Here is a 57,106-nt window from a genome sequence, read left to right on the forward strand (position 1 = left end):
AATCCCCTTCTTTCAACCATTTATTTGTTTTGGAGATTCTGAGCATGATCTGATATACCTCTTAAGGAAAACTCTTCCTCCCTCCTGACTTGACGCTGTTTATTATAGCTTTGAGCTGCATGGGAGGTTTGAAGATAAGTATCTGCAGAGATGAAATGTTTTTTCACTGCTTAGACTGACCATGGTGAAGGTCAGTGACCCAGAGCAGTGTGGCATGGATGTAGCAACACTCCGAAGCAAACATCTTTAGCAATTGATGGCGTTGTAGAAATACACAAGATGTGTTTATTTAGCAAGCAAATGTGTCAAATAATGGACTGGTTACAGAGATACAGCGAGAAGTATTCGACTGGTCATGTGACGTCAACATGAGATGACTTGCTCCATGTGAATGAAACAGCTTTAATAAGGCCACTGATTTAAATTCATCACAAGTGATTCTACGTTATTTAAAACGTATTAAGTTGTTCATTTATTAAAATATTGAATACATTCTAGAAACACATTACAGAACGATGATCAAACATCAAAGTATTGTCTTTGCTTTAATGCAGTCACTTTAAACCTGAACAGTCCTAAATGCAGTTCTTGCTCTCTCTTACACAAACACAGACACACATTTTGAGACCCACACCAGTATCTTTAACAGCTATTTTTATTTCATCGTTTCAAGCCTTTTTGCAGCAGCTCAAATCTTTTGCCCCATTCACACAAAATGAAACACAGTAAGGAGGAAATGATGTCCAGAGACAGATCTAGATTCTAGATGTCTAGTTAAGACAAGAGATAGTTCCCCCGAAAAATGAAAAAATTCTGTCCTTATTTACTTTCTTTCTTCCGCAGAACGCAAAAGAAGATATTTTGATGCTGTTTATAAATCTCTACCAATGTATCTAATCATAAAGTGTACCTGAAACCTTTCACATTTGTCCTGTTAACATCGAATCAGAACCATTAAACTAACATTTTCGATCATCATATTTCATAGCAACAGTATCAAGGAAATTTATGACATTGTGACAAACTGTAATCTTTTAATTCGTGTCAAGGAATTTCCCCTTTTCTCGTGTCTGTCAGCAAAAACAATGTTTGTGTCTGTCAGCCCGAGTTTCAATCTAAAGTTATTTAATACGCCGTATCTTTCATATGTTACAATATATATCAACGCAATCTGATTGGAATTCATACTTATTTTACAAGGTGGGTCACTATGTCCTACAATCTCATTTGTCTGATGCATAAATTACAGTAGAAAGAGATGCGATGGAAAAAGACATAGTGCTGTGTTTCCAAAGGCACACACAGCACCATGGGGTTCGTGTTAGTAACATTTTGTCCAGCTTTCCTTAAATACAAAGACCAAAATATCAACAACTTACATTGTAAAGAATTCTTTGCTCGATCTGATCACGCCACAAATGGGCACTCAACAGTGAGCGGAATATCTTAAAACCCTCAAACCTATGTTATGATCTGCTCTACTGCTGTGGAAATGAGACCATTGTACCAATCGCACGGAGACATTTTAATTGAAACCGAATATGCATATCCATAAAAGATATGTTATTTGTCAAATCCAGTTCATGTGTGAGCTTCGAAGTGCTCTGAGTTGAGATGGATAGAAAGAGGAGAGGGGTAGAAGAGAACAGATGTAAAGGTGTGAGTTGGTTATCATCTTTTATTGTTGTATGCTGTCTGAGATGGAGATGCAAACACTGTGGGAGTTCATTGTATTGGGTGAAGCTCTGTGTTTCTCGGGATGTGGTGTCCTTTTGGTGTGGACACCATGGCACCTTACAGTTTTTTTATGATTTGACTTCTCACCTGTGACGTTAGGTTTAGGGGCGGGGTTAAGGCTAGAATACACTACAAGACTTTTGCCCAGATTTTCAGTCTGCAGATTTGTTCAGTTAGTGTGTTTCTAACTGAAACGTTCAAAGAGTGTGCAAGTGTATGATGTCTAGTTTTAAAAATCAGTTCAGGTTTGTAGTTTATTCCAGCCATAAAGGTAGCCATTTATCCTTGCTTTGCCACCTCTTGAAACTCAAAGTTTTTAGCTAAATTTGCCTTTGTGTTTGTGATTTGAGGAATTTTGGTGAGGTACTATGAGGTTAGCAAACTCTTATAATACTTACGACTTCTTTTGATATCAGGTATAAATATATAAATGTAGATACACACACGGTTTGTGTATTGAAATCGGTGCTGATCACACGAAAAATTTAGGAAATTTGTGTCCTTGACTGGGCTGTTAATAGTTCTCACATCTTTTTGTAAGAATCTAAAATGCAAATTTGAAAAAAGCTAAATAAGAAAAACTGGAAAATGTCATTCTCTGCAGTGAAGTGAAGGAGGTAGTGTTTCTAATTTCTATGAAACGGATGAGATGGAATCCGTGCAAACATGAAAAAAGAAGCTATATACTGTACAACAACAACTTGCTGTATGCGTTTCCTCACGGCAAAAATACATTCTAGCATATTAGGCTCCAACTGCTTGCATTGTATTTGTGCGTCATATACATAACAATAGATTCAGGGTTGTGATAATCTTTTCCAAGAACTTAAAAAATAGCAGCAAACAAAACATATACACGAGTAAACACAACAAATGTAAGATGTAGAAGAGGATTTCTGAGTCTATAATTTGACTTCTTTTTATTATCGGCTGGCTTTCGACACGTCTACACAGCAAGCAACACGTCTCATGACCAAATGCTCCTTTTAAAGTTGGATACACTTCGATTATCGTTCACAGTGCTCTATAGTGCATTCGAATTTTGTCACGCCGGAAGTCTTGTAGCTTATATATCCCTTAAAGGCATAGTTCACCCCAAAACGAAAATTCTGTCATCGTTTCCTCATTTCAAACCTGTATGACTTCCATTCTTGTTCAGATCAGAAAGAATGTTGGTATCAAAAAAACGTCGGTCCCCATTGTCTTGAATCGGTTTTGTGTCTATACAAAAGAAGTGAATGGGGACCAACGTTTTTTTGTCTTCTTTTGGGTTTCGCAGACGAAATAACGTAATACAGGTTTGAAATGACGAGAGGGTGGGTAAATGATGGAAGAATTTTCATCTTGGGGTGAACTATCCCTTAAAAATGAACAATGTTGAACAATGTTTGAAAAACACAGATATATTAACGTGGTAAGCGTTTTGCACATTCACAGCTAAAATGTGGGGAGTAAAATAAATAGAAAATAATTTAATATATTGTACAAAATATGTCTAATTTCTATATTTGAAAACATCAACAACACATGTGTGCATAAACGTATAAAGTCTTTCAATATTAAGTCCTACAGGTCGGATTCATCATTTTCAGTACAGACTGGACCAACCCAGGCCAACTCCAGTACTCCTCGCCTTAATGGAATGTAACCAGTATGGATCAATACATTAATCTTCCGTAAGCAGTACCAGTTCAGGCTCTTTCTCTTAGGTCAGCGCTTGCTTGTAGTTTGCCCCATTCTGATCTTCCCGCTTCCGTAATCTCAGAAAAGATTGTTCGGAGGAGGCTCCCCTAATGGCTTTTTTGGGTATTTCTCTGGGCCCTTGTGGTCCCTGCTTGGGAAGGTCAGCCAACTGTGACCGAGGTCTTCACATCCTCCTCAGCTTCTTTCAGCCATTTTTGATGAGCTCAGCCATCCTGCTCCTATAGGTTACGGCTAAGGGAAACAAACACAACACTATTGTTAAACAAAGACATTTCTAATTTGCAAAAATTGTACTTGCAGTTGAAATCTGTCATTGTAAATGATGGATTTTAAGGTACCCTCCAGCTACAATTACACTATATAGTACATACCATAGACGAAAGTATGTAAACGTCCCCATTTGATTAACGTCTTCAGCTATTTCATATACACTCATTAGTAACAGGTGTATAAACTCAAGCATACGTGCAATTTTCTTAAACAAATATTTTCAGTACAATGGAGGGTCTTTTCAGTACAGTATGATAATGCCCCACAACGCACGGTCCATGAAGAAATAAATGAATGAGGGAAAAGAATTGAGCGAAAGAATGTGATTGGTCTGCATTATACAAACCTGAACTTCTGGGATATACAGAATTGGTACGCAGAGCACAAGCCACTGCCTCTCCTTCTTCCCAGAAGTGCGGAGGTTAAACTGAACTTAATGCCCATGATTTTGAAATGAAAATGTTTGGTGAGCACATACGGCTGTGGTATTTGGGTGTCCACATACTTTTGGCCATGAAGTGTGTTTCAGCAGCTGATACAGAAGAAGTCAAAACTACACTTGTTGCACAAGTAATGCTTTTGCTTTTACAACTGATGAAGTCATAATTTAGCAAACCATGTTACCCAAACTAACTTGGTGTAGTACAGCTTTTTAAGGTACAATGATTGATCTCTCTGGAGCAATTTAGTTTTTTTGGTTGCCCAAGGGCAGAGTCGGGATGGTTTATGGCTATGTAGTTTATGCCTCGCTCCTTGAACCTTTAACCTGTGTTGTATTTATATGTTTTTTTTAGATTTTATTTTTAGATTTATTTCTTTAGTGTCTCTATAATGTTTTTCTGTTGCACAGAGAGAACAACAGAAAAATGCATTAAGGGGAAAATGAATGCTGCTCCAGATGGTGGGTTTGTTTGCATTTTAGGATCTCATTTAATTGTTTTGCTACTTGGATGGACGTTCAACCTTTTCATATCTGAATTTACAAAAATCCATGTTGTATAGGACGATCACGTTTATGGCCACTGTGTCTATGTGGGTTCTACAAGTTTGAGACAACTAGAGAAACTATGTCTATTTTCCAAATATTATCAGCTTAAAAAATGATAGTTGATTTAAAAATAAAAATCAGCCATCATTTTCATTCTAAATCAGTTTGTGACACTTTTCTTCTCTGGAACACAAAAGATGATATTTGAAAAATCTGTTGGTTTTGTGTCAATTGGATACCAAAATGTATGCTCCCCAACATTCTTTAAAATATCTTCTAATGTTTTCTGCGTAAGAAAGAAAGTCACACAACTGTGGAATGACATGAACAAAAAACGGCAGATTTTTTATTATTTTTGTGAACTATCCCTTTCATATCGGAATGATTTTAATATGCACTAGTTGAAATTGTGCAACCTTTTTTGTCAGCCTGAGGAATGCTTTCCTTTCAATATATGACAAATTTCACCTTCACATTTCTTTTTCGTCTCTCTGAGCGTCCCTCATGCCACAACCAACCACCCGTGAGCCCTGCCTCTCCTTCTCCACTATTTTCTTTCACTTTAAATGCCTGACATTCTGATCCTATCACAGCCACTGTACATGTCTCCACAGGAACACATAAACAATACAGAGCGTTTATGCGCTATCTGGCGGAAGAGGAAAAAACAAAATGTGAAATGTTCTGAGAGTGCCAGGCCCACCGCTCAACCCTCAGGGAGACAACATGATGACAAAAGATGATACATTTCCGAGGTAAAGACTCTCTCTGAGTCCGCAATAGCCTACTTCCATAATATATAGTAGTCGAAAATGAGTATGAGTCATGAACAGGATGTCCGAAACCTCAGTATGCCAAAAACAGTAGGATAGAAATACCCGGATGGTCTGCTACTTCCTCCGAGATTGGTGAGTGTGGATCGGATGGACGCTTATCTATCCCATGATTCCACGGGAGCTGAGAAGCGGTCAAATTTAAAAAGTAAATCAAATAAATATATCAGACATCCGTGCCAATAAATCAATTTATAGTGACTAAATTATGTTTTTATCAACGCTCACTAAAGTTTGTTGTTAATACGTCAAAGAGCATACGGGTCACATGCCCATAAAACATGTCAGACGCAGTATGTCCGAAATGTATTCATACTACTCCCACTCATACTATATAGAACGTACTTGTCTTAATGGCTGATAGGTAGAGATACTTATACGAATTCAGTACGTACCGTCTAAGTGTGTGATTTCGGAAGCTGCTTCTCTGTTTTAAAGAATTGATCCACCAATGAAGTCGGACAAAACGTGTTCTTTCTTTTGCCACTTTAGCTTTAAATTTGGTTTATTCTGTGTGTTTATTTAGACCAGTGAGCGACGGTTTGCAGGTTTAACATTCTTGGCTTCTGTTTCATTGCACAAGAAATATGCATTGTCCATATTGCTACAGTATATTAATGTCACACAATATTTACTCCTGTCCTTGACCACAGATGTGCAGCATTTGAACTTGACATCCACTTCACACTTTAGGTCATGTGCAGCGCCGTAGCCTTGCTTCTGTTTTTGGATTTGACTGATCCTCTCGAGTTGGTCCGTGAAAAGTGCAAAACAAAGGATGATTTTCACAGCATTTTATATGATGTGTATTTAGTTTAGAATGTCTTTTTCTCAGTATAGTTTGGCAATTCTGTAGCGCAGTATTGGCTACCACTTTATTTGGGAAAATGGCCCAGTGAAATGTCAGATTTTCAACATGAAACATTGTCGACTTCAGTGATTGATGAGCTGAAAATATTTTAATCACGTCTGGCCTTGCCGCCATGCCCAGAATGGCCACCTGGAACTTGTATAGCGTTTCTTCGTTTTCGAGATCTTGCTAACTCAGCGTGCGCCGTTCCCTCCTGTCATGTTTCCACTGCTGCTTTTCTTACAAACCCATTCGTTAAAACGGGGAGCTTTGAGGGTTTCCCGACACCGTAAGGGTCAAAGAGGTCTATTATGTTATAATTTTAAATTGGAGGTGGAGTTTTCCCAGCGTTGTTCCAATTAATCTTCAAACGTTTGTCACGACAGGACTGCAGAATTTTCCACTCCGATATTCTGTACAGTACATATTGGCAGCAACCACTTATCAAGAATTGTTTCACTTCATTCAGTATCTCATTCATCTTTTTCTCTCTCTCTCTCTCTCTCTCTCTCTCTCTCTCTCTCTCTGAGCTGTTGTGAATTCATTGGCGATTGCATCACAAAGGAATTCAGGGGGTATTTTTAACCTTTGTTTTTTGATCTGATGTGGCATCTATTTGTCTGCCGCCATCAGTGTAAATGCGAGGACAGTGAAAACATCCACCTCAGAATAGCGAGAGTCTAATCATTTCCGTTTAACAGTCGATTTAAAGGGATAGTTCCCCCAAAAATGAGAATTCAGTAATCATTTCCTCACCTTCGAGTTGTTCCAAATCTGTATAAATGTCTTTGTTCAGATGAACACAGAAAAATATATTTGGAAGATCTTTGACTCACATAGTATGACTCACTTTATCGTTTCTTTGTTCTGCTGAACACAAAGAAAGATATATACACCAACAGATCTCTTCTCCCATTGACTCCCATAGTATTTATTTAGCCTACTATGGCAGTAAATGGGGGATGAGATTTTTGCCTGGAGTATCTCTCTAAACAGGGACTAAATTCATTGTACAGACTAAGGCTGTGGGTTGTTATGTTTTTAAGCTTGAAAAAACGTGCGTGAGATTTTTGATCGCTTGCTTTAAATCTTGATTTTGTATTACATTCTTATGTAAAATAATCCCGGCTTTGGTTAATGGTGGATATCATCGGCCTCCATATTTGAGGCACTTTGAATGTTTCCGTGTTTCCAAAAAAATGTTCCTTTGATTTTAGGCTTTGGTCTGTCAACACAGTATTTTATTGCCTGGCTTGCTTTTTTTCTTACGCACAAAGACAATTTGTATTTTGGATGGGTGATATAGGGTGACACACGTTATAAAGCATATTGCGGTGACACGTGAATTGCTGCTCTCATATCTTGCTCTACTTTGATTTACGGCGGTTCGCTTTCATGGGCCATAATGTTCTCAGTAGATGAATCACATTCTTTTATTTGGTACAATAGAACTGTCACACGCACTGCCCGACAGGAAGTGAGGTCCTCATTGTTATAAAACGTGGAAATGCATGATTTATATGACGCTAAAGGAAAGTCTTAGCTTGTGCTGCGGGTGAAATATCAGTATCCGCTTTGACTTTAGGTCATTTATCAAGTCAGCCATTGGATATGCAGAAAGCATTTCATGTACGTGAAATTTATCCAAAGGTAGGATGCGTACGTACGTAAGAAGCAGCAATCTTCAATCGTAATTGGTTCACCGTTTTGTTTCTCATGAGAAAATGACTATGTTTGCTGTCAAGCCTGCGACCAGTGACATTGTCCAGTGTAGGTTACTGGGCCGAAAGGCTTTCTTGAAATATCAAGGATGTGACCGCTACACTGGGAACTAAGTCGTGACAGGATTGGGTGACAATTCTGTTGTGCATTTCATCTGTATCGGGTTCTCCCCAAAAAATAACCAAAGCGATCCCCACAATTTGGGGGTATTAGTTCAGCCTAATAATATGTTCCATCAGCAATTTCAAACTCGCTTGTTAGTTTTTTGTCATAGACACATCCATCTCTTTTGTGTCATTATATGTGTGTGTGAATGTTTGTGCTGTCATATTGAGTAATACGTTGTCCAGTTCTGATTGTGATGTATTTCTGTCTCCTTTCCAGCTCTGACTTCTTATTCCAATACCAGCTGTACCAAACAATTACAGTACACGTCCCAAACGTCTCTCACACAGTATGTTACAACATCATAACATGTCTGTGGCCTTCTCTATGCAGTTCAATCTTTGACTGTTTTCACTTCAGGTCAGAGTTCAGAACAACAATATAATTCAGTCGAGTTGGTTAAACCGGGGGGGGTTTCAAACTTTTTTCATGCCAAGGACCCCCAAATATGGTAAACCTTTTGCGAGGGACCCCCTTTCTATAATACATATTCATTTTTTGCATTAAGAAAACATTTAAACTGTAAGACTAGGGGTTCATAACCTTTTTGACTGAAAGTTCCCAATTGTATTCAACAATATTCACTCAGAAAAACTGACAATTTTCCTCAATCAAATATTTTAGAGCTTGTCGTGAACTTAAAAAGTGTGTATTCATTATAAAAAAACATTATAAAAATGGGAAATATATCATTTTTAGTTTTTTCTTGATGTATTTAAATGCTAATTTTGTCTTATTTTAGTCATCTGCTTAGTATTTATTCCAGCCTATGCAGCATTGGTAAAGCCAAGACCGAGTCCAAAGATCATCTCTAATTTTTCTGACACGCAGTTCTGAACCGATTGAGGCTTAACTGATTTGATTTACTTTACACATCTGAGACAGTCAACTAGGGCCAAACTTTAAAAACAGACACAAACCCCACATCAAAATTGTCACACGCTTGATGTTTAACTTTAAAAAGTACAAAAAAACCCAACCATGTCTGTACTTGTTTCTAAGATATATTGCAAAGCGTATAACCAAATGTTATGTGCTTTTAAAAGAAACCACCATGGATAGAAAGAGGGTGGGAGTGTGAGAAACTAAGGTGCGTGTAAATTGTGAGTTGTGAGTGTCAATATCCTCACCCCATAAACCGTCTATTAGCTGCCACTGAGTCAGTGGCCAGTATTGGCCCCGCAGTGAAAGCTCACACTGTCTCATAACCATTAAAATGTGGCAAGGCAATCCAGAAGACAGGAGCAGCTGCTCCTCTTTACTTTTGATCTGAAAGCAGCACAATTCTTGCCTCTCATGAGAAATATCTGGAAATGCCAAGATATTGACTTTAATACGCAGCTGTTTTGGCAGAATGAGAGAGCGGTGCACAGTTGAGCAAGAGAGCTATGTGATGTCACATCAACTTAATTTAGCACCGAGGCAATGATAGAATAAACAGATTTCGGTTAGTTTATTTTCAGTACCACGGGAGATGGAGTATCACACCTTCAGTGCACTACAAGAATCACTACAAAATTCTATAAACTGGTCATACCCATAATAGAAAATGAATTTTGTGGTGAAAGTGGGAGGATGATGATAGTCCTGAATATACAGCCATATTAATTTTGAGTCCAGTGTCTTTAGAGTTTCAATAAAGTCAAACATCAGGAGTGGCAAAGTCATCTAACAGCAATGTGTAAGACTGACAGCATGACAAGACACATAAAAACAGTGATAAAAATATATCACATGAAAAAGTATTTTTGAACTTTAAATACATTTACAAATATAACTGTTTAAAGTGAATGTCATACTTGTGTACTTTGCAGTATTTGGTGTCTGAAAGAATACAGAGCATATGTCTGTTGTTTTATCCAGTTTTCATTTTCTGCAAATGAATGTATAGAAACAAATGTGTTCATGTCAGTAGTTCACAGAATGAAAAAAAGAGAATTTTACCTAAACACACAAGTTTATATGGTAAATTCAGAAAAACAGAATATAAATGAAATGGTATCTTCATTGTTTCTCCGGCTGTATACAACAGTTATTATAGCATTAGTATGGGCATGTTTGGAATTTCTTGTTACAGACGGATAAATCCTGCATTGAGACAAAACATCAAAGCATTTCAACAAACAGAAGAGTCTTCTCTCTTGGACATTCATGTTTCTAACTGATTTAGTTTATTTTACAATTTGTAGCGTTGTTAGTCACATATGTTTTACACATTCTTCTCAGATTTGAAATACAATTCTGTGTGCCTTATTCTTTCAGTCTGCATATACACATGCTGGAGGTGCTAGTTTTCGAACTTCATGATGTTATTGGCCCTAAGTCAAAACGAGTGAGCTGCCTTCTGTCTTGAGCTGCTTTCTGAATGTTTCAATTGCAGGAACAGGATCTGTTCACATGATTGTAAAGAATCTGCACAGCAGATCTACAGTGACGTTATTTCTTTAATCAGATTAATACTAAGAAAGGATTTTAATAAAAAAACTGTTTCATCAAATGAAAGATTTAGATCTCTTAAAGAACATTTTGTCATGATTTATGTAGCAGTGGCGTTGCGAGGCCCTTTTTAGGTGGGCTTTAGCCACCCTAAATTTCTAGCTCAGAAATCTTAAATATTGTGAGTAATTATGTTATTTGTTCATGAATTCAAGATCGCTTTAGTCATATTTAAAACTCTGTGTAATTTAGCGCATTCTTCAGTTCACAGCGGCAAAGAGTGGAGTGAACGTCAGAAGTGTGTTCATTGACATGGCATCTGCATCTCTGCCATTCTTTGTTATAAATACAGCTTACATGATATGATGCGAGAGCGATACAAGAGCCTTCCCACCCACTGTAAAAAGTTTTGTCTGCGTTCACCCCTCATCACACTGTTAACTAGTTGTTTACCTCCAGCAAAATGTAAGCACTTCACACAAATGACGGGCGATCATGCCGATATTGACTAAATAATGACTTAGCAGTTGATTGTGACATTTATATAAATGGCTCATTTTAAGGTAAGGAAAACATAATGTTTCATTGTGTAAGGTCTTTATACACATCTGAAGACATAGTTATGTATATTATATTGCATTTCTGTCAATAGATCTTCCAAAAAACTACACACTGGCCAATAACATTTTGTTGGCCCATAAGTGTATATTAGAATATGTTTGACAAATTAACCATACATGTGTCCTATGGTGTGATAAAAATGTAGAAAAAAACGAACAATGAAGGTTAATCTCTCTTATGCTATTTTATATTATAAATATTAATATTAATAATGTATACAAATATATTATTAAAAGTCTGTTTTGTATTTTTGCCACCACACCATGGGACACGTGCATGGTTACATACAGCTGTATTCGACCACAATAGATTTTAATAGCTTACAGGTAGTCGGAGTCGATCTTCCTTATACGCAGACTACGCAGGTTTGTAGGGCCTCTGCCCCTCCCCCCCCCCCCCCCCTTGAGTAACAAAACCAAATCTCTTTAATGTAAACAAGACGCTATTTTTATAACTTGCTGATTAATACTTAATTTATTTAATTACTTTTATATTCTCGGTCTCGGACATCATGTAGTGCGAGGCAGGTGATGACATCATTTGATGATGCATGTTTACATATGGCCATGGCTATAAAACAGAGCTATCCATTTGAAATGGAAAAATGGCAACAACAAGAAACAAAAGAACAAGAAGGTATGTGTTTTTGTACTATTGCAAAATCGTATTAAGTTTTGCCAAATTTTGCAAGTACAGATTTACAAATTCAGTATTTATCCACTGTCTTAAAGTTGGTTTGACTTTGGACTTTCAATGGTCTAAATTTAGGCACCGTCTCCAAAGTTGCATAACCTACAAATTAATATACACGTTTCTAACTTCAATAGCATTTTAAGGGAATGACTTACAGCCACAAAACCAACTGTACAGTGTTCATGTGGGTGTCAGCTATAATGCACACCACTGCAATCCACTGTATGTTTGCCCATGGTGATATGTCATTTATGTGTCACATTTAGAGAATTATTGATGTGTTTTCGTATGCTTGGCTTTCTTGAGTAAACTTTATTTATGATGTAAACTTTATTTATTTATGACTCATTTGGTTAGTAAAAACACACCGCATTTGCGTGTTTATGTTTTCTTTTGACAGCTAGATGGTTACAGAGCCACGCTTTACTTTTGGTAAAGAATTATTTTTATTTCTTAAAGTTTACAGTGATGTTTATCTAAATGTCACTATGACAAGGGCCCCCACAAAGGTTTGCATAGGGCCCCCAAATGTCTCTGCTCGGCTCTTCAGGTTATGTATAACACTTAAGCAATTCAAGCAATTGCTGGGGTCTGTAAAAGCTCTAAACTTGGCCTATAACATGACATAATGTGTGATAAAAGATTAAAGAAATTTAACCATTTAACTGATATTTTGATTAATCTTCATGGCCTTTGTGTCCTGAACATCAATGGAGTGGCTCGGAGATGATGTAGGCCTATTTGTTTTTGGCTAACCCGGAAGTTAGCGCTGCGCTGGCTGCACTGGTTCCCTTGAACGAAATGCCATGCATCTTTCCCATAGACTTTTGGAAGTTCGCAAAAAATAAGATCTATGATTAACAGATGTTCATGATGTTTGCACGTTTTGTCTTTCAATATTTGCTATTTATGAAGCCTAAATACAATCGGCAGAAGTAAAAGCTAACGCGTTGTTAGCAACCGCTGTTTTAAAGACACAAAGGTTTAAAAAATCACAAGCCATTTATTACTGGTGTGTTTTACGTCATAGATTAAAACCTGAAAATAGAGGTTTTGTTAACCACCAACCTTTTTTCAGATGATTTACCAAAAACCCATTCAGAAAACCCATAGACTCGGAGGCGATGGAACCAGAAGTATTTAAATGCTAACTCGCCTCCGCGGTTTGCATAAAAAAATACGTCATCTCTGAGGCACTCAATGAAGCTTCTCTTGTATCCAGCGTTGTTAAAAGACATGATTATATTGATGGCACTTAATATGTGGAGTATACCTTCCTACGGTCTGTCTACAAACACACTGAGTACATTTTGAATAAATTATGGAAATTCATTTAAGCTTTTAAGAAGTCTTGCGTTGTAGAAAAAGGCATCCTAATGTTGCAACCGAACCATGGGAAACATTTAGTCTTCACTTTAGTGTATACTTAACAGACTTACAATGCATCGTAATGTGTTGATGTTGGTTTGGGGGCAAATATTCATCTCTTCTCTGGAAAAAAACTTTCCAGATTACAACATACTCTAATAAACCATGACACAGCTTTACACCATTTTACTCAATGGGTATTGTATTTGTCCATCTAATCGAATTCATGTTAGTCGGAGTTGTTTTTCTCCTGCTGTTTGAGACTCCATCTTGTCCTCACAAGGAAGCGATCTCTGATCTAAGCACGTCCAAAACAAGAGAAACCACGTCTTGCAGACGCTCTGCAGAACCTTTTTTAACAACCTGAATCATTATCCATTTAACCTCAAAACCCCTTTTTTCATTCGCCAGCCAATTCACTCAAATTTCAGCGCTTTCATCCTCCAGTTTCAACAAAAAATAGTTTACCAAGGCAGCGTGCAGAGTTTCAGATGAGTTTTCAGAAGATGCTCCAGTGACATTTAATATGTAATCAGCTTTAATGGATCTATAATGCGATCTCCAAATCACTCGTCTGCTACCGAGTTCACAGAGTGCAGTGCCAAATAAGTGCATGTTTGCTTTCCAAACTGGCCAATGTAATAATTACACACATATTTTGTCAAAAAAGCCAGAAGCATGAAGGCAAAGAGACATTTTGAAAATGTTGACATTTAAAAAAAATCACGGAAAAAATTCAGTCGCAGGGTTGCATAAAATTACAGCTTAGACAAAAAACTGACTGGGGAAAACTGGTGATAAGATTTAAATTAAAACATACACCTTATTCTGGACACAGGAAACACATATCCTGTCCCAAGCTTGACAGCTTTTCCCTCACACCCCACCCAACTGACACCTTACATAACACATGGAACTTAAATTATATGGGCTTTTCACAGCCATACAATGCGTCCCCTGTACACCATTCTGATTGGTTTGCACAGTAGATGACTTGTTAAGTTTATCACTAGATATACTACCTGAACACAAGCGATGATTTAGCGAACAGCTGTCTAGTCAGCTAACCATATGCAGTAATATAGCGGCTTATCACCCTGCAGCTCTTCGTTGGTTTCCCACTGAAGCGGCAAGCAGTACTAATGATTCACATTCATGCTTTTCTGAGTGGCAGTTTCTCTGCAGCACTTTTGCTCACAGGTGCTTTTAGCTTAATTTTGACTTTTCCCAAAAAAAGACTGGTTCTCAAGTAAATGTATCTTTGTTTGAGAAGTTTTAGATATTTGCACAGAAAATTCTATATTTTTTGAAGTGCGTAAAATGTTGATATTTGAAATGCTCAGACAAACACATCCCTGCCTTCATTGCTTCCATCATGAGCATATTTGCTCCCTATTGCTGATTGGATACAAGAGTGTTGGCCCAATCCATTCAAGGGGGTCACACACCGAACGTGGAAGCGCCGAGCTTTCTATGAGTCTACACACATGGACTTTGGACGCTGTTCTGAGTCCTGCAGCTACACAACTCGCCACTCGCTTAATTTAACATTTAATTTGATGTTATTTGACTGAAATCTTTTAATGTACAGTAGGAAACATTGTTTCTTTCTTGATTTGTTTTACACCTTATGATTCTTGTATCATTTGTTTCAAACAACATTTTTAAATCGACCAAGCAAAAATGAGGTCAGTGCGGTGCAAAGGCAGAAACTTGCGACTTTAGGGTTCTTCTTTCGGTGTGAATATTTTTCGCATCATCAGCCAAACTGTCAGAAACGGATTATTTGTTTTTTAGCTCAACATCTGATCAGATAAACATCTTATTTTAAATGCATTTTAAAACTGCTACGTGCCGAAATAATTCGGTTCTTGAATACGTTTCAAGCCTCAATGTGAGACGGCGCTCTCGCAATTCATATGAGCAGAAGCTCAAGCAGCATTAAAAGCGGGGTGTCCGATTTCTCTTAGCTGTTGATGTTCAGACCACCAAAACAAACACACCCCTATCCGCATCGTTCGCTATCGTCAGCGTTCGGCTCGTCTAATGACGACTAAAAGAGTTTTTCAGCTCTTTGTTACTGCTCACAAAACCCCAATCAACCCCACCTCCTGCTAAATCCCCCTTCACCGATAACTCAAAAGAAGGTTCATTTTGAGAAAAAAATTATTGAAATGTAAACTAGGGACTTCTACCTTTATTACCTTATAAAGTGATGTATTGATAAAGAAGATATGAAAAACATTTAATTGACATATTAAATTAACATATTAAATTATTTTAATATTAAATTTAACATATGTCACATAAATTTGGAACAGTACAATTTTAAAATGCATATTTTGGCAAAGATCTTATGTTTATGTTTGGAGTTTAGTTTCTTACGGCATCTTGCGTTGATACATAAAGATTGACGTTGATCAATATCATAAAGATACATTTATTATAAAAGCTTAACCACATTTTTATGTGCCCATCGGCTGCACTCAATGCGGCGGTATGGGCATTTTGGCTAATTCCACCTTTAAGAGCACTGATAAAGTAATAGTATGTTGCCTGCACATTTATGTGTAGTTTCAGCATCTACCATAACTAGGCACAGAGAAGATCATTTTCCGATAAAATGTAATTTAAATAATTCATATACAGCTCAGGACAGTTTAAGACATTGCTGAGCCCTCCTTTGAAACTAGAGTAGACACAGGAGATATAGAAATTGAATAGTCTTTGAAAGGAGAAATATCTGAGATGCAGGGCTCAATGGTCCCTCTAAATTATTCTGCTTTAAATGGCCAAAAATAAAACGGATGACTGGGATTTAATCGACACTGCAAGACTTCGCTTCAGAAACAGAACCATCTCCTACGATGAGAATAACAGTGAGGTCATCTCGCAACTCCTAATTTGCTAAGCCAGATCTCGACTTGTTCTATATAATGGCTAAAAAGAGCTTTTTCCACATTGAGTTCATATCCTGTTGCAGAGTATTACCTCACTGCTTATTCTGCCTGCACCATGCCATTCTTTTTCTTTCTTTCTTCCCTGAGGATGATAGAGCGATCATTTGAAGGCATGCATTTGCTGATGAACAGCATGTGGTTCATTGCACATGTTCAGAGGTTCAATATTTTGGCATTATTTTGGACAGCGTTGAAATATTTTCATTGCATGTTATACTATGTATGATTTGTACGAGCGTAAACGACTTAGATAAAAAAAAGTGTTCAACCTTTCTGCCGCTCTTTGATTTGAGATCTCATACCTGAAACCTGTTGCGCTACTTTGCTATTTATCAATCAGGAGCCAGTCTTGGCTACCCTTTCTTGTGGAGATCAACAGTAGCCAGCGAGTGATACCAGTAGCTGATGGTGGCGATAACCGTCTGCTCTGTGGAAACATGGTGCCCTACCGTTAAAGCAAGGTAGGTGATGGGAGTTGATAAGCTATTATACAAGCCTAAGCTTGTCAACTGCATTGTGTTCAACCCCAAAAACCTATTCAGTGATTAAGCACCTGTCTGTAAAATCAGGCTTCTGGAAAATGTGCATGCAGGTCTACGAAAGCCAGTTCAACAAGCAAATAGGTACTCAAGTAAGTATTAAGTCTTGATCCGATGAAACTGAAATCCTAATTTGTTAAATGTCACACCGAATAACCATCTTTTTAATGTGGAAAATGGAAATTTCCACGCTTGCCCGTAATGCAAGAATATCCAAATTTAAAGCGGTTCCGTTTTCAAAGGTTATTAGATGTGGTTGAGGCTGAGATGTGTTGAGTTTAAACCCAGCACATTGTAATCCTATGGAGTAATGCAGAGGCAATGAATTGAAATGATGTGCTCTGTCTGGTATCCATCTACATGAACTCATTTGATTATTATTTCAAATGTACTTTTGATGTGTCCGTCTAACTCCAGCGCTCATGGAAAGATGAAGGCAATTGATTGATTTTGGCCAATGGCCGTGAGGGGAACAACTGTCAAAACTGAGGTCGTTGACCTAAGTAAGCAAATGTATTGGAGGATTTGCCATGCACGAATCAATAAAACAATGTGAAAATAATGAGTACAGCCCAAATTGTAATTTATAAGGGCCGACTTTTCTTTTTTCCAGAAAATCTATGCTTTCGAAATTTTTGCTGAATCTGGTATTTGCAGCTCCTACAATGAACAAAATAAGTAATCTGTTATTTACATGCAAACTATAAAAACCACTGGCTTTGAGCGTTTGCTTTGCTCGCTGTATTTAGCTGGTAAACAGTTTCTCAGAGGCGGAAGTGTTGCGTTGTGTTGATAAAGTTTATCAGCTGGTCGGGGTGTTTGAAAAGCAAAAGCAGAAACTACCTCATGCCCTCCCACGCAAGTCTAATAAGATTCACACGTATACACGGATAAATAAACAGACAACAAGCAATCCATATAGCTTTTACAGCAGCTATACAAAAGTGACTTCATGCTGCCAAAATACAAATTGCTTTCAAAAGCATGTTTTTCCACAGAAAATCACCACTAGCCTTTTTCCTCACCACTTAATCACTCCAGCAATTCCAAAAAGTGTCCCTTTAAAAACTCCCTCTGTCCGGGTTAATCGATACACATAAACAGCATTTCACCACTTCATCAAAGTTGTTATTCTCTCACTGAGACACAAAGCAATCTTTGTGTCTTCATTTGCTTGTTTCTGCCACCGCTCTAAAAGGTGCCCAACAGCAGTACAGAACAGCAAAATGTTGACTTCTTGTTAAACAAAACACGCTGTCATTCTATGCCATCCGTCATTATTTATAAAGGGCTACTTTCACAACGCGTGCCAGCTAAAACGCATCTTTGTGCATTTTGTTTGTGCCGCGGCATTTCTATTAAAAAAAACCTAGAGACCATGTCATGGTGTGCGAAACCTGAGGTACGCAGTTCACGTAAAATGGCTTTACTGTCATCACAGGTCTGATCCAATTTTTACTGGGTGTACTTGCGGTTGGACCCTGTGGTGGTGAACTATACGCTGAATAATGTGATTTGTTTGTTGTAATGGGCCACCTGACACCAGGGAACTCGGTGCTTCAGACGTTTCGGGATCACTTTCGCTCACGGAATGATCCAGAAGAACAAAGAAAAAAATCATTGTGTTCTGCCTCCGTCTGTGAAAGTCGGTTCTTTCTCGGTTCTTTGCTCCTTTTGATCTCTACTTGTTTTTTATCCTTGACTTGATTCTGTGGTTTCATCTTTTCGTAGCTCGTAGATTATCTTCATGAGAAAGCCAAGCTTTATCTTGTAAGTGAATGGTTTAAACAAGAAATACATGGTGTAAAATAAGATCCAAATTTATATAAATATGAATGTGTATATATAGTATATTGACTTCAGGCCAGATTGATTTTACGGTGATGTAATGATCAAATTTATTAGCAAACAAAAAAGTGATTGTTTTTAAAAACGGACTAAAATCTGCAAAAGTGCCTGTTAGGTCCAATCTTACTGTTCCAATCTATTTCAATAGACTCACTTGGTGTCATGTTTGAATCATAATATGGTTTCCACTAACGGAGAGAATATACAGTACTTAACCAAGGAAGCATATCAATTTCATAGTATGAAGTTATTTAGATGTCTTTGTTTTACTTCCGCAAAGCTCCGGAGGTATATTTTCTCTCCCAGGCCGACTGGTGTACATTAATTTAAATATGAGAGGCGTTTGTGTGTGTGCATTGTTTCCACTTCATTGTGGGCAAGCAGCGTCTCGCGGGCCAGCCCCAGTAACAGCTGCTGTGAATCCTGTATTGTGAAAGTCTCCCCCTTCTAGGAGAAGTCTCTCCTAAAAAGCCTCTATGTAGATCAAAATCACTGGAACCCTTAAGCAGTTCTTAATATAACTGCATTAAAAATCCTACTTTGAATGTCATTATTTGTTGCATCTTAATTTTAGAGCACTGAAATTAAAATATGTCAGCATGTTAATATGCTGAGCTAAAATATTTATTTAGTGTATTTAAGTACAGTATGTAGATCTTGTGGGGCAGAAGCTCTGAGCTCTTTGAAATTATTTCTCTTGTGTTCTCATTTGTAATCAAATTTTCTGGACAGAATTAGAGGATGGCTGTTAAATTTCAAATCCGAAGGACAGCCGTAAAGTTATTTCTAATAATGAGCATTCCAAATAATTTAGCAGTGCAGCAAATGCAAATGTATAAGAAAACAAAACAACACCGAAGTGTTCGGATGTCCCTCCGGGCACTTTTCTTCCGCTAGCATTCGGTCCAGATGTGGCGCAAAGCTTAAATTATAAGACTGTCATTTGAGTTTTTTAGCTGTGTGTGTTGTTGTAGGGGGTTAAATCAATATTTGATTAAAATGTACCTGATGTGTTCTTTTACATTTTAGACATAATAACGACTAGAAAGTGTAATTATTGTGAGCATAAATTATAAAAAACAATTTAGAAATATTATTGAATTATTATCACTCGCTGTTTTTCAGTAATGCTTTTCTTACTTAAATACAACAAAAATGTGTATTAACTTGCATGTTTGCATATATTCTCTCATCTCAAATTGGATTTAGAAACTGTAAATAACTATCACGACGAATTTGACTGTACAGACACACACACACACAAATCAGATCCCCAAGCCTAAGAAATATCCAAAAATGATTTACTTTCATATCGCAGATTGTGTCCAAGCCGTTGCACATGCCTATCTGCTGACATACTGTTAAAACATTCCGTATCATGCCAATTGTGCTGAAGTTTTGCTCAATTTTGAATGTTTTTCTAGCATCCCCATAAAATATGACTGGCTCTAAGAGGCACTCTGTTTGCACCTCACATTAGTATATCACCGTTATAAACCGTGATTATGAGCTTAAGACTTGTATTTGTTTTTCCCTAAACTTCACCTGCTTCTTTTACATTCCACATAGTCGTACCATAACTGCTATTCATTTTAACGTGAAATGTCAAACAAGTTAAATCCCTCTGCAATCCGAGAAAACTTCAAAACATCCCTTGAGCTGCATCCCCCTGAGAAATACACACCACAAGCGCATTCAGAACTGCGGGACACCTGAAGTTCAGCTGATACGTTATGTGGTGCAAACCGACTACTGACCCGCACTGATTCAGTCCTTTACTAAAAAAATACAGATATATCATATTTATATTCACATTGTGTGCACTAAAATACATCAGCTAGTGAAATAAAACTGTTGTGCGTGCCTGACACCACTGATGTCACAATAAACAAAGAGTGAAACTTACAACTCTGCCTCTGGTTCACTGCAGTACGTGCTGCCGTTGGAGTGAGGGGGTCCCAGCGACGTCTCCTGGCTCCTGTAGCTGCTCTGACTGCTCCCCACGCTTCCATCCCCAGACAGTGTCCTAGTCAACGTGGTGGGCTTCCGGAAAGATTCAGCCATTCCCTGCTCCGCAGACCCCCAAAAGCAAGGGCACCGAGTCCGAAGCTCCTTGTAGAGGACGTTCATTTTCAACAAGGGTATCCAGGGACAGCCAAGAAGATTTTTGAAGGCCGCACGAAACTCGGGGCTCCGACAGTAGATGATGGGGTTCAGGCCTGAGTTAATGTAGCCCAGCCAGTTTAACCAGCGAAAAATCTCCTTCGGTGGCACGTCTCGATTGAACACCTTGATGATGTTTGCCACGAAAAAGGGCAGCCAACATAGTGTGAAGATGCCCATGATGATGCCCAGAGTCTTTAGGGCCTTGTGCTCTTTGATGACGGTTAGTTTCGAGGGTCGTCTGCGGGAACCCCTGCGTTTGGAGACCGATCCCCCGCCGTTATTACACGACGGGACATTGTTGTTGCCGTGCTGCGATGGTTGTACCTGATAGCCCATGCATTCACTTTGGAACCTCAGGCGATTGTTGTCAATTAACTGTACCTGTCGAGTGGCGATGAGGAAGACCCGAGCATAGACGAATATCATGACAAGAAGTGGGACGTAGAATGAAACGACGGAGGAAATAATTGCATAGGGCTTGTTTGTTACAAAGTCACAGCAGTTTGGGTCATCGTAACAACAATTTGCTTCCCTGTCTTCCGTTGCCTGCCAGTACTGGTTCATGATGGGCACGAAGGAGATCAGAGCAGAGACCCCCCACACGACGCACACGATAAATCGAGCCCTGCACTTATTCAGAAGCATTTTGTAGCGCAGCGGGCGCGTGATCGCGATAAATCGATCCACCGCAATAACACAAAGGGTCTCTATGCTGGCAGTAACGCATAACACGTCCACCGATGTCCATAACTCACACATAGTCTTATTGAGTTGCCATTTACCAGTTATGACAATCGTGGCACCCATTGGCACCACCAGCACCCCCATGATGAGGTCAGCGCATGCCAAAGACATGATGAAGATGTTCGTTGTGGTCTGCAGCTGGGAGGTGCGTGCTATTGCGATGATGACCAGAAGGTTACCCATGACAATAATGATGATGACCATGACAACCAGCACTAGAGGTTTGAATCCTTGATGTTCACTGTATTGTGTCCCGTTAGGACATATGGTGCTGTTTATTACCGAGTCCATTATTCGTTTTTAAAATGTGCCCAAGTCAAGGCGAGTTTGTCAGTTGGAAAATGAGAAACAAGCAACAGTAAAGAGATGCATAACTACTGTCGGTACAAGACACGTCTGTTGGCTTAAGACTTGTCGTTTTTTTATAGCGCTGACTGAAATGCAATGCATTTAAACTTGCATTTTTTACCACCGTATGTCCAAATCTTGAACAACACCATCAATGACTCCTTTTCACCTCTCCCTCGGTTATCCTAAAAACAAGCACATCCAACAGCTCGCACGTCTCTCAAGGTCCACACAGCTGAGCAGCAGATGTGAGGCAAAAAAAGAAAGTTCCCATTAAAACACATACAATAAAAATACATTCAAACTTTTAAAAAAGCTCTCCAAATCACCAAGAGAAAGGAAGATAAGCGCTCGTCCTTTGGAAGTAGTCCCTTGGAGTGGAGATTGATCTGCCGTGCGGGAGGTTCAGTGAGCGTCGCGTGTGTGGAGCAAGTGGAGGTTTGTCTAGTGCAAAACGTTCAAAGGAACAGTGACACTTCAGCTAGGACCAGACAAGTCAACAGTGCTCAAGCACCCTCCCTCCCTGATAACCTCTCTCTCTTTCACTCACTCGCTCGCTCACTCACTTGGTCTGTGTGAGTTGAGCGCTCATCGTGCTGTAGTTGCAGTCATACTTCACCCTAGGGGTGGAGCTGTGAAGAGCACCTCGCTCCAATTTTTCACAAGACTGCCTCTCCCTCTTTCGGTCTTAGTAACATATTCACAACCAACAAGCATGAAGCACCTTTGGCATGTCTGTCATACATCAGAGGTAGACATCCTGTGTAAAAACAAAAGTGTGTAAAACATTCATTCGTTAAGTTCAACAGCTGCGCTTTTGACACAAAATTGTTTTGTACATTGGTGATGAAATAACAATGCATAGAAATCTGCATTAAATGCATAAAAAATACCGTTTTTTTCAGGGTCTTAAAAATGGTCACCATCTCACCCGACAGCAGCCCCCGCTGTAACAGGTAAGGCCTGTTTACAATTGACTGACCTATGCCTATATCCGATGATACTCATCTCCTTCTCTATCACCCTTATTTAACATGTTCAAAGAAAGATGAAAATGTAGTCATACACCAAGAATCCAGCCACGAGTTTCTGTCTTGTGCTGTGCTCAGATTAGTTCAACATTGCAGGGGCGATAAGAGATAAAAGTGCATGTTTACCTATTAGGAATTTTGTTTGTGGATTGAGAAAAACACAGTTTCACTGCCATCCACAGCTGCCATGTTTTTCATTAAATTTTAATGAGTATGATGTCACCGCAAAAATATGTTCTATCAGATGTGCCTGCTTAGATTTTTTAAAACGTTGGACGATTGTTGTTGGGGTGGAAAAGCACAATATCATGAATTCACCACTTAATGAGTTTTTTTCCACCTTCCGCGGATAATTTCCTCCTGTTACGATCTGCCTGGCGTCTTCTCACACAAACCTTGCAGGATGTTTTTCCTGCGGAACAAAGGCTTGGTTCACATGTTAAGTGTTTGGTTTTGACACCATTAGGTGTGAGTAAGGAAATGTCCTTTTCAGCAGATTCCTGTGCCACCTGGCCTCAAAGTCATGTTTACTAGGCAAATAAATAAACTAGAAATTAAAAAAGATCATTGTCGAAACCCACAGTTTGCTTTAAAGACAATTATTTGGAGCGTTTGGTAAATATAAGCCTGTGAAAAGGAACTGGTGTCTTTTCGAGGTTAAAAAGAATAATTTTGATTTAAGAATAAATCAAAACGTTCAAATCACTGAGCATACATTTACATTTATGCATTTGGCAGACGCTTTATCCAAAGCGACTTACATTCCATTATACTGCACATTTGTTGTCCACGACCTTGGCATTGCTAGTGCCGTGCTCTTACCACTGACCTACAGGAAAGCTACAGCTCGTACAAATTTTAAGTAAAAAACTCTTTCCCGGTTAAAGAAGTAGATTCTCTCATAAAACAAAAATGTTTGGGAATATACCGGAAAATGTTACGCAATATATTAAACAATGCAGTAACTTTCAGTGTTCATATTTTTCAATATATGAAAAGTTGCAATTCATCATGTATTATTGTGATATATTAACAATGTATTATTTCATATGTTTTTCAAATAGATATACAATTTTGGTAACACATCAGTATAGGGGGCAATTCTCACTATTGACTAGTGGTTAGTAGCATGTCTATTATTGACATATTGGCTGTTAATTAGTACTTATAAAGCACACATTCTGCATGACTGTACTCTACATTTCTAATCCTACCCAATACCTAAACCTTACAACTACCTTACTAACTATTAATAAGCAACAAATTAAGAGTTTGTTGGGGGAAATGTTGTAGTTAATGGTTTGTTAATAGTGAGAATTGCCCTCTATACTGAAGTGTGACCAAATATTTTAATATATTTTATAAATATATTTTCTTTGCATTAAGGTTATTTATTTTGTGAATACAGTGGGTTTCCTGATGTTGTTCAAAAGATGTTATGTTTCCTACTTTAACCAAAATCAGTGGTGAAAAGTGTTCAGCTCTAAAAATAAATAGATGCTTATCTGGCCTGCGACTCACGCCAACTTGGGCACAACCAGGAAGAACAATCAAGACAAATGCCTAGCATGCCATTCAGCTGCGAAATGCTGGGTTGAGTACTCGCCAAGGTCTTTGTCATCAACTACTTCCTACCCCAACTCCCCTCTCTTGCGCTCTCTCTATCTCTCTCTGTCAGATGTTTTGTTCCATTTTTTAATAGCTGTCCGCCTTTATCTCTGTACACCTATAACTTAAAAACGTTGACTAGCATCCTGTCCTTTTTATCTGCTTCACAGTAACGCAATAAGCAATAAAACTAGTTTTTGTAACCAGTTGCCATGAGTCATGAGACATTTTGTCAATTGCTTGTTGTTCATTTCTATGTCTCGGTGCAAGTAGTTCCACCCACTTCCCCTGCCCGGATGTCATTGGTCCAAAATCCTGCTCCTCATAACATAGACTCCTAACCAGAAAGTAGATAAATCTGCCTATTCTATGTTAATTGTTGCAACCATCCAAGCGTCAGGGCATTATGTCGATTGTCTGCCTACTACTTCCATGGCAATTGATAGTTTCGCTTATTTTATTGGTCCAAAACCCTGCCACTGTCACTAAACATTAAACAACAAACTATGTAGCCTCACAATGTGTAGCAGTTCAGTGAAGGCAGACATATTGCTTGCCACTAGAAATTTGCATCGCTTCCGGTTAGACAGGGTGAACATTTAGACTACTGTCACTTCTATCTACTCTATATGTGATACATGAAACATTGGAAGCATTTCTGAAAGGAAGTTATTGGCAAGAATATTTCCTCTCAGTTTTAACTGCATAAAATTGTACCTTTCTTGAAGACCCCATAAGAACATGAAATCTGTTTTAGTTTGTGGACCAGCCGTCAGAATGAGACATTTTGTTCCAGTCACACGGTAATGGATATAGATAAACACAGATAAAAACTAAATATGCTTCCTCTATTTCCCCACAAAGAGTTGGCAACGTTATTCTTTCGTCGGTTAAGTGAGGTTTTATTGCTTTTGTTGCTGTCTTGGGACCCTTTAAACAGTAGTGTGCAAATATGGAGGACACAACCAGAACAAGATTGTGGTCAACAATGTACAGTGCGAAACTTTGTAAGACTTATTGATTTGAAGATTTTTAAATATACAGCCACGGAAGAAAATGAAGAGACCATTGCAAATTCATTTTATCGCCATTTCTAGCGGCATTGTGGTCATTCCAGTTCAGTGTCTGTTGCAATTTCAACAAAATCAAACCCCAGGAGTGACAAAGTCATCCATCAAAAATGTGATAGACTGAAAACATGACAAGACAAATGAAAACTGTGATCAAAATAAAGGTTATCATTTAAAAAAAAATATTTTTGGGTTATTCTTCCGGAAAAGCACGCCCACGGCAAGGCGAAAGAAATCGCCTGCCTGCGTGTTGGCCTATGAGCGATAGGAGGACCCACTTACCATCAAGATTGGCTGCGCTGTATCAAGAATGGCTGCGCTGTGGGCCTGCAGCTGCAGCTCGATACTCTTGCGATAGTGAGAGAAGTTGAGGTGTGCTAGTATGTTGAAGGCATTTCAGTGTTGGATGTTATATAAACGGTGGATATAATGCTGGATCGTTTAAACTGATTGATGAAGCGGTCCCAGCACTAAAAGATGCCTGACATGAACCGTACGCGGTAAGTGAAATTAAGCCATATGTCTGTGTTTTGTTGGCAATCGGTGCGTACGTGTATAATGCCCGACACAAACGTATAGTGATTCAAAACAGTAATGCAGGGATAATGCGATGATGTATTGTGTGCTAGTGATTTAGTTCTCCCCCCACACACCCCCGGTATGTCATCTGTTTTCAGTAATAGTCGTACAGCTTTGTCTATCTTTTATAAATGTGATGAAACTAAATACTCTTCAAAGATACAAAGTCTACAATACCACTCTATAGATACTCGAGATTAATATGAGATTAGCAGAAACAGGACAACAAGAGTGAATATGAAAAATAAATGCAAATAGAAAATGCCTTTTATTGAAAATTTGGGGAAAATTTTGTAAGTGGTTCAAAGAACGAAAAACAAAAATGTGGAATTGTACCTAAACACATACCTATAAATAGTACATTTAAAAAAAACTTTATTTAAAATGTCTTCATTTTGTCCAGGTCTTTTTAACATATCTAGTACAGTTATAGATGTATGCGGCCCTTGACATACATACAGTACCATTCAAACTTGAAAGTTCAACCAACTCCAAATGATGCTATTTATAATATCTGCATATTGTTTCTTCTTTTTCTCATTCTTTCTCTTTTCTCTACCTATGTCTAAAGACTTGTTATCACCAGCGTTTTTCAAGATTTCGATATTCATACCCAAGCGGTTTTCACTGGCGATGAGTCGAGTGAACATGCATATTCACTCCCTGACATTGATGGCACTTAATCCAAAAAAACCCCGGTACACAAGGTGGCGCTGCAGCCTTTATTCTTCTGATACTCGCTTTTATCTTGCTTCCTTTTTGTCAATGTGTGCTTGGCAAGACCGTTTTGTGCTTGAGCACCACAAAGTCATGTTTTACTTTAGCTTCAGAAGCTCCAGGCACGTGAACACAATCTCAATCGATCGGCATTCTCATTGGTCGGCCAGTCAAAAGATTTTTTTAACTGCCGATTTTACGCCAGACGCTTTGCATGTTGGTGTTCGCTCGTTTATCGGCCCAGTTTGGACAAGCCTTAATGTTGCGTTTATCCAGCACCATCTCACGGCAATACGTAACTATTTTACGAGGTGACTAATTTCTATAAATTTGTAAGATCTCAGTTGTACGTTTTAGTATGATTTGCTTTTGAATCAGTAACGTAGGGTGTAGATTAGGGGAGGGACTTCAGTATGGTGTTTCTCGTCACGGTATTGGCTCCTGTGATCAACTGCGTCATGGTTACTTTCTGATTTATGTTTGAACGGGAGCTGCTGACTGCGTGCATTCAGGGACACAGATATCTGAGAACGAGTTTCGTTTTTCTAATGATCAAACGTTTTGTATTCACATCGTACGAATTGAAACAAATTGGCCACCTTGTAAAATTGTTTATCACTGGTTTATCACCTTAAACTAAACCTTTCATACTTTAGTTTAGGAGCCATTCAAACATCATTTCTAAAATACATTTACAACGTTTCAAGTAAAAAGGATTGAAGTACACACAAATGTAAACATAATCTATGTTTTAATAGCTTGTTTTTCGTATTTCAGACACAGCATCACACAAGGGTATGTGGTTGTGAGCGGACAAATCTCTCTCTGAGTCCATTAGTGTCCGGTGTGATAAATGTGCTGTGAAAGTGGAGTGACTCATTAGCGAAATGCTCATTTGAACTTGTTAAAGATTTTAATTGGATTGAGCTATGAAAGCTTTTTCAGTCTGTTATTATGATTGATCACTACACACAGGTGAACCCCTCCACAACCCTGTCCCTTGCTCTGACTCTCTCTCATCCGCTCTGCTTCTCTCCATCTCTGTTTATGATCCTGTCGCACAGTGCCCTGAGAAACATCAATAAATGTCATTTCCACCACACCTAAAACTAGCATTCACATCTTCAAAAATATAAGAAAATTTCTTTACATTTGTTTAAAGATTGTCGTTGGAATGTAGTAAAATAAATGTATATATTATAACATTTTATTTATAATGTAGTTCTTTGTTTAGATCATCATGTCATATTTATTTGAAGTATTAGAATAAGGTAAAACATTGTTCTTTTTTGCCCCATTTTTAAAGATCGGTGGGCATTCCCTTTAAAGGAAACCGTAGAGTAAAAAGTCCAGAGGAGGGGTGCATTTCTCCTGCCGTATGCGAGAGTCAGAAGGGATTTCCTTTGTGCCTTCAAATAATGAATTATGTTTTGTGAGAGTGAACATTTTTCTCATGTGTGGGCAACATGTCGAACCAGCACAGATTGGTGACATGTGTTCTCATGCATTCAAGTGGTTTCTTTTCTTGTTCTTTGTGTGTATGTTTCAAGGTTGTCATTGGGAACTGCAGCAGTAAGTATTGGAGCTGACAGATTTGGCAGGTGGTCATTAGTTTGTGCGTGAGAACGTGCCATGGCTGGCTGAGGTGGTAGTACGGCGGGCTTAGGAGAACACTGGCACAGCTTGATGTGCTGATGGGCAATGGCCCTATAAAGAGTTCACCTTTCACTTTTCTTGCCCAAATGGGGTTTTATTTTTAATGCAAACTTGGAAGCATGCTTGGTTTGTTGAGCAAATCATTGGAATGGTCAATGGATCGTGAAGTTATGAAAGAAGATATTGCTGAAATGATGATTAACTTGTGTGGTTTTAGTTTGTTGATTGATTGAATCTTTGATCAAGTTGACTAAATGGAATTTTTGTTTATGACTAAACTACCCCTTCACCATGGTTTTTATATTTGATGGTTATTATAAAAGTGCAGTAACCATTAAAAACCATGTTTTTATTGATAGTTTTATCATTTTTCAAAAACTTAATATTTACTGGTTTCAAACTCAAAATTTAATGATCTGACCAAAAAAGGCCATGCTATTAGTAATTAAACGTCAATACGTAATAAGCATGTTTAACCAGTTTCTCACACAAACACAATACACCAGTGACCATTGGAAACAAATACGGAGCTTTGGTTTGCACAATCTTCTATCCATCTCCTGGCAAAGCTTTTGAATTCCTTCATATTTATTAGGTAAAGCTAAACACTTTTATGGATTGAAACTAAAACCGATCAGGTTTGCGAAGCAAAGCGTGACAGTTTTGTTACAATATCGCGAGCCAATATTTGTCCTCTCTCGTTTTGTTTATCACTGCGTTGAGGGAAGTTGGATGCGGTGTTGCGAAATACCTCCCTTTAGATCTGCTACGTGACGTAATTTATAGAGCGTTTATTTCAACTCAATAGGTCTGTTTTAATACCAGAATTCCAATAAAAAAAGAACTTTGATGATTAGGCGACGGACTTGACCACTTGAGAACCGCACTTCTAAGACATTCACATCATCTCAGTAATGACTCAGGAAAAGCTCTTTATCCCTGAGGTCAAACGCCAGGCTGTGATCTCCTCAGGATCCACACAGTCTCAATGCATCGTAAAAAAAATGTTGCTCCGTTTCCTTGACCCTTCCCACATCTGTCTGCCTTCAATGTCTCTGAGCGTTGCCTTAGAAGAGCCTTTGAGAACTGTGAGAAGTTTACAAGATTGCAGCTCTTTCCTTCAGGGGTGGAAATGCTGTTTACAAAGAGCAGGCCTCCTTGAATTAACTAGATGCTATCTACCTCAGCCTTCAGTTATGTGAGTAGTCGGAATGTTGCCTGCCTGTTTGTCATACACACATCACAAATTTGTTTTGGGATTGTTTCAGTAATTACCATTGAGACCCTCTGTGTACATTGGGATGGAATCGGAGACGGGCGTTGCGGTGTACGGCGATTCCATTCTTTGAGGGGAAAAGCAGAGTGAGAAAAGTACAATTGAATATGAAAGAAAAGTTCAAATCCAATTTAGAGGGAGAGATTGCTTAACTTGAGCGAATAAAAAATTGGCAGGGGATGTTGGTCAACAGAGGAGAGCCAAATGGCCTTGGAATGGGAACTGCAAATAGGGCCGAATGATTTGAAAAGATGCAGGAGAATATATATATATAAAAGATGACAGCAACTCATTCCAACCAGTCTAATGAATCAGAATGATTCATTGAAAACATATTGATATAGAATAGAATATTGCTCTGGTTACTGTAATGGTCACTTGGGCGTGACTGACATGTAGCCTCTTCAGAAATCTACAAGCAAACACTCCAAGATCATGTATGATTATTGTCATAAAAAACAGGGTCAGATTGCATGAATAAGTGGGCCGTTTGATTGTTATGCAGATATCTCAAGACTGCAGACTAATCCTATAGTTCACACACCCAGCAAACCACACAAAGCAATTCAATCTGAAGGAATAAAAATGTGGAGAGTTTTCAGGTTAGAATCAAAAGGAACTTGGCGGCGAGTGATTTCGAAGGGTTTGTTTGTATAAAATACTTTCTAACGTTCCCACATGTTGCTATACTGAGAATCTAATATGATATCAAAAGCATGTATATTAATCCATGTCAAACGCAACAATTCTTCTCAGATGGTTAAAATTATTGAAGATTTTTCCATATGTCCAAAAATATGTCGAGGCTGCATTCCTTGTTAATATTTCTCATTGAAAGCCTGTCGTGACTAGCCTGTTTATGTGTAATTTAGCATAGCGCTGTCTCCGTTTCTTTGAGTGACGTTTTCTTAACACAGGAAATTCTCCATTAGCATTGGAGGCTAATCAAGAGCGCTGAAGGAAATAGGAAACGTTCAGAGGAAAACAGTTTGTCCCTCCCATTTCACCTCAGAAAAAGACACTTTAAATAACTTTTCTTTAGTATATGATGTTAATTTCAAAATAAAAGTGTGTGTTTATCAAAGTGTTTATTAAAAGCCAACAGCTAATAGTGAAACTTGACATATATTTCACTCTGGATGGCTTATTGGTAGTCGAATAGATGAAATATAAAATGTATACAGTACTTTACAGTATTTATTATATTACAACAGTAGCAAAAATGTTGAACGTTGTCACATATACTGATTGACATAGATTTAAACTAAGGCATGACTAAGTGATTACCATCCAAAATCATATAATACCATAAGCACTAACATGTGACTTAATAACAATAACCAATAAAATGCATTAGGGATGTACAGTATGCTGTGCATTTCAAGACTGAAATGGACATCTGCTTGGTCAACAGGGGCCTAATGCTCAGGTCACGAAGAATAAAGCCAAATATAGTGATGGGTAAAGGAGGATTGAGTGTAGAACATGATCCACGAGACATTCAGAGACATTTCGTAGGTATTACTCTTGGTTTTTGACAGATAAAACCACTGTAGCTTGGCAGAAGACAATTGTGTATGTCAAAGTTAAACACAGCACCTCTCCCCTCATTGCATAATAGAGCTTTGGGAACGATGGCCAATGCCCCATAAGCACTGAGCAAATCTGTCCTGTAATTGCTAGTCTAAATCCACATGATTTGTGAAGCTCTGTTGGTCAATTCGTCTACACATTTCAACACAGCAAGGAAGAATGCAGTTTCAACACAAGTCAAATGTGATTTTTGTGGTTCACTCCTCAGAGAAGAGCATAATTAAATATACAAGGCCTGATGACATTAACACATTGGAAAATATGAATCTTTACTGCCCAGTTGTACATGAAAGCATGTGATGAAGCCAAACAATTGTTTAGGATTATAACATCGTTTATATATGGATGTCTCTTCATTATTCTGTCAATGAAAGACATTAACATTGGAGACATAATAGCAATAAAGGTATTGTTAGACAAAATTTTAAATTCTGTTCATATTGTTAGATCCACTTAGATCCAAATGAACTAGGGAACTATAGACCGATTTCAAATCTCCCATACCTGTCTAAAATTCTAGAAAAGGTAGTGTGCACTCAGTTTTGCTCTTTCTTACAAAATAACGACATGCAGGAAAAATTTCAGTCAGGCTTTAGACCGCATCATAGCACTGAAACTGTGCTCTTTAAAATGACAAAGACCTGCTTATAGCATCAGATAAAGGTAACATCTCACTCCTGGTCCTGCTTGACCTAAGTGCTGCGTTCGATACCGTAGACCATAACATACTTCTAGATCGCTTGCACAATTATACCGGTATTGATGGACAGGCACTACAGTGGTTTAGATCTTACTTGTCAGACAGACAACAATTTGTCCATTTAAATGGGGAATCATCAAATCTAACGCAAGTAAATGATGGATTACCTCAGGGATCGGTTCTGGGACCCGTGCTTTTCTCCATATACATGCTGCCCCTCGGAAACATTATTAAAAAACATTGAATTAGCTTCCGCTGTTATGCAGATGATACTCAGCTATATATCTCATCAAGACCAGATGATTCCTCCCAGCTATCCAAATTGGCAGAGTGCATTGAAGATATACAACATTGGATGACCTGTAATTTCCTTCTTTTAAATTCTAATAAAACAGAAATATTACTTATCGCACCAAAGACACGCAAACCAAATATTTCTGATTATAAACTGCAAGTTGAAGGATGTCCTGTTACTTTCAAAAATACAGTAAAATATCTAGGCGTTATATTAGACAGCAACCTGTCATTTCAAAATCACATCTCAAATGTCACAAAAACAGCCTTTTTCCACCCAAAAAATGTGTTGCTGACGCGGAGAAGCTTATTCATGCATTTATGACCTCAAGACTTGACTACTGTAATGCGCTACTTAGTGGTTGTCCTGCATCATCAATAAACAAACTACAGTTAGTTCAGAACGCAGCTGCCAGAGTTCTAACCAGGTCCAGAAAATACGATCACATAACCCCGATTTTATCAAATATTATTCGAGGATCAGACACACTCGCCCAATTTAAATCTAGATTAAAAATGCATCTTTTCAGCCAAGCATTCACTTAATGCAAAATATGCAAAATAAACCACCGGGAGACTGCTGACATTAGATATTATTTACTAGGTCTTTTTTATAACAAGTTAAACTATTCTTGTTCTGTGTTTTACCCTTTTTTTGTGTTTTTCTTATTTTCCCCCGTAAAGCTGCTTTGGAACAATGCAAATTGTGAAAAGCGCTATATAAATAAAATGTAATTTAATTTAACTGTTTAATGACAATTTAAGGAATATCCTGTCCTTTTTTATACAATATACAATGAAAATGACGGGGCTTTGAAGCTCAACTGATAATTTTACACTCCTCTGTTAACACTTGAATCAGCAAGCTGTGATAGTGATAGTTCTTAAAGAGACAGTTCAACCAAAAACGAAAATTCTGTCATCATTTACTCACCCTCTCGTCATTTCAAACCTATCTGATTGTCTTTCTTCCGCAGAACCCAAAAGAAGATATTTTGAAAAATGCAGTTGACAGAACAGCGATGGCAGCCATTCACTTGGATTGGTTTTGTGTCCATACAATGGAAGTAAATGGCTCCCACCGCTGTTCGGTTATCAACATTCTCCAAAATATCTTCTTTTTGTGTTCTGAGGAAGGAAGGAAGTTATACAGGTTCAAAATGACAAGAGGGTGTTTTTGGTTTTCACTATCCTTTTAAAGGTCAAGTGTGTAATTGTTGGGATGATCTATTGATAGAAATGCAATATAAAGCAAAAAATATATATTTCCCATATAGAATATCATTAACTTAAAACTAAGAAAGAAAATCCTGGAAGAAAACGAGCAAAGAAGGCAAGAGTCATCCTGTTATATCCCACAAGTGTTTCTTCTTGTCTGTGAAGAAAGGATGAGATCATAAAGCCTTTGTTTCGAGGGGGAAATTGCTGTCATTATGTAGGAGTGGAACCACATGATGTTTTTGCACTTTTCATTTTACATTCTTACTGATGAGGTTTTGAAAACCTAATGTGAGAATGGAAGAGAGATAAAATTTGAATTGTATTGATGAGTTGTTATGGGCCCTCATATGGTTCCTATTTGTATGTTAAAAAGCTAAATAATGACACCCCCCCCCCCATTAGAATTAAATAACTTTGCATATATTCAGTCCATAAGTTCCTGGTTGTGTGTTTTGTGTCTGCTTCCAAGTCCAAAAGCAAGTGTTGTAAATCAAGTTTTAATGCAATTTGGAAAATGCATTTTTACACTCTCAGGACGAATTTATCGAGGCCTTTTTTGCTAAAGACCGTTTCATCGGACGCGTGTGCTGCGACTGCACTTAACTTCCGGTCTTTGTTTGGAAAGTGTCTAATAATATAACTATTTATATTTAATTAAATGAATGTCAATGTTAACTAATAGTATAATTTTATTGTATAAATAAATAAATAAACGATTTGTTGAATCATGTTGTATTTTCACTTTATTAAATAAACAATTTATAGAATGGGTTCTGTAGTTTGGTCGTATTTAAAGTAACCATATGGTACATTGACATCTAGCGGTTGAGCTTTGAATCGCACGCTAAATTTAAAATATTGGAGAGGCAAGTTTAGTTCTTCTCGGCTTGTTTTGCTTGTCATCAGAAATAATCTACAGGCATTCTATTGTTTGTGAATTTGTAACCTGAAGTTGAGGGCAAATATCAAATATCAAACCAATATAAAGTATTAAAAAGTGCTTCATTGTCCTGAAAAACAGCACATTTGGACATCCAAGGTTTCAGAAGGACAGTGACTATACATGGATATATATCAACCCGACCAGGTACCCTGAAGATAAAAAATTGACTAGTAACAATTTGCGCAAACTTTTTACAAGTATAATTTAGTACGATTACTGCTCAACAAGTAAAATAACAAACTTCATGACTAATATCGTGCATCCCTCAGCATAGGCACAAGCACCGCTCTTCTGAACAACGGTAACAACTGAAACACAAAAATAATACCAAAACTCTCCTAAATCTCAAAGATAAATCAACAAAAATCACCAAGGACCTGCCCTTCTAAGTGCATGGGGCACATGAATGCGATTGTAATTCACACGTGATAATAGTGTTCAGTTTCTTGCACAGACCAATTGATCTTCTTTAAAAGACACCAGTTTAAAGTCCCATGGGGCAGGGATTACTTTTGTGCTGAATGTATTAGTGTTTTTGACTTTTATTGATTTGACTTTCATTCATTCAACCAAATATCTTCGTGAAAAACATATGTAAAAAATATACATAAACCAAATACTGTATGCAACAAAATGTTTTAATACACAGTATGACCTATTAGTAACAGCAACAAAAACGCATGTGAGAAACTAAATGCAATAACAGAAATACAAAATACCAGAAGAAATTTGGATAGAAAACTGGCCCGGACACTATTTATACTATTTGTAATCTTGCCCTCAAAGAAAAGTAGTTGAAGAGCCCTACTGTACAGTATATCTGACCATGTTAAGATACTGCATACACTCTAAGAAAAAGAGTGCTATATAGCACTAAAAGTGGTTCTTGGCTCATAACCAATTTTAGTGCTATATATAACCATATGTTGGGGCTTCAGTGGTTCTTCAGCGGTTCTTTGGGATGACTGATGTATTAAATCGAACCGCTGAAGAATCACACAGGGGCTAAACCAGTTCTTTATAGGTAAACATATATATAGCACCTCGGCCACCCCAAAGAACCTTTGAAAAGAACCACTGAAGCACCAAGATGTTGTGCTACATAGCACTAGAAGTGGTTCCCCTATGACTACGAGCAAAGTACCCCTTCTGGTGCTATTTAGCACCATCTTTTGAGTGTATGAAGACCTATGTAATACCTTAAAAAGTGACCAAAGAGAGAGAGACAATAGAGATTTAATATAACCCAATCATTGAGTTTGTGAATGATGCTTAACCATGTGTGTGTGCAGACAGAGCCCACAGATTCTCATACAGTACTGTATATTCCTTGTTTGGTAAACAGTGGCCATCATGAACAGCAAGCGGCAGCTTTAAACAATCGGCATGGTGCAAAGTGTTGGTATTGATTTCTTTGAGCTGCAATGTTTGTTTATGTAACCAAGCTTGCCTTCAGACTTCTACCAGACTAATGACAACATCATCTATTTATTAGTCCTGGATTTAAAATAATGTTCAATACTGACTTTGGGGACTAAACAGGACACTGGGTGATTTTGAGAATGGAGCTAAATTTCATTGCTAGCAAAATTCTGAGGACAGGAAACACAAAACCAAATTTACAAGCAAGATCTATTTTGACAGTTCCCTTTGGGCAATAAAGATAGCATGTTGTAGCAATGTGTAAAAACAAAGGAAATTCATTTTCAGCCCCATACCAAATACACTTAATGTATTTTTATATTTTTACCTAAGGCTCAGGGGTTCCCAAACTTTTCAGCCCGCGACCCCCAAAATAACAGTGCCAGGGTGTAAGTGGCTAAAGTATACAAACATTTTGCGCACATGCGGTCTATCCAAACACACGCATAATGTCAACACAAAAGAACACGTATAGTTGTTAAATCATTATTTGACTTGTTTTTATTCATAAACTATTACTACAGATGGTCAAATTTCATCAAACTGATTCGAGGGCTGATGGATATGTCCTCTTTATGCAAACGGCAGCCTCTTTTCGTACCTGAGGACGATGGCCTTTCTGTCTGCGTCGCTTCTACGCCCTCCTCCGCTGGCCTCCCTGTGTTGTCTTTGGTCAATATTAACCCACGATTAATTTCAACAAATCAAAATATCCTCAACTTAAAGTCTGAAAAATAATCTGTGTCTACTGGTCAACGTGGTGCTGTAAATTGACTTGCTATACCTAACCTGATGCGGTAACGTGATGTTATCACCTCAGGGGTCACGATCACGGGGGAGAAAATTCCAACGACGGAGGGCTTTCTATTTGCATGGTTTTAAATTGAACTTAAATACTATTTTTATGTTTTGTTACAATTATTGATAAAAAATATTGCGGGAAATCATCTTGCGACCCCACCCTTGCAGCCTTGCGAACCCCCTGGGGGCCCCCGACCTTTATCATGAATAAGGCACAGCTGTTATCTAATCAGAATCAAAGACTGGCATGAACTACTGTTGGTCACCATTCACTTCCATTTTAGGCATAACAGCAGTGTTAACATTCAGTGAACTTTTCCTTTTGCATTCCATACAAGAAAGTAATATTTATAGTCGAAATGACATGTGACATGATAAATGACAATGGGTAAAACTATAAAAGAGAAATTTGGTCAACATTTTCTCTTTAATCTCAGAGGGAATCTGTGGTCTTCCTGCACTTCCTCTACACGAGTGAACGTGTCACCGGTGAGGAGGAAACTGGAGTAATGAGAATAATGCTACTCTTTGACAGATGAAAGTGAAATACTGTGTGTGGAAACAAAGGGACAGAGGATGTACAGAAAGATGAAGGAAGCAGTGGAATGAAAAGAGAGCTTTGAAAATCCACAAGAAAAATAGGAGAATAATCATGTTGGAAAATGTATTTCCAGTGGAGAGCTATGATGTTAATAGAGAAAATGTATTCATAGGGTCCATACCTGTCTAAATGAACTTCTGAGCTCTACGCTCTGCTACACATTCATCACAGTAATGACTTGCTTGTTCGTGTGACTCTGAGCCAGTCTTAGTCGATGTAAGAACACTCTGTAATGGGAACATGTTGCTTTTAATGAAGTCAGGTATGATGATTATAGAAAATTACTGTGGCGCCACAGTAAGATTGTTATTCGGTTAAACCTTGTTCAATTATAAATAATAATGTTTAAATGTAATGATATTTGCATAGGCAACATGAGAAACATTTTTGTCTCATACACTCAACAATATAAAAACACAATATATGTTATGTGAATTATTTAGGGCTGTTATATTTGTTAAAATACCATGGTACAACTATCCGATACCATCACTGTACCATAGTCCTGCCACGATGCTACAATGCACAAAAGGGAATGCGTTTTAGATATATCAGCGGTGGCTAAACTGTAAAGAGCACCGCATATGCTACATGTACTGTAACATTTCAGGAATTGCATGTATATATTCGTGTGTTAAAGAAAATTTAAAAACCAAGAAACATTGTTTTAAAAAAGTAGCATGAACCTTGTTTTAAGCAAACAATTGTACAAAAGTGTGTCAGATGTTTATCTTTCTGGTTTTCAAACCTAATATAACACGTGAACAGTCCTGAACTACACCTGGGGTTACTCCACAGGACACCTGTCTGAACTTAAGGGGATGCTTCAGTTACCTTAAAAGCAACAAAAAAGGCTCATAGTTAAGATGATATCTTGTATAGTTGGTTTTGCATCACTTGGTTTGATATTGTGTGACATTTAAATGTTGTCTTTAAAACCAACTACCTTTTTTTGAGTTAGAGTTAGGGCGTACTGTTATCTAGGTCACACTTCATTTGAAGGTCCAATTCTGGCTATTACTATTAAGATGGCCACCAGTCCAGTGCCCGCTCGTAAGAAGCCATGAGACCAGACAACGTTCGCAAGATGGCTGCCAGCCCAAAGGCTGTTTAAAAGATGGCCAACAGCCCAGAACCTCCAGTGGTCCTAAGTCCGTTGGTTCTGGAGGTGTCCGTTCCTGAGGTTCTGCCGTTAGAGTCTGCTCTGAGGGTGGTGGCTGCTGCCCTGTTGTGTGTCTGGGCTGTGCGCTGTTCACCTGCACCAAAGTCTGTTTCTGCACCCTTCGGAGGTCACATTTGTCTGTTTCTGCCTCTGCCAAGATGGCCGCCTCTGAGTTCCCTGCCTTGTCCAAGATGGCTACCACTGGCCTTCCAGCTCTGTCTGCACCTCCATGGCCGCCTGACCAGCCTCTGCTCCACGGCCCCAGCCTTGTTCAACTTCATGGGCCTGGACCTCCATCCCAGCCGTTGTTCCCCCTCCACTCCAGCTCCCACCTGGACTCATGTGTTTTGTTGTGGACCCTCTGGAAACCTGCTCCTAGGGAGGAGCGTTTCAATTCTAAAGGTTACCGTTATCTGAAATAGTGTTTTTGGTATACATGGAATAAAATAAAACTTCAATTAAGATGCTGGATCTATTGCTTATCTCTGCAAATGTGTGCCTGAGGAAACAATTTAGAGGATAGCTGTGACACAAGAGTTGCACATGGATGAGAATCATTTGAATGCCGGTGTCAACAACACTAATGACGTAAGTGTTCTTCAAACAGTTTCCAAGATGGTTCAAATAGAGCAAAAATTGTAACAGGTAACACTGCATTAACAATAATGCTAGACTTACATTTTTATTTGAACTGTAGTGACAAAGAATGGCATTATTTAAAGCATCGCTTTATTCTGAGCTCTTTTTATTCAACTGTTTTTTTTTTATTTGTTCAATGCAAAACATTTTATTTTAACCGGTGTGAATAAAGATCAGGTATATAAAAGACTAATTTTTTCGTGATAATGGGGCATAATGTTTGTAGTGACATGTTGCAGTAGTTTCATCCAGGCTGCTTTGCATTTTGGCTATTGTGACTTTAGGTTGATGATGATAAATGATGTGAGTGAGAAGGTTTTGAAGGTAATGCGAGGAGGAGAATATGATTTCCTTATGCGATGTAACCCTGCTGGAACTGAAGTTGTTTCGTGTTAGGGTGCAGCTGGCTTTGTGATTAAAGTTGTTGTGGTCAGTGCATGTCTGCTCAGGGAGATCCGGGTTACTGACCAGGATGGGTCTGTGAAGTTCCTGCGGTTGCAAGAAGAGATATATGTGGATTTTCTTGGAAAACAAGTTCGACATTTTGCCAAAAAAAACATATTAAAGAACAAAATGGACACCATCTCTCCTCAGAATCCTTCTGCACCTACAGTATTCACAGCTTTAGCAGCTCGCTGATGCCCTATGCTAGGATGGATTAAACTGGTTGAATACTCTGGTTGCAATTCTGTTTACGGGTCACAGGTTTTATCAGTCCATAACAAATAACTAATCTGCTACAATGAGTACTTTAAAATGCGTAATGAATTAACTAAAGTATGCTGTTAATAGCATTACATCTTTTCAGAAAAGTTGTTTGACGCAGTTGAGTATTACGTAAAGTATCTGTGAGACTATGGATTGTCTGGTTTGTAAGTGCAATAGAAGGGTTCACTCAAGAGAAGACTTCAAGCAAACGTCTCTTGAAATTTACTCCAAGCCCAAAGAAGCTACTTTTATTTTATTAAATCTGGTTTAATATCATTTTAGAATTTTTGCTGAACAACTTGCAAAGAAGAACTTGGCCAAAATGAAGCTAGTTGTATATTCATTTATAATACATACAAATGTTTGAATGAATGACACTTTTCTTTAAATCAAATGTCATCTTGAAAGTGATCTGTTTTATTTATAAAAACTGTTTAGAGAACATAAATGAGAAAAAGATTCTCTAACGAAAAAGTTGGGTCACTGCTTTTGCTGAACACTGTAAGAAGGATCAGATAAATGCTGTTGCGCTGCTTATATCTCAAAGTCACAATTGAATGCCCAGATAAGGTTGGAGGTCTATGTCTATGGAGGTCTTAGGGGGCTTTTCTTGTGTTCATTTTTTTTTATTTATTGTGCAAAGTTTGTACAAACTGGAGTTCAGCAGGAGGTCTCTCAGCTTGACCACCTAAGTGAAACTTTCCACAAACTGCCTTTGGGCTCTCACTTAAAATGGGGTTTCAGCAGGGATCCGGGACCTCACTAATAAATAGCTCCTTGTTTGTGTTCATTCTGCTACCAAGCCTTCCTGTTCAAAAAGGTTTCCGTTACTTTTCCTACATAATATGGATTAATAGAATAAAAACAACAATATACCACTTAGCAGTAGGTTGTGTGCAGTCAGATGGTTTTATGACCCAGCTGGAGGGCGGCAAGTCACTATAACAAACTCAAAGTACCATATGTTTAAGAACCTGAACAACGACCCGGCAAGCCTACATTTCTGTCAAACCTAACTTGTAATAAATACTTGCTTCCTTTAAAAGAACGAGCCCTTATTAAATGGAGAAAGTGGAAAATCTCACATTCAGCGTTTCTTCCCCATAGACCTCCATTGTAAGGAAACAGCTTAACGTACCAAAACAACAACCACTGAAAACCAAAATAAATGTGTTTATCACTGATATCAAACATAAACATGATAACAGAAAGTTCTATGTTCTCAGTTTGTCGCTGCCTTGAGCCACGTTGGTGGTTTCTTTGTAATGTGGTTTCTTTGTAATGAACTTTAATGAGTAACAAGCTTAACGTGAGACTATTCTTATTCCTGGAATAAGCACTTGTTCTTTTAACAGCAGTGTTTGTTACGTTAAAGGTTTAATCACATTTTTTAAGTGGTTGTTGTTTCGGGACGTTAAGCCGTTTCATTATAATGGACTTATATGTGCTAGATTCATCACTTTCAGGGCTGCCAACTTTTGAGCTTGGAGTGAGATTTTTAGACCTGCGAGGGTGGGGGGCGGGATTGTGTTGTGAAGGAACTGCAGAGGGCATGGGATGGTGGAAAGTTTCATAAAAAAACTAAAACCTTGTATTAGAGGTAGTGTGAAAACAATTTCACCACATTCATACATTTTTCTTGAACTGTCCCTTTTAAGCATATAAGACAAGAGCTGCGCCCTCCGGAGGTCACATTTGTCTGTCGCATACGCCATCTAGGATTATCTCATTTTAACCAAAAACATTACAAAATTAATATGTAATTCTCTTAAGACATAATCATTGAAATTTCTTTCTTACCTTGAAATGTAACTGTTGCCTTTCTGAATTAAAACCAGAAATAATTACGTATGTGTGTACATGTACAGTATGTGTACATTACATGAATCATGTAAGTGACATATTTTATCATTTGAATCTGCGTTTTGTACTTTGCATCAGTGGATAATACCGCTAAACACTCTATTGTTAAAAAATGGTAAAATATTGAATGTTTAGTTGCATGGCAAATGTTTGAGGGTTGGCAACTTAATCCGTTTAATCAGACCTCATCGGACCGCCATGACAAGGTTGGATCAACTTTTGCTACACATTAAAAACCCCTTTCATGGTTTGATCGAACAGTCCAAAACGCTGCAAAACACGGGTATTTTGAGTTTGTTATAGTGAATTCCTATGGAGAAAAGCCCTTCCTGCCCTCCATCGGCGCTTGGCGCAGTGTTGTGGCGAGTCTCCTGTCTCCTGTTAACCTATCCCCACAACATGTCTAAAAACGAAGTTTGCGCACCAAACGTTCTGCTCTAAGGGAATTAAAGTCCCAGTGAAATAAAAAATGGTAATTCTTATCTTTTCATGAAAGATTGCAGTGTTTATAGTAAATAGCTCATCAATGTGGGAATTTTTTTTTTTTTAATTCATGTACCTTCATAATCTTTAATTATATTCTGAAAATGCACTTCTACCCTGAAAAGACAATCCATCTCGAATTACGTAAATAAGACGGCTTGGGCGGAGCATCCATTTACTCCTCCCCTTCAACTGTCAGTCTTCTGCCAGTTTCATTTAAAAATGCCACGTCTGTTTTATACATCCAATCCAATTTGCAGTGAAAATTGCAAGCCACGGCCACTCATTTTCTGCTTTGAAATTACTTTTCACTTCAAAATGCGTCCGAATTCTTAATTAAAAATGATCGCAACTTCTGGTTAATGGGGACTTTAATCTGAAAACGTTTTGACGAATCTCCTGCTTTGTGCAGTCTCCACATGATGCACTGAGCCAAAATATGATGACAACCAGGACATATTGTGACCAAAAAAAGGCTTTTGATACTATTATACAAGCCTTTAATTTTTTTATTTAGCGTTTTATTGCAATCTTATCCACACCATGTGATTACAAAGTGCGGCGGTTTTAAATTCAAACAACCCAGTGCAATATGATAAAAGCTAATGTTAATTCCCTATAAGAGCTCAATAATAAAAATAAAAGAGTAGTCTGCACTAACCTTAGTTAGCCAAGCAGTTCGACTGAAATAAACAACAAATATATGTATTTTTAGAACCTCTGTAAGACTCCATACTGTCTGAGGTGTGAAAATAACCCTGTTTTTCACAGGCTTTCTGACTTGTACTCTTTCATGGGCATGTTTCATATTCCACTTCGCAGACGTTACCTAGGCCGCTGATCAAGGCGTGCATTAGGCCGCCAGGCTGTGATGGAGTGAGGCGCAAGATGTGTTTACTTTCCAGTCTGTCGTCAAAATGCTGATGCCATCACCGGACCTGTCTGGCTCCGGCATCAGACCTGTCAATCAGCCAGACCAACTCCACCCTTATTAGACGGACGCACATGCGTCCAAACTGTTTACCTCCTTCTCTGTCTCCTTGCATCACACCCTGGTTTGTGCGTTTGAATTAATCCGTGAGTCACGGTTCAGATGCGATAAACAGTTAATAATGCATGCAAGTTACGTTGACAAAACGTGCCTTTATCGGTCAAATACAGAGGATTCTTTGATTGGCAAGACTTGTGGGCTTTTCCCTGTTCGGCCCTGTGGGATGTGAGGACGTGAGGTCCCTCTGAGCAGACGTTGGATAGTGTAATAAGCATATGTTAGAGCGAGAGAGGGGGGTGTGTTTCTCCACTTATTCACTAAAGTGGTCCATTTATGTAGTTTAGCAATGTGGAGCCAACATTGTACAAAAGCATTTGCAAGCACACCCACTTATACACATGCCAGTAGATGGTCAATAACAGAGTAATATTTTGGCCTAACATGACAGTTTTAAATAGCTTGAAGTGACTGAGCTAAAATGTTGGCAGATCACTTAAGGTAAAGCCTCGGATGACACCTAAAGCATCAGGTCACAAAAAAAGAGGGAATATTACGTCTGCTGGGAACACTGATCACATCAGCGTTCGTTTGAGTTCAACTCATCGCAAGACCCAATGGTCAAAAGAAACCAGCAGTCGACAATTGACATCCGAACTCAGACCAAAGCATTTTTAAGGTTCTGGCAAGGGTTCAGCTAAAGGAGGTGTAATAAAGCTGGACAGTGCTATCCGTAAGCACTTCCATCAATCTAAATGGCAGCTTTTTGGATGGCGCATACAGCCTCAGAAGTACGTGACCTGGATGCTGCCATCTTTGCAACGTAGGCAGTTCGTTCTAGAATCGCAGCCAATCGTGTAATCCTTAAGGCCATGCGATTGATAAAAGAAATGACTGCGGCAGATGGTATTATACTGGTTTATCTTTTTTCCTTTCTGTTATTTTCCTTTAACCCATCATTAAACAGTATACAGCAGGATAAGAAACCACTCCAATGTTGCCTTTATTCAACATTTCTGCTTGATTTGCATGTGTAGGCTATCTAGCATGTGTTTGTACAATACTTGTACATATTACAAAAACCAATGCAAGTCAATGGGTACTGTCGTGGTTCGGTTACCAACATCTTCTTTTGTGTTCTGCCGAAGAAAGAAAGTCGCACGGGTTTGATATAAGAAGAATATCCATTTTTGGTTGGACGATCACTTTAATTAAAGTGTATTTTCATTGCTGGGAATCTAAAATATCTCATGTGCATCACAGGACAGCTGTTTTCCCTGCAAACATGTTCTGTTTATTGTCCCTGCATTATTCTATTTGTTGGAACTGACAAACAACCACCAATAAAAACGAGTGTTAGAAACACCACCAAACCTGAACCAATAATCTTTCACATGATATGCTGTTGATTTTTTAACACACACGCTTCCACCTTCATGCTTTACTGCGACGTTAATACAACAGACCATCAGAAGAGGTTTGTACCAGTTGCCAGTTGTTGTCCACTGTGCTGCTATTCAGTGATCCATGGCTATGAATAAAGAGTTGTGAGGTAGGTTAACGTAAGCAAGGCCAGCGGTGGGGGTATTCTCCTGTGATGGAGGCCCTGTAGAAGGGCAGAACGTGCTTATCTCTGCCTGTGTGGGAGGAGATTAGCTGGGTGTCTGACAACTTGTCAGGTCTCCGAACTTCAACTCCGCATGCATGGTTCAGCTTTGATAAGCATCCTCCAAACTGAGAACTAACCAGCACGTAAGACTCGCTCGGTAAGGGCTGGCTGCGTGTCATCGAGTGTTTATACAGCGAGTGTGTCGATGGCAATTTAACAGCATATAAAAGCAAGCCAAGGTCTTATGCAATGGGAAAATGAATAACTGTCAATAAAATAATGACAACGTCTACGCTAACCACAACATATTTTTGGTTTCCCTTGTTTTAACGGGCCTTTGATGGCTCTTTGTAGCCACATTGTTTGTTTTGTTAACGTGCCCTTTTATGGGCTGCACTTACAGTATACTGCTGAATGATTTCCTTAATCTTTTCCTATTGCAATCCCCATATGAATACAAGCCCAGTATGAAACGCACACTCATAAACATGCATACTCAGAGTTTTAGGTTTTCACACACTATAACAACATTTCAGACATAATTGCCTCAATGGTTAATTTTAGGGCACAAATATTTTTCTTATGGACTTTCAGCTTCCCTATAGCGCAGATTTGAGATCGCTGTTAAAAAGCCCAGTTACAGTGGAGAATGACAAACGAAATATGCTTGTTAAGAAATCAAATGATTACAAATATTTAAATACAAATAAAAAATGTGCCTTAGTAAGTAGCATAAGTTAGCATTAAAGTAATAGTAAAAAACTCTGTTTTCTTTTACTCAACCTCATGTCATTACAAGTCTGCATGATGTTCGATCTTCAGCAGAATGTAACAGAAGATATTTTAAATAATGTTGGTAACCAAACAATGGAGGTCCACATTGTGTTTTGTGTCCATACAATAGAAGAGAATCAGTACCACTGTTGTTTGGTTACTTAAAAATATCTTCTTTTGTGTTCCGAGAAATAAAAAAGTCAGGAGGATTTAAAATGATAAGACGCTGATTAAATGATGACAGAATTGTTTGACATTTTCGGTTGAACTGTCACTTTAAAGACATGCGCATTATTGCACAGCTGGGTAATTCTGAGCTGTTAGTTTTCCCCTGAATCAAAATGCATGCTTCATTTGTAGATTCGTTTTCATATTTCATGTATAAACCGAGAGAAAGCTCCTCCTGAGAGAACAGTAGGAAGTGCAGAGCAGTCTGTCATTATTTGTGCTATATCTGTCTAACGTTCTGCGGGCAGAACTGAGTTTGTTTTGCTTCACCTCAGGTCTGGTTTACTTTCCACTGTATGTTTTGTCTGGTTTGTTTTGATTGTTTGAATCACTGTGAGGTCTTCAACGGAACCAGACATCTGCGCGTTATTCCCACATGCGTTTTTTCACTGGAACCCAAAGCTGCATGTTAAACAATTTGCTAAAGAGAATATAAACGCTTTCTTGTCTTTCGTTTGGAGGGGATAACGTATTGTGCTCTGGTCTCTGGCGCCAGCTCCTGCATGCTGTAATGAGTTTTTGGAGTAGCTGATTGCTGATAACCCATAGCCCACCCCGCCTCTGAAAATAAAGAAAAATGTGTTACGACACATTTTTGTTGGTCTTGTAAGGACCAAAGACGGGAGATAACATTTTTTCTAACATTCTAGCATGTGATGATTTGCACATGCACAACAACAGTTCGGTATGGCCGCTGGATCATTGTCAACACGCAATTATCTACTGTATTTGAGTTAGAAGTGTCTTCTCACAGTTTATGGGCTTCTGATACGGAAATGTTTTCACAGCTAACTACGATAAGTGCCAAGAATAGGACTATGGGAACTTTAAATGGCTTGCTGTGTTTTGCTTCAGTTATTTGAACCTGCGGCCACAGGAATGCGGCTCTGCTGGTTAATGCTTCAGTAGCATCCAGGAGACAGTGAAAGAGAGATGGGAGCACTGAAAAAATACAGAGTTCAAAAACCATGTCAGATTGAAGGACAGAATGACAGTGGGTCTGTTTAGAAAAGCAGGCAAGAATGGAAGAGAGACGTACACTGATTGCATCTGCCCGCTCTCTCCGCAGCGGAACATTGCTCGTATTTCAAAATAGTAAATGCAGGCACAGGGCAAGCATGGACATGTATCTGCTCCTGCTGTTAAACGTTTATATTTGACTGTTCTTCCTTAATCCTAAACCACAGACGTTAGTATATTTTTTAAAAGTTATTTGTATATCCAGCGCAGACAATGGTTGTAACCGAGGTAGTATACAAAGGTATAATTCACCCAAAAATAAACATTCAGGTATTATATGGTTCAAAACCTGTATATGACTCTCTTTTGTGGAATCTGTTCATTCGTTCATTTGAAAAAGTATCACACAAAAAAAAACGTGCATTGCTTTAATATCACAATGCAGAAAATACATATGATATACATTGAGTTTTCAGTGTTATTATTTGAAAACAATTGTTATTGAAGTTTGACGCAATGCCTTTTCATTTAGAAAAGCATTTTATTTGAATGTTTCGGATTTTGCATCATTGAAACCTCAACAGGCATATTGCAACACAATTTAACAGATGTTTTGGCAGCCTTGACAAGGATGTTAGCGGAACATCGGTGATGTCACGCCTGAAAAAAATTCCCTTCTGAATCCGATCACTCCAGCTGGACTTTTGACTTCATGACCCAACAGTTCAAATTTGTCTATTGACTTACTCATGTGACATCATTATACTAATACACCTGAAACCAAGATCTTATTTCTGTTTTATGTGTGTGCGGCTCACTCCAGCTGGATATGCTGTAGGCTTGGACCATATTTCAGTTAATGACATCATCTACCGCCGGTGACGGATTTAAACGTGGAACTGTTCAGACACAGATCACTTGTGGTTCAGCATACAAGGTTCACTAGGCAGGACACCTTAAGTAGATGGCCTGCAATAAGATTATGTGTTAGTGAGACGCTTAGCGTGGAAGCTAATTGAGTCTTCTTATCGCCAAGGTGCTCATGCTAATAGATTTGTCTCCGTTTGCTGACAGGTAAAGATATAACAGGTTGTCGTGAAGATTCGGGTGGCCATAATTGAACGTGCATTCACCGTAACATGACTTTTCAGAGGTCAGCAATCACCTGTGCGTACAAATCAAGCTGGAAATGTCTACATTTCAAGCCAAGACCAAGCTAATGTTTAACTATAATGAGCACTTATGGCAATATTATATTTCACCCTTGTCTGGACACAACTCATTGATTTGACCCTTTTGTCTGGACACAACTCATTTCTCAATAAAGTTGAGCTTTAAAGAGGACCTTGAAGGACTACTGTATGAACTCTGTCAACAGGCATTTGAAATGATGGCATAGTAACATTCTGTTCAGAGTGCTCGGACATTCCACACCAATACGAGATATAAAGCTAAAACACGCATGAAAAGTACACAAGAAGATATTTGCACTGTTAGCCTCTCTTCTACACTTCATGTACTAATGTCTGATGTACAGTATAGTGGCTGAAAGGTGTATGGTTCTACGCGGCTCTTTTCAATGTACTCAATTTCTTGATCAGTAACATCTGGACTGATATTACTCAATAAACGCTGCACATTCTTAACTGAAATACTTTATCTCAAATCAATATTTTTCTCCACTTGTTTACTAATGGGGTATGCAGTCATTTACTAAGCAGAAAAAAAGAACATTCCGCGAGTTGTTATCACAGATTATTAGCTTCCTGTAATACTTTATCCTGATTGGTCAGTCGTTACATTTCAGTATTCCGCTAAAACTGATAACACAAGGTCATCCAGATACAGCTGAAAAATAATGACCATTGATGTTTACTGTAATACTTACAAATAAAATAAATAAACAAATGATGCATACTTAATAACATATTGTTGCTGTCCTTCTATTTTGTGTTTTTTGTTGTTGTTGTCATAAGTCATTATTATTATAGTCGCCCTTTTTGTTTGTCTCTGGGTCTGGCAAATATCTAACCAATAAAAAAGAAATAAAAAGTGCTTGTCAACACCGTATTTTATCGTTTAAAAGTACAGTGTTTCTTTCCATTTCCTTAAAAACAATGAATACATTTTAGGTTTCAGAAGGACAGCAATGATATTTAAGATTATATTTACAAAATATGAAATCACTTGTAAACATCAATTGCACAATTGTCTTTCGTTTCTTCTTTGTGGAAGTTCTGGGGCAAGTTGCTGTGTAATATGTGGCATCATGTATGTATAGATAATTCTTAGTGCAAAATAAACCAGACAGGGTGATCAGGCAAGCCGGAAAAGTCTTATATGATCCTGATGTTTTATTTTTGTGAAAGCGGCAGATTGTACGTTATCCACTTGCATATCAAAACAAGAAAACAACGGCCAACTTACTACCTAACCACCAGATTCCCATCTCACTATTAATATTTATTCATTTCCCTCAGCTTTACAAGCCTTGTGTTAAAACTGATAAGAATCAGCTAGTTCAGAAACGACTTTTTAACAATCTTCTTTAATGATGCCAGATGCTGTAACTGAATGGTCACATTAAGACGACGAGGAAGTTGTTCATTGAGTTATCAGACAGATTATTTTTACCCTTTCTGGTAGCCACCTATATGTCTTTAAGATATCGACTATGTCTTGTCATTGTTAGTACCAGCCTTTGTTTTTAAGCAGAGGTTTTTCTCAAAGAGTAAAGGGAAGCATGGTTGAAATTAAACCCCTTAAGTGCTTTCTGTTTACGCTGCTGGCCACTTCCTATTCCTGTTTTGTGTTCTGTGTACCTTTTTACTCTTGTTAGTGTTGTTGTTAGATGTACAGTACATGGGACTCCAAAACCAGTTTTGACAATTTTGCTCCAGGGAAAACAGGATCAATCAGTGAGCAATGCATCCTTAAGTACTTTGGTTCTTTTGTGAAGTAAAAAGCCTGAGAAGATCGGAACTCTCTTGTGCTATACTGACATTTCCTCTGTTCACGAGTTCCTGATGTTTGATGTTAAAATGCTTTGTCCTATACTGGAAATTAAAGGGGAGGTCTGATGGAATTTCACTTCTTTCAAATTAGATAGTGAATTGTATGGCTGTTTGAGCATAAACAACGTCAGCAAAGTCTCAACGCTCAAAGTTCACAGAAGAGCAAGATATTTTCTTTAACCAAAAATACTTTTGAAAACTATAATGAACGGCTCTTTGGGACTACAACAAACCTTTTACTGGGTTAGTGACATCATGGATCCTAAAATTGACATTGACCCTGGCCCCTGGAACACAGATAGGGTAATCTCAACATCTACTCCAAACGGAAGACCAATCACAACAGACTGCCTCAGCTTGACCAATCAGAGACTTTCGGAAGGAGGGACTTCATAATACCAAGAACTCAACAGCCTGTTTTCTGAGAATCATGATGAAACACAGGTGAAATATGTAATATATAAAAAAATAGAAACAAAAACATCTATTGAATAGTACATCATAAACATAGTAAACACTAAAAATCTGTAAATATGACCCATTTAAGCCTCATATGATCTTCGTTCCCTGTTTACACTACTGGTATTGGGGGTTTGTTTGACCCCAGCAATTGATGCAGACATTTTTTTTATTAATATACATAATATACAATTATAAAATAAATCGTTTTAACTAGCGGAGGGCCATAGAAAGCCATTAGTTTTACTGGATGTGGCAAAATGCTCGTATCTCAACTTTTGTGATACATTTTGTGCATTTATGTATATATAAACAGATGTTAGAAAAGAGATAAAAATTATATTCTTTCAAATAGTAATTTCTTGTACTTTGAAATGTCAGCTTTGTAACTGCTGCTGATGATCTCCCTGGCCCCTGTGAGGGTGTGTGTGTGTGTGTTTTTACTTGTATACATGGTTTACGACACAAATGTGTGTGATGACATGTGTATAACAGCGTAAACACACTTCCTGTGTGCTCGTAAACTGAATCACAAAAAAGAGATACTAACAGCTGATATTTTATGAAGAAAACAATGCCAAAGGTTGTCTCTAATGGTAAGGTTTAGGGGTAGTGTTAAGGAATAGAATATACAGTTTGTACAGTATAAAAATCATTACGTCTACAGAGTGTCCTCGTAAACCACATGTATAAGTGTGTGTGCGTGAACATGTCTTTTCAACATTGCATTTATGCTCCAGTACCAGGCCTTCATTTCTGTATGGAAATTTTCAGATTTATGCTGGATTCATTGAATTAGATCAAAATCTAATTCCACTGAGATCAAGGGAATACATTTTTTCAACTAAGGAAAACTTGACTGGGGCCATATTGACCCCAAAGAGGAGTTGAGGGTTCATTTGAAGACAGAATTGTATTTAGTTGACTAACCAAAGAGTGTAAATAATGTGACGCTGGCATGGTTTGTTTGAACCAAGGAAGTGTATTATACCTGGAGGCATCTATCTGTTTGCAATAGCAGATGCCACCCCTCCTCTTCCCTGAAGGTACACAACATTTGTAACAGTGATTTATCTTTGATCACAGAAGTCTTTGAATGAATCACCAAGGCTGTAAATGCCCTGATGACTTCAGACAGTGGACACTGTGGACATGCTTGCAAACGTTACATAACACATGTGCAAAGTATATAAACACATGGAGAGAATTACAATATAATATTCTTACAAGAGAGGATCAGCAAATATTAATAACAGATGAAATTGTAGTCAATGTTTGATTTATTTCCTGTGAGCTTTTTTGCATGTAAGTATAAAACCCATGTTCCCTGACATACTCTATTTTGCCTATTTACCAAAGAATTTATCTTGAAAGTGTTGTGTTCTCTCCCTTTTTGTTACAAACAACATATATTTTAATGGTTTAATCTAACATGAGAGAGTATTAAAAGCAAATGTTGTACAAATATCGCCCCAATATCACTATTGCACAGTATATATGCAGAGGTTACTGAGGTCTTCCTAACCTGCCCTTTGCATTGAGCATCCAGTCAATATAATGTCAATTTTTTGCTCAACCAACTAAGTTTGGGGTGAGACTACCTGTTTCTCCAAACAATCGTGGATTGGAGAATGTTTGTGAAACCTTTAGTTTTTTGACACTAGTAAATTTACAATATCAGCACATTCGATAAAGGGATCGGAATTTAGGCAGCAAAATTGAATCCAACATTTATCCATATGGTGTCTGTTAGCTACTCTTTGAACCTCCAGAGATTCAATCTCTTTCATATCACACACACACTGAGCTCAGAGACACATCTCAGACCTGAACATCTGCTCACACACTTGAAGCTCACTGGTACGTGTGGGTGTGCACATTAATGGCTGCTCATTGTAAAAGATGAGCAGAGACGTTGCCCTGATGGAGGCAGTGAGCAGATGTGAAGCGTAGACAAATATTTGTCTGAGAGATGTATTTTTCCATGCTGGGATTAGCTTTGCAGCTAAAATGGTCAGTCGTGCCAGGGAAGCAAGTAACTAGACACCGGCAAGCAGGGGGAATTGTAGAAAAACGCTTTGAGCAAGAAAGAAAGTTAATGAGCGCTTATGTGAGACACGGCACGTTCCTTGCACCTTCCCAGCATTCGGATAACAGGGGGATTATCCCATAATGCTCTGCTTTTGTCAGAACCCACTTACGCTTGATGAAGCAGCTCGAACAAGAACATTTCTCAAAGCCAGTGAATGTTCCTGGGCTCATCTGAGAATGTTTTTATATAATTTGCCAAAAGATAAACTTTTAGAGTTGTTGCCACACCACCTTCCCACAACCTGGAAAAACACTGGGCCGAACATATGTTCCGAGCATTACCTTTTCATATATTCATACCACTTAAAATTCTGCTTGTAATAACATCGGAGCCACATGTTACTCTCTCTTTGCAAATCGCTGTCGTCTCTGTGCAGTGAAGGATTTTGATGTGGAGGTCACGAAACTGCAGAGCTTGTAATAAGAGTCCCGCAGAACCACATCTCAATCAACACTCGAGAAGCACCTGTAGAAACACTTACTTGAATTTAACTGTGAAGATTAATGACTTGGGGTAACATCACAGCTTTAACCGAATCCGGCAGCATCATATTTAACATGGATTTCTGTCAAGAGAGGCTTATGAGCAATTATTAATATCCTCTTGTAGTTTTTTGCTTCATGAAGTACACAAATTTGTTTATTTCTTTTTTATTCTTCGTAAATTCCTAAAACTAAAAATATCTTGTTGTTCACTCAAGCTTTAATCCTCCAAGTAGGATGGCCTTGTAAACTAACGGTTCTGTACAGCGTGTTGAAAATAAATTGTATATGCTCCTCTACTTGTAAGTGTCTTTGGATAAAAGCATCTACCACATGAATAATGTAAGTAACCTGTATATAATGAGCAAAAACAAGGCCTATCCAGTGAGTAAAAACACATCAAGCGTATAGATTGTTCCAGAGCAACAACATAAACAAATATTTCTGCGCTTACATGCTTTAGTGGCCTAAATTTTACTTCGGTACACATCTGCAAAAGACAGTCGCTGTAGATTATTTTCTGATAACAACCAAAGTAAATGACATTAGCTGGCAAGTTAAAAATATGTCTTGCCTGTTATTATTTTGGGTTACCAGTAGAAGAACCATTACTTGGCTAAACCTAAATGCGAACCGAAAAGTTGTACGACCCATTAATTCATTTCGTTTCATTTGATATGTAATGAAATATGTAAAATGCACCAGATTTAGCCAACACTTTTTTTGCAGATGTTAAGGACAGGAAAAAAGTCTAAACAAAATATTAATACTCCAAATTAAGAACAAGACGAAAATTTGAGAGCAGGAAATAAAATAAACCAAATTACAGACTACTGTACCATATTCATAAATCACTATAAATGATCACAATCAGCTTTTTTGAGAAACCATAGTGTCCCGTTAAATGTTTTTATTCTTTTATCTCCACTGGGAGTCTATTCCACTCATGTGACCAAAGGTTGTTGTTTATAATGGCACATTACAATCACCCCTACCGGCACGTGTATATCTTCATGTTATCTGATATATTTAATTATTAAAACAGGTGGAGCGAAACCAATTCAACTAATTTTTCTTTTTAAACATATACCGTATATACAATAAAATTCAACAAATTGATTATTTACACAATTATTATACAATAAATATAATAATATAAATTAATAGTAATATAAATCAAATAAAAGTTATATTATTAGCCACTAGCCAGACCGATCAACAAACACAGACGGGAAGTTAACTTCAGGCCATGCATCCTGGAAACCGTCTAGGGCAGAGGTTTTCAAACCCTGGGTTAGCAAATAAAAAAATGGGTCGCCAGGATGATTTAAGAAAATTTTTACTACTTTACTACTTCCAAATGAAGGAGCTGAAAATGCCGTCAGCGGTCCATCCTTGTCTCCCGAAGCACAGCTCACCACGAAAGACAGCGAGCGCGATGCACATGAACAGCATAGCAGTTATGTCCCAGCGAAGAAAAAGCAGAAATCTGCAGCAAGGCCATATAAAGATGACTTCTTAAAGTTTGGATTTGTCAACTGTTCTGACGCATACCATGCTGCAATACCAATGTGTGTAATTTGCGGGGAAAAGTTAGCAAATGAAAGTTTGAAGCCAGAGAAGATGGAAAGACATTTAATTATGCGCCATGCCGAGCTGGCGGACAAACCATTGGCTTTTTTTCAGAGGAAGGCTCAAGAAAGTCAGTCATCCGCTCAGGTAGTCCACAGAAGCATTGATATTTTGCTATTCAGCTGGACAAAAGCATGGATGTTTCATCAAGTGCTATGCTACTGGTTTATGTCCGCTACATTTGGCAAGGTGAATTAATTGAAGATCTTTTGTGCTGCCTAACGTTAACTTTGAGCACGTCAGGAGCTTGTATTTTTGAAGAGTTAAACAGAGGCGGACAGAGTACACAGGTTCATTACTTGAGTAAAAGTACAGATACCCCTTGCTAAATTTTACTCAAGTACAAGTAAAAGTACTACAGTCAGATGTGTACTTAAGTAAAAGTACTGAAGTACATGTTTTTAAAAGTACTTGAGTATCAAGAGTACAAGAGTACATTTTCTAAATATTGCATTACTACTGCCACAGTGCTTACATTTATGTACAGAAACGTCCTACATGGAGTTATGAAAAATGTTAATGTTAATACCTTGGAGAATGTTAAAGGAATTTAAAGTAAAATAAAGTAATTTTAATCTTTTTACCATGCTTTATTCTTTTCACCTCTGCTAGAGTTTTAATGGATTTTTTGCACCCACATTTGAACCGAACAGTTTTAAACAACACACCGCATACTCAAGAACATCAAAGCAAATACTCGGCTTACATTAATGAGTAATATTAGAAAATACAATTCAGCTAACAATTGTGTGTACATGTGAGTTTCTCTGTTTTTTCATTAATCAGTAGTGGCGTTTCATCAAAACCTAGGGTATGGCGAAATTTCCTCAGACCATACAAAAACGAACCACAATGAAACCAAATGATACCACATATATGTAACCACAAAACTTAAAGTAGTAAAAAATAACCCAGCCAGATGTTGTCATAACCACCACCAACGACTACGTTAATCGACTATGAGACTAAAATATAAACCAACCATTGATCAGATTCAGCAAACAAGATTAAATATAAAACATGTCTTACCTTGTCGCAGGGTTGTTAAGCCTTGATTCTTTTCATTTTTAAGCTAATCCTGGCATAGCTAGTGGCAAATCGCAAAATACATAATAGCCTAAACTGCGACTGCACTACAAAGTCTTTCCGTACAATATATTTTTTTAATTTTTCACAGATAGCGTTGTACATTATGAATGAAATACAATAACAATAGTGTAAATTATTCGATTTATTAAAATTATTAAATGGATGCCAACTAAGTGGGAAAATAAAGACCATCCCCACTACCCATAACCTCACACTTGATTCCAAAACCACTGTTAGGCATTTTGTAGACAGTTTCTTTGTTTTATTGAAAATAAATGCCTGTATATGATCTTAAATGTGGAAAATGCAGACAAACGAGTTCCAAAAAGAGCTTCGAACCAACATTACGATGATGTCACGTCAAAACTACATATCTTCGGTCTTACCGACTATACGTCAATGACGCTATGTGAATTAACGGTGTTTATACATTCTCAAATACACATGCTTCCGACGCCTATGCTACATGTACACATCAGTGTAAAGCAGTTTAATTATCTTTAATGAGTCTCATTATGCACACGTACTTTGTTTCAACAATGTTTTCTGAACGCTAGGGCCATACACAAACGCCGCCCCTGAAATCAATAAACCTAAAACAGCAAAGAAGGCGATATAGCAATGTTCTGACACACCTCTGAACCTGACCGTGTTATACACGCAGCATAGAGCAAAGAAGAGAAAATAATAATGATTAAAGAAAATCAGCTGACCGGTCGCGATGTTTTCAAGTTCATTTCATGTTATATTTAGCATTTTATATGACGCTATTGGCTACTCTTCCCTTACCTTTATTCTTTATTCATATAAAAATACCCCCAAATCGCATGAAAATACACACAAAACACATATTCTTCAATCGTGCATTTATTAGCTTCTTGTTTTGGTGAAGAAATGTCACTTTAGCTTCATCGCGGATGTCCTGAATGAGGAAGTGTACACAGGACGTGTCATGCAGACGTGAGATGATTGACAGCTGTATAGCAAATGAAAGAGCTCTGAGGTCTGGGTGATTGTTGCTGATAGGCTCGCCCAATAAGTGGCGCCTGCACAATCCAATCACGTTTGAGAGGGAAAATACAAATTGGTGGTTTCCGAGATTTTTCTTTTTCCTTTTTAGAAGTAACGGGTACTTACGGTTATGGATAGAAATGTAGCGGAGTAAAGAGTACAATATTTGCCTCTCAAATGTACTTGAGTAAAGTCATGAGTACTCCCCAAAAATTAGACTCAAGTAAAGTACAGATCCCTCAAAATTGTACTTAAGTACTGTACTCGAGTAAATGTACTCCGTTACTGTCCGGCTCTGGAGTTAAATGCTCTCATGACTAAATGCGGACTGGATTGGGCTAACTGCAAAGGCATCCCCAGCGACGGCGCAGCCAACATGACTGGCAAAAATAGCGGAGTTGTCAGAAGA

At 38.1% G+C, this 57,106-nt stretch overlaps 1 protein-coding gene across 1 annotated transcript; it reads right to left on the bottom strand.

Annotated features, from left to right (window-relative positions):
* Positions 1 to 644: 644 nt before the first annotated feature.
* On the bottom strand, positions 645 to 22,567 carry adrb3a (adrenoceptor beta 3a). The gene is made up of 3 exons (XM_079466728.1): positions 22,322 to 22,567; positions 20,641 to 22,227; positions 645 to 3,672 (listed from the first exon to the last, which is right to left on the bottom strand). The coding sequence occupies exons 2-3, from the start codon at positions 21,933 to 21,935 to the stop codon at positions 3,660 to 3,662; spliced, it is 1,308 nt and encodes a 435-aa protein (XP_079322854.1). The 5' UTR covers positions 21,936 to 22,227; positions 22,322 to 22,567; the 3' UTR covers positions 645 to 3,659.
* Positions 22,568 to 57,106: the final 34,539 nt, after the last annotated feature.

The sequence above is a fragment of the Barbatula barbatula genome (genome assembly GCF_947034865.1).
Source record: "Barbatula barbatula genome assembly, chromosome: 11".
Taxonomy (NCBI): domain Eukaryota; kingdom Metazoa; phylum Chordata; class Actinopteri; order Cypriniformes; family Nemacheilidae; genus Barbatula; species Barbatula barbatula.

Bases quoted from the DNA above. Each gene is read 5' to 3' on its own strand.
- adrb3a (XM_079466728.1), bottom strand. From the start codon at position 21,935: ATGGACTCGGTAATAAACAGCACCATATGTCCTAACGGGACACAATAC.